This window comes from Oreochromis niloticus, linkage group LG23 (genome assembly GCF_001858045.2).
Source record: "Oreochromis niloticus isolate F11D_XX linkage group LG23, O_niloticus_UMD_NMBU, whole genome shotgun sequence".
In the NCBI taxonomy this organism is placed as follows: Eukaryota; Metazoa; Chordata; class Actinopteri; order Cichliformes; family Cichlidae; genus Oreochromis; species Oreochromis niloticus.
In genome coordinates, this window is record NC_031986.2 from 21,435,068 (window position 1) to 21,507,156 (window position 72,089).

The window sequence follows — 72,089 nt, forward strand, 5'->3', positions numbered from 1 at the left end:
GTGGATACAGCATATGAATCCCAGGGCCAAGTAGGCTGGACTGCCCCATAGATCAAGGCTTAATGTAGCCCGCGGCGCTGGCGGGATGGCCGAGACAAATGACAGTTCACTGAGGTGGGGTCCCTGGGCAGAGCTTGGCCAAGCCTCTGGTGCTATACTGGGGTTAGCTGGAGCCTGCAGGACACAGGGCCCATGCAGGGAGGGATGCAGAGAGTGCAGGGCTGAGAGGGCTCGCTCGCATTCGCTAATGGGTCCCCAGACAACCAGGCCTGACCTTACAGGCCCAGTGCATTCATTACCAGCTGGTTAGCAGCTACCGCTAGTGTGAAAAGCTCCTGCTAGTTAACTGCAGGTAGGAGGTTAAAGATGACTCAACAGGGGCACATGAGGACTTCTGTTAGCTGGACTTACAGGTATGTGAATGCTGCAGTTGCTGAGTTGAGTAGCAGTGTAGCAGAATATAGGGAGAAGGAGTGTCTTAAAAAAAGAAAAATGAAAGGAATTTTCTGGAAGAAGACAGACAAAAGAGTCTTACGTTGTTCAAGGAAATGCTATCAGCATAGTGGGCATCACAGTGCATGTATGTAAACCACAAAACTTCTGGAACAAGCACAAACACCTCGTACCAGCTGTCAGCACGGTGATGGGGAGGTCATGATTTGGGCACCTGGCAGTCACTGAGCCGACCATGAACTCCTCTGAATATTAAAGTATTCTAGAGTCAAATCTGAGAACATCTGTCTGACAGATACAGCGTGGACCAAACTGGGTCATTCAACAGGATGATGATCCAAGAAGAGCAAAGTGCTGCAGTGTTCCAGTCAAACTCCCTCAACCTGACTGAGATGCTGTGTTGGGACCTTAAGAGGGCTGCGCATGAATGAGTGCCTGCAAACATCAATGAACTGAAGCAACACTGCAAAATGTGGCCTAAAATTCCCCACAGAAATCTGAAAAAGTCCTACAGAAAATGAGTACTACTAAAATTGGCTCTACAAGCTACTGATGATGGGGTGTCGACACACTGCATAGACATTTTTCACATGACTGCATTAAAAAGGAACTAGATAAGTATACTAGTTTACAGGACATAAGTCAAACTTCTATCCAATAATTAGTCATGTTAGTAATATTTACTTCTCCAACTTTTTAGTCAGCCAGGAAGGAAACAACGGTAAGATTTAAAATCTGAATCCGCTTTAGAAGGGTGAAATAAACCCTTTCAGAAACTGATCATAAACCAACGTCTTGAAGTCATAAATGCGTGGGCATTTTGAGTTTATTTGGTCCTGTTTTTTTATAATGAACCAATTAAACAATTAGGAGCAACACAATGACAGCAACAGATACCCACCCTTAGCCAAGACACACTGGCCGTCCACAGAGCCAGAAGATCAAGTTTCACCAATGAAATCTATGAAATGTGGAGACCTCACCATATAAAGAGAGTCCTGCTCTAAATATATTTCACTGCTTAGCAGCAATGAATTATCTGCCAGTCGCCTCTTTTAGGATCTCAACTTGACCTTTATATGTGCTGCTTACGTAGCTCACTTTGAAAAAAAAAAACCCACTCCTGCCTTGTTACGCCTCCTCTCATCCGCCAGATCACAGGAGTCCATTCCTTATTTCCAACTCGGCTGAAATAACCTCCTGAAAGTCTCCTCATCTCGATGCAGCTATCATTTGGCTCCAAAGATGTCCGCCCTCCTTGCAGCAGCTACCCACAGCGCCTGTGAACTCTGCATGCATTATCTCTCTCCCCTCCATAGGGTGCTGTGCTTTATGCGGGAAACCGGCCCCATTTATCAGCATCCTCTGTATCCCTCCACTGCCTGGCGAAGCACCTGCTGCTACTCTAACTACAGCCAGGCCACGGCCTTATCGCTTCTGCAGATCACAGGGCGCGGGGATGTAGATTGGCTAAATCTTCGGCTAAAACAAACAAACACACAGAGAGATTTAGTCGTCGTTTTCTCCCCGCTGCATTTCTCCCATCAGATCTGCCAACATCTGAAGGTGAATGGAAGAAAACAAGTTTAAGGAATGGGTTACGGGTGGCTTTTCAAAACAGCGTTAACTGGGGCACGAGGCGTCTGGCACGCTCGCCTCCTCGGTGCCGGGCCTAATGATTTCTAATGCTGCTAAACATTACATCGCTGTGAAAGCCCCGCTTTTCACTGGGGACGCGCCCGCAAATCTCCCATCGCATGTTCCCTTTGTTGATTTTTGTGAGACAACAACACGGCAACGCTTATCTCCATTACAGACCAGCACCACGGGGAGCTTCCCCAAAGCCTCTCACCCAACGCCTTATTAGCAGCTATTCCCTTCTGTCTCCCTCATCCTCCAACTGGGAGCAGATAGAGGGAAAGAGAGAGCATTATCCTGGCGTCTCTTCTTCTGTATCACCACAAACCCTCGCTATGTCTATTCACACGCCACTGGGCCTGGATGGCCCCGCTTCCCTCCTCGACTCTCCCTTCCCTTCTTTCACAGTCTTAGCCCTGAATCACGCTAAGAAGAAGAAGAAAGCAGCATCTCCAGTTATTTATAAGCCCATACAAAAGGTTGGCTGTTAATTTCAAAGCCTGTAAGAAGATGAGGTTCTTTTGTGCTCGTTTGTATTGTGGAAAACAAAAAACGGGATAATGCCGTCAACACTGATAGCTTTATATTAGTGAGTCAGTGATACAGTATACTGCTGGGGTAAAGCAGCATATGACTGCTGAGTTTAGTGCCACAGCTTTAAGGGACAGTGCACCCTCAAAGCCCTATTTATCCTTAGACTACCTGTAGTTATCAGAAAAAACACATCTGAAAGCCATAGCAGCAACAGCTGTCAGAAGTCATGGTCCAAGTCCTTAAAAAGACCACTAACCTTGGATGTTGGTATGGATGTTCCTGGCAACATTAACAGTAGATTAAATAGGCAGCTTTCTTGTCATGTCTTTAAGTAGTCTTCAGGAATAGTTCTCCAGGCTTCTTGAAGGACATTCAAAGCTCTTCTTTGGATGTTTCTGCCTTTTGTTCTGTTCTCTGTCAACATGATCCCACACTGCTTCAATAATGTTGAGGTCTGGGCTCTGGGGAGGCCGATCCATGACTGATAGTGTTCCACTTTTTACTGTACTGGCAGTGTGTTTGGGGTCATTGTCATGATTAAAAATGAAACTTTTGTTAATCAGATGATTTCCAGGTGGTATTAAATAGTGGATCAGACACACCATGCTGAGATATGCCAAGTTTCCAACTAATAGCTCTTTGGGTATCACCTTTCTGATATGAATGACACATAGATCAGTGTTAAATTGCCTTTTGCACAGTACTGGACATCCAACTGATTAGCTTCTGCGTCAAGTACTCAAGATACTGGTTAGTGTGGCTGTTACCTGTTTACTTACTTCAGTAGCAAGAAAGAGTATATGAAGCTGCTAACAACATGGTTTGCACATTTGTTCTGAACCAGGTCAGAATTTCTGTAAATAAGCATTTATACTTTATATACTTTATACTACAAGAGCGCCATTGTATTAAACAGAAGGCAGACATCTCTGCAGCGTCTCCAAAACTGGGCATCTCATACTGGTCAATGTAGTGTAATTGTAATTAATATATTTTGATGTGAAGTATATTTTATTGGGTAAAATACACCCAGTGTTAGTGAAAGTGCTACAGAACCACATGTTAGTGTTGTAGGGTTAAATTGTGGTCTACAAAGGAGAGTTCGTGGCCTGACTGATCCAGCCCTTCCACGTTGCTGCTGTTGAATGGTCCCTTAACTAAAAAGGAAGTTAAGCTGTGGGATTATTGTCACATGTAAAAATAATCCATGAAATGCGTTTAATTTTGGTGGTTAATCCTGAATTAATCACACATAACTCACATCTGCAAGAGCGCAGACCTCCCTCTGTACAGCACTACCATGTAGCGTGGTTAGTTAGTCCGGGTCAATGCAGACTCGGTGTTGGAGGGTTTACCGTGGTAGACCCTCGGCACAAATGTGTGAATGTAGGGGCTGAAATTGGAATCAAACCTGTGAGTTTCTTATTTGAGGAAAAATGATGAACTCTAAAAGTCCTGATCTTGTGTTCTTCCACATTCCCTCCCCGTCCGCCTCCTTTATTATTTTTTTTTAACTTTTCAGTGCGTGCATGCAGCATTGATGATAAGGATCTAGTTTTTCGACCTCCCCCTGCCCCCCTCCTTTTTGGGTTCTTCACCACAAATACTGCTGCCTGCAGCCCTCATCTGGTCCCCCCTGTTTGTTTAGCGTGTGTTTATTTGTTTCTCTGTAGTCCTGGGATTAATTATCATAACCATATGCCTGGTTAATACATCTCTCTCCAAGCCAATAGTGTGGCAGCCTGCTACTCCTCCATTTTAATTACAGCTAACATCGTTAGCCTGATTTTGTTTTGTACTTTCCTGCTCATTTCTAAATCCATAATTCAAAATACCAGCAGAAAATGTGGGGCGGGAATAATTAACTCGTGAGAAGGAACTTGTGCAAAAAGTGTGGCACACGTGGAGGGGAAAGAGATCGTTCACACATCTGAGGTTAGCTATTGACAGAACAGTCCCATCCCGATGCCCCCCACCCCGGGTTTTCACTTGAGCTCCTCCACACCCAAATGAGTTATTTATCAAGTTTCACACCAGAGACAAATATACAACCTGCCTCAGGTGCAAATACGCTGATTCGGTGCACAGGATTTAAAAGTCATGCTGTGCTGCGAGGCCGTCTGCGGTGAAGGTGAGGCTCGGGAAGTGGCGCTAATGTATCTGGGAAGAAGTGGTGTCATGGGTTCAGTGTCAGCTCATATTTTACCGATTTGGCTTAGGGCCAGACAAGTTTCGTCTGACGGTATGGCGGAGGGATCGGAGGAGGGATAATGACTGCTGAGTCAATCAGCGCGAGCCGAGCTGCTGTTAGGTCAAAGTCACAGCACGGGGAGAACATGAAAGGGGGGAGCTGCCGCGCCGCTCGGGCTTGGCTCAGCTTTGCGCACTGACGTAATGACATTAGGTGTTGCATTGCTGTGATGACACCTAACAAACAGGCTCGGTATCACAGTGAATTTTACATCACTGAGACGATCCCGCCGACGCGGGGCTTTGTTGTGGTCTGCTTTCGCTGTGTGGCGCTTAGGATTAAGCATTCCTCTCCGTTTCACAGGTAATGACATGCCTCCGTTATCACCAGGCCTTTATTCCAATAAGAAATCATCCATTATTTAGCTCCCAACCTCTCTGCCCTGTTCGCCTTCTCCCGCCTTCCTTTCCCTTTCCGCCTGCCTCCCCTTGGATCGGGGCACCCCACTGATTCTCACTTCAAGGACGAACGTGGCGGAGAGGAGAGGAGTCGACCCAGTCACCAGACAACCTCTCAGAAGAGAGAGGGAGAGGGAGAGGGAGCGCACACACACAAGGCTCTCAGAAGAAACGCGAAAAATGTGTGACCCAAATATACATTGCTTTGTACTCTGGTTCAAAGTTTCCTGTCCTCTCTACCAAACATTCAAGGAGAAGGAGAAAACACAACAATGAATAAATCATACACCGACTGAAACCTACTGTAGTCGTGTTCCTGAAGAGAGAAGGGGAGGAAGAAGGAGAGAGAGGGAGGCAAGGCGGGAGAGCGACAAAGACGCAGAGAGAGTGGAGAGGAGAGCGAGAGACCGAGAGAGAGTTGAAAGTGAAACAGAAAGAGCAAACACCTCTTTGGTCTTTTTGATGGCACTCTCTTATGGAACATGGTATTTCTTGATTTACTCTTAAATCCATCATCAGTCGAGCTAATAATTCGACTTAAGTGCTGCTCTGAAGCAACAGATCACATAAACCAGGCGCCGTCCCCTGTGAACGCTCAAATTACACGAACCAAACCGTCGGAGAGCCTATTAACCAACTTCAGACTTTGATTCAAAGCGCCATTTTTTTATTGCTATAACGTCTCAAATTAACAGATTACTTTTGATATCACGGGGCCGCTCGAGACTCATTTTTGGTTAAGAAACGGCAAAAGAAAAGGCTGGCGAAAAAAAGCCTGTGTGTAAAAATGCCGAATCCTTTTAATATTGGAATGACACAAGACTTTTTCTACAGATTAAGAAAGCAGTGTTAAATCTTTTGCTGCAATACATGCACTCATTAGGGACTTCCAATTTAAAAGGAAAGGTCGGGGCTTTTAAATTTGGGGCAATACCCAACTGTTTTTAAAGAGGGACCTATTATGATTTTCTATTTTCTGTAACACATACAATGTTATAAGTGTGGATCAGGTCTTTATATGTAAAACTAAATCCCACAGGCCAAAAGCTCAAGCTTCAAACTGCACTAAACACTCGGTTTCAGGTATTTTATCTACTCTTGGCTCTGCATGAGGTCATTGAGTTGGGATTTCCCCAGTGTGGTCATCTCAGACACAGAAGCCCCACCCAGATACTATTCGAACCCTCTGTTTATGAGGGGCAGCCAATCATAAGAAAGCTGGCTTAGAAGTTGTGTTTTAATTTTCTTTTGTTTTTGATTTAATCCTGTTTACATTACCAACATACATTCTAATGTGCTGTATGGTTAAACTGACTTAAGAGACATTAGCTTATTTCAGACTGAAGACGAATTGAGGGCTGATTTTTTATAGTCTGCATTTAGCCGCTTATTAATTATACATTAGATTAAGTTTAGTTTAGTTAAGGTGCAAGTAAAGTGCACCAACACTAGGGAGTAAGATAAGCAGTCTGGCTATTCTTCTCTGACCTCTGACATCAAGAAGGTATTTTCACCAGAAAAACAAGCGCTCACTGGATCTTTTCTCCAAGGTTTACAAAGTTAGTCACCTTTCTTCCCCATTCTGATGCTGACTTTGAACTTCAGCAGGTCGTCTTGACCATTTCTATATGCCTAAATGCAATGAGTTACTGCCATGTGATTGGCTGATTAGAAACTTGCATTAAGCAGATTAGCTACCAGAGATATGCAGGAAACACCACAACCCTGATTTGGTGGTACGATAATCCTGTGGGGAGCATTTTGTTGGCATGGCTTGGGTCCTTTTCAGTTATCAGCCTCACTCAACATTTCTGATTTGAAATGCTGGATGAATTGATCTCTCTGAGGCTGACGATACAAAAGTGCATTTGACTCGGAGCTTCCCTGAATGGTTTGATGAGGATAAAAACGATGTGACCAAAAACAGGACTTTTGCCCATGAAGTTTGGGATTCATACCAAATATATGTGACAGTTTCCTTTTTTACATACTTTGCCAAATTATTATATTAATTTTCAGGTATAAAAGAAATCTTTGTAAAATCCTTCGACTTTAATGTGTCTACAAAGTGTTGTCATGTCTGTTCTCGAAAGAACTTGTTATACCACCAAATTTATCCTTAACATGCTATTTAACATTTTTAACTTATTGCAGTGGCTCCTCCTAAGTGAAATAAGGCTTCACCCTCAAAATAAGTCATACCAAGGTTATAACCTCAATTTCTCATTGTAGGAAGACCTCTGCTACTAAACTATAAGCTTATATCCAGGCATCTTCGCAGTCTTTGCTCTTGTGTTGTCTGTGAACACACTTTGATGTACACCTGCTGTGTAGTATATGATAACATTAACCAGGTGTGGTAGTGCCTGATGTTTCCTTGCTGCATGACATACATCAAATTCTTCGTGATGGCTCTGAAACCCAGCGAGACACACTACAGAAGCCGTCAGAAGACAGGCCAGATCCCACTAAGCAGATCATATATCCCCTTCTTAAATCTCAAACGCCAAGCAGCGACTCCAAATGAAGGCTATCATCAGAGCCCACGGCGGGCTGCGACACAAAAAGTCATCGTTCCATCTATCAGAAGAGAAAGCTGCTAATGATGATGTTTTTCTTCAAGTGCACAAACATCAAGTCCGGTGAGATTTATGTGTGTGTGCTTGACAGAAATGTCTTCTTGCATTACACTTTTGCAGCAGGAAGATGTAATAATTTCCCTTGAAAACTGGGGCTAGACGCACGCTTCCTAATGATGGAATCTTTTGATGTTTAAATTAGGATATCACACGCAAGGAGCTATCCTCCCAGGGCCGCACCTTCTTATGACAAGATTAGCAGCAAAGCAAAGCCATTACTGTGGTTTATTTCTGCCCCAGCCAACTCCCAGACACAGGCACAGAGGTAGGCAGCCATCCAGAGAGAGATGGATCCTGGAGGAACGGGGAGGGGTATAGCGAGGGAGGTATAGTCAAAAAAAGGGAAACAAGAAACAGCAAGGCAGAACCCAGAAAAGAATAAAAAGAGGGAAAAACTAATGGGGTGCACACTCTATAGATCCTTTTATTTATAGATCATCTGTGATGCACACAAACCTCCACTTCATATTTCTGTCAGCTCGTCACCATGTCAGCCATGTCAGCTATTACACATTTCCCTGTCTCTGCTGTCAACACGCTGTACGATAAAAATTAATAAAGCTGTAGCGCTGACAAGTGCTGATGGACTGCTAGCAACATCTACTTACTTGGATGATTGTCCCATGAGAACTCAGATAGCCAGTGTTGGACAGGAAGGCTGAAAGATGACTGCAAGTGATCAATTTTTATTCCTAAGAAAGGAATAAAAACACTCACTGGACTGCAGAATGACTAAAAAAACTGTCCAACTATTTGCAGTGAACTTGTAGTCATGTTGCCTTTGCAATGGTTCTTTAGTTTGATGGGGACCGGCCGCAGTCAGTTGCAGACTTGAAAGTGATCTTGATACATCTCTCTTCATTTATACATTTATTAACAACTGAACTGGGAAGTGATTGCTTCCCACCAGGCGACCTGTGGAATCACCTTATGATTGGACGTGGTTACCGCAATTACTTGCAATTTGTCTCTGGCAGACAAAAAAACTTCACTGAACAAACCACCCAACGTAGTCACAAGGAAGTTACTGAAGTCTTTTATTCTGGTGTGAATGAACCATTAGCTGTCAAACTATCCAACTTAGATAAACAAGTTGATAGCAAACAAAGGTTCATTTATGGTCAAAATGATTTGGATCCTTTTGCATGAATAATTCTAATCAGGGAAGACTGAACATACTACATCACACAATATCTGAGTTTTTCCTCTGGTTTGCATTGTTTGTCTTGTGCTGCGTCTGGTTTGATTCATCTGGGTTGCTTTGGTGTGAGTTGGTGTGAGTTATCCAGTTTTGGAGAGATCGCCCTTCTCTTCTACAGTTTAACCAAATGGCACATGACTTGTGTTGCACAAAACACTACATGTATGTATTTATTAACCTCAGAAGCTATGTCTCTTTCCAGAAGTCAACATTACTGCTCAGCCAAAGTGAACTCCATTGATGTTTATGTCCCGTAATGCTGTCACAAGCATGAGTGTCTCATCATGCGCACTTCTGTAGGGTGATATGGAAAAATGTTCCTCCACAAAACTGCTCAAAACAAGCTTCGTCAGTATTTAAAAAATCCAGGTCATTTCTGGAAAAAAATGTTGCTCCCAAGTTTTTCAAAAGTATTTCTTGGTACCCAGAACACCACAGGGTAAGTGATGTTTGTTTTCATTATAATTAAGGAGGCAGACAATTATACTCAAACAAACTAGATGAATAAATTGCACTGGAAGCCAGAAAAAACAACATGTTTGATAATGGCTTGAAATGCCCCTTAAAAAGACCGTTTCTTTATATAGCACTTTTATACAAGGCACACTGACCATTTCACAGAGGTTTAGTCTACACATTTAACCTTTTAACCAGGTGACAGCAACATTTACAGCTAGAAACTGGAAGATGTTACCTTTCAAATGAAGTCTCTATTTGATAACTGGTGAAAAAAATGGAAAAAAAGAGGTGGAGGTTAACACAACCCAAATCCCACTCCTAACACATGATTCGTTGATGGTGATATGGTGGATGTTGCAAGGTTAAGCTCATTTTATCGACTACAAACACATCAGTGGAAGCATTGGGGGAAAATGTATTGCCCATGGACACATTTATCGAGTCACCGACCCGGTCTACATCCTGAAATTCAGTTGTACCTAACAGGAGGCCTTCTGTCCAAACACTAAACCAGTCAAACACCCTGGGCCTCCGTTATTGCGTAGCATCGGGAGTATTCAGGGAGATATATGCAATGATTATCTCCTGGTGCTGAATAAAGATTTAATAGGTCGATTAGTCCAAGGACCTTGGAAAGAAACCTCTTTAAATTTCTTCAGCTCTCATCAAAGACGCTTCTTCAGTTCTAAAAACAAAAGATGAAGCGTCCCAGGTATTTAATCCCCAGTGGGGGTTGTCCCCTTTGTAGGGTTTTGACCCACTATTAATCACGCGCATCATCACATGAACCAAGGTATGACAAAAGCGTGAGTGATTACTACCAGAGGCTTTGGATGAAACCTCTGTGAAGCCTTGCCTTACCCTATTATATGACCTATTGAGGTCACCTGACACAGGTTGTGGGTGGAGGTTGAGGCACCTGGGAAGGGACCTCCAGACTGCATTGTAGGTGGCTCACAGTTGATGTCGTAAGCTCCGCCAATGGGTTTAAATAGCAGAGGGGGTTTTCACTTATTGAATTTAGATCTGAAGAAGCTTCTCACATAAGAGCTGAAACATCTTAAAAACACTGAAAGACGTCCAGTTCTTTCCAAGCTTCCAACCTAAGGACGACCATGACCCGGATGACTCAGAACCTCCACAGACAATGTGTGAATTAGACAGAAGAATTACTGCCTCTCAATACAAGCATCTTGTTTGTTGTCTAAGCATATAACTCTTTCCACGTACCTGGTGCTCTCCATGAGGTGGAACATTAAGCTGATGTTTAAACTGCGAACCCTAAAGACTTTCTACTTTGCTAACTGTAAATATATATATAAAAACTAAGCCTTAGACATGAATTCTCTTGATTACTGACCACAGCTCATTACCCAGTTTCCACTTGCCTTAAACCAGAGTCTATAATTTTACCATATCAGTAGCAGATATAACAGGACTCACACACACAGGCACAAAAACCACACGCGGACACGGCAAGGTTGGTGTTCTTTGAAATTTTATCACGCTGAACAGGGGACATTACCTGTGCTTTCATGGCAGAGAGTGGCTGCTGGGTAGGTAAAGCACTGAGAGCTCTCCACCACTCCACTCCTTTCTCTCTGCTCGCTCGCCACAGTTGGGGAAGAGAGAACAGGCAGCCGTTAGGACAATAAAGAGAGGGACGGCAATGGCGGGTCCCCTCTGAGGCCCTTTTCATGCTCTCAGGTTGAGTCACAAGGGCCCACTTCATTGCCGTTATCCAGGGATGGGAAATACATAGCTTCTCTTTAAAACTCTGACCCGGCCTTTTAGTCCGGTGCGCCGGGGGCTGATTATCCGCACTCACCCTTTTAAAAAAGTCATATGAACACACATGCACGCACACAGAAATGCTCCACTCACATTTAGAGAATGAAAGTGGCGCGCGCACACACACGCATACAGTAGATACATCCGCCAAGTGGCTCGTATTTGCAGAGGTTACAGCCCAGACTCGGGGACAGATCTATATTTAAGAGGGAAATACGGTAAGCGTTTAACCTTGGAGTTGAGGTGACTTTGAGTGAGGCACAGAGGTGTGGGAGTTGCTTTGTCGGCGAGCTCTTTCTGCAGTATTTTCTCATGTTCTCAGCGAGCCAGCCAGCCAGGCAGGCAGGCAGCGAGTCTGTGAGCTGAGAACTAACGGCTTGTTTTGCCGGGTCTTCTTTTTGAAGATGACCTTGGGCTCAAGGTAAAACACACTGAATGTTTTAACAGGCGCTCAAAGTTTCATGCTCTGCCGTGTGGTGTGAAGCCCGGGCTCATATCTCATCCCAGCCAGAGACTACCGACTGCTAGAGCTAGTCCTCTCAAGGTCTGAACTTCCCTGTGACAGGTGAAACAGACTTTTGGAATTTTCAATTCAAGCAGAGATGAGCAAACAAGCGTCTCATCAAAGTCGGATTTCAGCGCACATGCGTGTGTGCGTTTCCCGTTCGCCCCCAGCTATGTTTACTCATTAGCTCGCCACGTCCAGTACCTCGCTAGATGAAAGATGAAGCCGCGGACTGATAATGAAAGACAATGCAGTCAACAGCAACAAACAGCACACACAAAAACCCTACTGGGAGCTCGCATCTCACGGCCGCGTCACAGGAATGGGTGGTATCGTGTTATTAGAACACAATTAATCAGGCTTTCAAGTGGGATTTGGTGGGTGGGCTGCGGGGAAACGAGGAAAGGTTTAGGTGAGTTATCCATCCAAGTTGGGAATGATTGCAATGAGAGCAAAAACACTGATTATGGGGGGGGGGAAAAATGGGATTTTGTTTTGATTAGATTTTAACAACTTGAATGACTGGTAATGTAAGCAGAAAGAGCCGAATACTGAGAAAGTTTCATTTTCTCCACCACAGAGATGCGAAAAACTCTTGGATTTACTTTGTACAAATGACATGACTCTGCCGTTGTTTATTATGCAGAGTTTAAAATATTCAGTATTACAGAACAGGCAGTGTTGTTCCTCTTTAATTTTTGTTTACCCATTATTAGGCTCTAACTCTGTCTCTGTCAAATTAGAGTCATGCATGACAGCAACACTGGTCCTCACTGTAAAAAATATATATAGAGTACTGTGTCAATGTCTCGAACTACCCCTCTTTATATTTTCCTAAAAATGGGAAGTAGGTACAGGGATTTAAAGAAACGTGCAAACAAATGTGAAAATATAGTATGAAAAAGCAGTTTTAAGTAGTCTTCAGGAATAGTTCTCCAGGCTTCTTGAAGGACATTCAAAGCTCTTCTTTGGATGTTTCTGCCTTTTGTTCTGTTCTCTGTCAACATGATCCCACACTGCTTCAATAATGTTGAGGTCCGGGCTCTGGGGAGGCCAATCCATGACTGATAGTGCTCCACTGTGTGTTTTTCTATCCAGGTATGATTTTACTGCATTGGCAGTGTGTTTGGGATCATTGTCATGCTGAAAAATGAAGCTGTCTCTTATCAGATGGTATTGGTGTGTTGGATCAAAATCTGATGGTACTTTTCTGTGTTCAAAATTCATCAATTTTGACAAGATCTCCAACACCACTGACTGAAATGCAGCTCCAAACCATGACAGAGCCTCCACCCTGTGTTACAGATGGCTGTGAACTCTCATTCTTTTACTTCTCCTCTCCTGAACTCCTTCAAACATACTGATTTGAACCAAAACATCTGAGGTAAAACTAAAGCTAAACATGCACAGTTTCTGCAACAGAAACTTTTGAAACTGGGAACTGAAACTGAATTGTTGGTGAACATTTGTGATCCCAGGACAAACTTTAAAAATGTATTTATTTCTATGTTTCCTAAAATTGCTGAAGTTGCACATTAACATGCAACAAACTGACTTCATCCCTTTTTTATTGTCAGAAACTGTTCAATAAACTACTTTGTTTCCAGACATAGTTGGGAGATACAGAGATAAACCAAATATTGGAATACTGATTGCATCATTGCTTGGCTGTTTTTGTGCACAGCTTGGATATTTTGTGTGCTTTCCTCAGCTTGTCTTGTGCTGCGTCACATTTACTCTCAGCTTAAACATTTCTCATGACTAGTCAACTGTTTAAACCATTCGTAACGACCGGTTTATTATTTCAGCTATTCACCCGCTAATTTGAACTACTGCAACAGCAGCACATACACGCTTTAGATCCAGTTTAATGTGTTCAGACTGACGCATCTGAGCAGGTGTCGTTGTTTATGGAGGGCTGTGCAATATTCTGTATTTTGGTATTGATCTGATACAAAGTAAATACAAGACCAATATTGCTGATACTGATACTTTTAACCTACAAAAGCAGCTTACATAGCGGAGAGCAATGTTTATGAGATTAATCATTCTGAACACATCACTATGATTACTACTATTGTTACACAATAATTAGCTAACAAAAAAACTCACCTTTCAACTTTACATGTACTTTGAAACTTGTTTTTTTCTTCTTTCTTTTTGGAGGCCTAGAATGTGCCTAAATCACTTTGGGTCAACTCTTGTTGTTTAAATGTGTTATAGATGACATTTTTCATTTCCCCTTCCAAATTATTATTTTAATATATTCTTGGGCTACATACTGATCAAAGTATTGATTCTATCGCGCTAGTATCGATCCGATACCAATACCAGCATTGGTATCAATGCTATGGATATTTGGATGGATCCACCCACCTCTGCTTTGTGTCGAATAGGCTGTGGGTCATAATAGGCTAATAGTTTGTTCCTCAAAAGGCATCATCATAGTTTAACTGTAACCACAGACTGTACATTTCCTATATTTTCTTTATTTTTTTCACTGTGCTGCACGGGCTGGCTCTGTTTGGTATTGAGACCCTCATTTTCATACGGCCTCTAATTTGAAGAATTACAGTATATGAAGATTCTTGGGCAAAACAAGTTAGCATCTGTGTTGAGAAATACTGTAAGTCCTCTGTTTACAAGCATATTGTGTTTGCCTCCGTCTGAGGGCCTGCGGGATGACACAACACAACACAATTCGTCCTGTGTAGCGCTGCATGCTGGCCCGCTTCTGCTTCTGTTATTAAGAAGTCCGCAGCTATGCCAAGTGTGTGTACACAATCCTCTGTTGTTTGGGTGTGCAGCACTAGGTAGTGTTAGCATCGCGCACGGCAGCCGAGCCGAGGATAAAGCGTGCGTTTCAAGTCGAGGAATGCCGGTCTGCCAGATTCCCTCTTTTTCCCTGCAGCATCTCCGGCATCTAATCCATGACCACAGACATCCCCCTCATTACCGCCAAATTACATGCAAATTTCCCCAAATAAATGAGTTTTAAGTACTTGACAACCTGTCAGCCTTGGAATATTGAAACGTTCTGACGGCTAGATAAACAATCAACAATAATCACTCTATGCAAATTTGATATTTCCTGCACAATTACCAGAGGAAAAAAAAAACATCCACTATAAATAAATGGACACACAAAAGCATCTGGCATTTGTTCAGGTTTTGAACAGATACGGATGCAAATGAAAGATTCTTTAGGATGTAATTGATTCAAACGTTGCTGCACCTCCTCTGCCTCCTTTTATTGTTCTTTTTTTCCTCCTCCTTGGCACTTGTTTTCTTTTTTCCCCTCCCTTTTCTCTTTATCTCACCGCTTTCAATATACACAGATAATGGCTGATGTAAATGAGAGAATGAGAGAAAGGGAAGGAGAAAGGAGGATGTGAATCACCTTTCGTCTACCTCTTGTTCCAGCTCTTTCATGAGGAGATGTGTGCAAAATAACGTGCTCTTATGAAGTGGATTGGAGATGACTGTGGAATTGAATGCGAGGCTGAGAAACGGCGAGCTCTGTACGTTGCTTGTGAAGGAGATTACTAAGCGCCGCGAACCCCTCCCTCCCACTCGCTCCTCCACAACGCCCAGAGATTAAGACTGACAAGAACATATCAAGTCATTTCAGGACAAGCAGATCTCTCACTCTCATCTCGCTTCTCTGGGCCTTTCTTTTGAAAACACTCTCCCCACACAGTCCGGCACTTTTCTCTCTCTCTATGTGCTCTTTATGTCTTTTTCCATCTCCCCTTTCCATCTCTCTCCCTATATCTCGACCTCTCTTCTCGATTTGTCTGTCTTCTGTCCACACTGAGAGGCCTTGGAGGTTTGTCTCGAAGGCGTAATGTGTGGAGAGTCTGACCTCGACGACCACCGGCCTCCAGGATCAGGACATCTATTAGCGGGGGCTAACAGCTTTATCCCTGCCCGATGCCGGCACTTCCCGCTGGGCCTCTCGATCTCGGACCCCGGCCTGTTCCCTAACGGCCTCGGCTTGCTCTGAGCTTCAGGTGTGTGTTTTTAATTGCTGCCAATCACCAAGGCGGACAAACGGTCAGCTGAGCAGACACAGAGTAATGGGGTTACACTGTAGTTGGAGGTTAAAGTGATTCTTGTCATTTCAGTGTAACAGTCTGATCACACCGGGATGTTTTAAGCAAAAGGGGCATATGCAGATAGAGTGGACTTTAATAACCAGACATGTGGTGTTTAGGCTCGTGCTATACCCATTATTTTTGCATCTGAACAAGCCATATATAGGTACATGTAAGGTACTTTCAACAAGAATGTATAGGCATCAATCGTATAATGCCCCTCTTCCACCAGCACCTACTCAACTCAACTCCGTTTTTAGGGTTTTCCATTAGGTGGTAATACCACCTAGTTGAGACAGTTCTTCTACTCCCCTCAACTTCCACAAAACATAGGAATATTTATAACGCTATATTGCTAAAAATTCAGCTGTTTTTCACGTAAAATTAATTTAAATATACACAGCACTGCAATCAATATTATATATATTAATGCAAGACATTTTTTTCTACACCTAAGAACTTCTAACCTGATGTTCACACACTTACGGTTCAGGACTTTGCCCAGGGATATTTAGGCATGCAGGTTGAAGGAGCCAGGGATCAAACCATCAATCTTCAGTAGACGACCTGCTCCACCTCTGGAGCCACAGCCACTCTGGCAAAGGATCAGTGCTTTTCCAATGGTTGTCAATCCACATCTTTTTTAATTTATCCTGAGGTGTTGAAACTTTTCATTATGGGTGCAGGACATGTCATCGAATGTCGCCTTCATGAGGGAAAGAGTTAAAGACACCCATTATACTAACTTCTAGCTTCATATCTTGTTCCTTGGGCTACAGTAGCTTACCATGATTCGAAGTCCAAAATAATCCTTATTTGTCTTCAGCTCGTCTTCCTTTAACCCTTTAAGTACCATAGAACAAGTCCGCCAGACCTTGTCTTTACATTTTTACACGCTGGTTTCCTTCTTTGGGGGGAAGCGGGGGTATTTCAACTTGCTATACTTCAATACAACCTTTATTTAATAATATGTACGTAATAAATCCACAAAGCACAAAGTCAAACATCACTTTTCAGTAGAGTTTTGATAGGCCTTGAAGAAAAAGGCTGCAATTCCTGTGAAAATGGCGTCACTTCCTGTCATTGCAGTTAGTGGCACATATCAAAATTATGTGATATGTATAGTCCAATGTAGGAAGTGCTGTGTGCAGCTGATCAGATCGATAAAGCACCTGCGTCTAAATTATATTGTTATGGTAGTGTGGGATTTTTTCTGTGATTTCTGCAAAGCCATTAGTGGAAGGAAGGAGCTCTGGATTCATGATATGTAAGTGTAGCTGCTCTAACTTATTTGGTTACAATTCTATCAGCATTTTAAAAAGATCCAACTTCCTTTTTGGTTTGAACAGATGGGGGGTGGCACTTCTGTTCTCATGGCTCTTTATGACATCACACAGAGCCTTGCAAAACTCGCAAAAGCTGTCTGAAACCTGGCATTTCAGCTCAGAGGGATTACTGACCTCATTATTTGAACATCCACCACTGGAGGAGCACAAAAACCCCGTAATAGGTTCCCTTTAGCCTGGACCATAGCAGGACGCTTGTAGTCCATGAACCTGCATGCTGTCACTGGTGCACAACAGTGTTGCCTGAATGTGTTATATATTTATAACACATACGTTGCCGTTCTGGAGAGTCACTTCATTTTCTCAGTGAGATACTACACATTGCTTTAGATGCAGACCAGGAGCTCTCAGGGCTTTTGGTGCCTTAAGGCACATGTGCTTTATCCCATGACTGCACTGAGGTTGCCCTGGTTACCTAAAAGCACACAGACACTTACTTTTTTTTCTCTATTTTCTTGTTGTCAGACAGAAGATGATCTCCTCGCTGAGATGCCGCTGAGAGATCAGGCACATTCAGATAAGGGTGATATGAGAGGGAAAGCGCGGGGATGATGGGGATCTCTGAAGCTGCTCCGGTGGACGTCCAGGATTGTTGGAGGAAGAAGGAGAGAGAGAGACGGGAGCAGAGAGGCGGATGGTCATGACGGCGGCGCTGACGAGCGGCGCCGTTATCAATCACAGGCTGCTCTATTAATTTCATCAAGGCCCCGGTGCCTGGTGACATTAAATGACACGCTGGTTGGTCCGATGGCGTCCCTGAGGTGGCAACACGATCGGCCGCCGCTTTTGAAATGCAAATCAGGCTTTAACCTTAAACAGAGCCGCCTGGCCGAAATTATCTTTCTGCCTTCGAGTCAGGTGCTCCTCTCCCTCCTTTTCATTTCTCCCCCCTCTTCCCTTCAACTGCTTTTGCTTCCCACTTTTCCTCCTTTTCTCCCCCCTCACAAAAAAAAATCTCTCCCTCCCGCTTGTTCTTCCACCAGCTTGACCCCTGGGGTACAGGAGATGGAAAGAGCATCTTTAGAAGAAGCGACAGATAAAGGCAAAGGTGCAGGAGGGCGGGGAAGGAAGAGGGGGAGGAGGAGGAGAGCGGCAGTGCTGACACCAGCATTCTGTCCTGATGAAGGGGCAGAGGGGCGCTGCCGCCAAGCCGCCAAGCCCGGGGATGAAGACGTCTCAAGGACGAGCAGTAGGGGTAGGCTCCTTCTGTCCAACTACCCCACACTGAGCAAGGCAACGGCTGCACTTCCTCAGATCTGAGCCAAACGTCACAAAAATCAACCACCCCTTCCAAAGCAAAACTCACCTCAAATTGGTATGCAGCCCAATCCATGTGCTGCGCCTCGTTTTGGCCCCAGGATTTTTAAAAAATCCCCCTTTAGAGGAACTGTGCCATTAGAGCTGTCAATATTGTGAAGCATTAGCGTGGGCCCAGACATGGAAGGATTGGTTACCAATATGCAAGAAGCTGCCATTGTTCCTGGAAAGGCTTTTTCCTCCTCTTTATTCTTTATCTGAGCAGACTGAACCCATTAATTTTAATTGAGACATCAGACGAGAGTGAAACACAGAGCGCTGCCTGGACAGGCGGCAGATACATGACAGAAAGGCAAAAAATATTCAGCCTAAAAAAAATAAAAAGGAAAGAGAGAGAGAGAAAGAAGACAAGGGGAGGGGGGGTGGGGGAAGAGGTCCCCGTGGCAGCACAAACAAACATATCATAAACACATGAGAGCTATCGCTCCCTTTATCTTTCTGCTTCTCCATCTCCCTCTCATTTTCATTCCTCTGTCTCCTTCCTCCTCTCTTGTGCCGTCTGTCTTTAAAGAACAAAGCAACACTAAGCAAACTCTTTCAGCACACAGATTCTCCTCGCATCGCCTAAATCTCAATATGCTAGCTGTAAACAGCATTTTGTACACTCGATGCAAATCAAGATCTATATATGACTCAGCAAGTGCTACAGTAGCTGTGGGACTTGGCATGTTTGCTGTAACTGCAGATGCTTGCATTATGCAGCCAAATTCCTTTTGACATTTCGGTGTTTTTAAAAGGCAGAAATCACCTATTGGTTTATGAGCTTCAGACTGAGAATTTTTACCATCAACTTCTTTGGTTTTTGGAGACTTAAGTGACCAGATTGAATAATAATGCATTTTTAAGCACACAGATATAAAGTGCAAAACAGTTTGGATAAAGCATGCATTAAGATACTGCAAATTTTGGTATCGATCTAATACCAGGTAAATACTGGGCCAGTACTGATACTTGTGCGTGGTTAACAGTTTTCAAATTCTGAAAACATTTCAATGAGGCTATAAATAAAATAAATGTGACAGTCAACACAAAATAGTTCAGAAATTTTTCATTCTGCATGTTTGAGGTATATTTTTTAATTAAAAGAAAAGTTAATTGAGTGCAGTTCAGTGGGCTACACACTCAACTATTACGGTAGTATCGATCCAACACCGATATCAGTATCAATCCAAGTATCAATACCATCAATATTTGGATTGATCTGCCCACCTCTAACATACGGTGCATTCAAACAATCAAGCATGAAGCCGTCCTGACACGTGGAGTCCTGTAAAAAGGGTGTTTTTCACTCTGTGGATCTGTAATTAATAAAGATATAAAATTCATTTTAAGATTCACTGGAAGGCAGTGAATGATATAAAAAGTTGGTTATTTGTGCCAAGTAATGCAAAGATAAAATGCTTGTCAGATATCTTGGTGGTTGGTGTGTTGATTCACAGCAGTTTGGCCCTGTGTTTGATTGGATCTGGGCTTCTGTGTGCAGAGTCTGCATGTTCTCCATGTGGCTGTGTGGCAGGCTTCCTCCCATAGACCAAAGACGAGCATGTTAGATAAATTATTGAGTCTAAAATGGTTGTAAGTATGAATGTGACAAATTATGGTTGTCTGTTTCTGTGTGCTATCCTCATAACCAGGGTTAGGGCTAACACACAGCTGGGAGAGGCTCCAGCCCAAGATCCTAATTTCAAGCTAACAGATTTGTGAAGAGGTTTACATATTCTGACCAGCTTTTTTTTTCTTTTAAATGTGTGAAGGAGCAGCAGCAAAAAAGTTGCATGATTTAAAGTAAATATCTATGCGAGATATCCGAGTGCTTCCCTCCATGTGCATGTAGAGTGTGTGTGCGTGGAATCAGCAGCTATACATGTTAATGCCTCTGTGTGTGTGTCTGTGCGTTCAGGAGCCAGGGGAGGGAGGCGAAGGAACTGCAGAAACGAGAAGCTAAGCCCGTGATGTTAAGTACGGGGAGACACCTGGCACAGAAACTTAAGTGCTTCCACCAAGTATCATCAACCCAAGATTAAAAGCGTCGAGAGGGAATAGTGGGAGGAGAGGGATGGAGAGTGAGGAGGAGAGAGGGGGAGGGAGTGATCATGCATATGACAAGACGGTGGGAGAAGGGGGGGGATCATGAGAGGATGGGGGTGTTTCTAAAGGCAACGGCACAACAGGAAATGCAGTCACACAGTGTGGAGTGTACATGCGTGTTTGTACGGGGGGAGTTACCGCTTGTAAAAACATGCAGGGATACAATGCGTAGGATATGTCGAGGTATGAGTCAGGACTCTTGGTCCTTGATTGGTAATAACAGGATGTTCTTCCTATACAGACGCCGTGATTGGTTTGAATCGTTTTCCAACTACAGTGGGCATGTTTCATCTCACAACATTAGAAAATAATTGGAGTTACCAGGTTTTACTCTCCAAGCCACCCCCCCCAAACCACATAGACTGATTACCAGACAATCTTTCCTCAGATGTCTCTGTCTCGAGACTAGTATGTCGAGGGCCTGCTGATTACCGTACAAAAATACCAGGCTAACATCCTCTATCAATGGCAAACAACAGGATGTGTGCACTGTGGCCTATGCTGGGCCTGTATGTGTGTGTGTGTGTGCTCTATCTGCTCCGAGTCGTCTTCAGAAATTTGTGTTTTGATTGCAGAAAGTAACTGCGCGTACGCCTCTTTAAAAAGACGTCTGCACTCTCTCTCTCCCCTCCCCATTCGCCGCCACTCCTGCGAATGGTTATTATTATCGTCATCAGCGGAGAACGGTGAAATCAGGGCCCTGACAAGCAATCTCTTCTCTAACTCGATCGCTCCCGGCGCTGCAAGAAATATCCATCTCCGCAGGTTATTTAATCCCAGGATAGGGTGTCAGCGTCATGTTTTCAGCAGATTTGATGAAAGCAAGTCGATATACATGCCTTTAAAGTGATGAAATGCCACTTTCCCCGCCAATTATTTACCCTTTATACTTCTTAGAAAGATAACTATGTGGCAATCTGCCTTTTTATTGGACCCAGAACCTCTAAAAATGCTTCAAAAATCCTCACAAAATGATATCCGCCGCAATGGCTGAAGCTATTTTCATAATTTCTCACTTGATTAAAGAGGATCGGGTCTCGAAACGGCTTGCTAGGACCGTCACTTTTTGCAGCACGCCTCCCTCTCTCTTCCTCTCCATCCAGTCAGTGCACTTGTGTGCATCCTACAGTCGTATTGACAAGAGGAGGCTTACAACTGGCATACACAAGACCCACTACAGGCTTAATAGCGTTTCAAGTGTTTTCTCCTGGACTTGTGTCGAATCTTACATCTGAATAACAGGCCGCCGTCAACATGAAGGAGCTGAAGAAGAAGCGGCGTGGCGAGATGGCTGCCGCAATGAATCCGCGTCCTGACCGTCCAGATAACGGCACAGAAAATCTCGCCAAATAAGCGTGTTTCTCCTTGTACAAAAGCTCACCTGGCTCAGGTTTTCAGCGAGTCAGCGATGATGATGATAATGATTATTGGGCCGCTGCTGCTGATGAGGAGGAGAAACTGATACCAATTCTTCTATTCAAGGAGGAAATGAAATGGCAATTTAAATGACCCACAGGTCCACAATAACTCCATTCACAGGCCAGTGAGTCATGATTGCAGATTTTTCTGTCTGCCAATGAGTCAGGTACTCCTTCGTCTTCAGGACAGAGGAGAAGAGCTACAGCTGAGCTCTTGCTCTCTCCCTGTGGCTTAGCACCGATAATCCATCCCACAATTCTCCTCTCGTTCTGAACCCAGAAAGAGGATGAAAGATTTAGACTTTCACCCTTGGTCTCTGAAGCCTTGCTCTGTCTGTCTTTTTTTCCACTCCTCTCTTGCGCAGAACCCTCCTCACTCTCCTCTCCATCTCTGTTTGTCTCTCGTTATCCTTCACCCCACGACGCAGAGCAGGAAAAGATCTTGTGATGATTATTTCACAAGCATGCTGATATCATCTTTGTGGGTTTTCTTGGCTTTTCTCATCTAGGAAGAGGTTTACAAATGACTGAACAGAGAGCTGACTCAATACTGTAGAACTTTACCTTGAAACCTATTGAAGTCTTAACAGTAAACTTTGAACATGAATTCAGTACTAATGGAACGAAACAGCGAAGCATCATCTGCATAGGCTGTAGATTTATACACAGGCTACCACTACTTTAGGGGACAAGTTTTCTAAGTAGGATTCTGTCAGTCTTGTTGATTGAAGCATGTCCTACTTTTTTTTTCTTCAAATATTTAAGTAAGATGTGTTGGTATAGGCTGTGGCCTAGACTGGGACTGGGTGAGACTGCCAAGACATTGCATTAGAATAATGCATTACAGCTCCATCACACTAGAGTCTAACAAAGAAACGCAAATTCTTTGAGGTTAAGGAAGATGAATAGCTGCCTGATTAAGATTCATTTTTTGCTTTTAAAGATCAATTGCAGCAACCAACCAGAGTGTGCAATAACCTCAACATCCAGGTCAACCACTAAGGGCAACCTGTCTCCAAACAAACACAGTCTGTGATTGTTTGTCTGTGAGTTTCTGTTTGAAATCTATGAAATTCTGGCTGGAGTCTGAATTTCAGTAGTTAATGTGAATTTGTGTATGTAGATTTGATTAGATTTCACTTATTTGTGATTTTTGTAAATTTAGCATTAACCACCGTGTTATCACAAATAGATGCCTGCCTGTAACTGGCAGCTTAGCCACATTAAATCACAAGCTGATAGACTGACAGCAGAATGACTCAGTCTTATTGCAGTTTTATCACTGTCTTGATTCCCCTTTGGTGGCAGACCTGGCCCCTGTCTTTTTAAAGGCAGCAACACTGCAAGTTTATTACACACGGTCGCAATATTTTTTGTCATGCTGCAAACTCACACTACTGTTTTTCCCCAGTGTGACCGTAGTGTTAAGCTAATGGCACTTGTGGTGTCACACCAGGGTAAATGAGGATATTTGGAGAAGCATTATTTTGCAGTGATTTTTTTTTAAATAGTCAGAGGTGTTCGTCCTTATTTTGGGTGATTCTGATTTTGCCTTTCTGACTTGAATTTTAACTCTTCTCTATCAATTTTTCATCATAAAACACGATTCAATAACTTCTACATTTTCTCCAGAACCGCACAAGGTTAGAGGACATCATGAAATTAAAGTGCTTGAGGTTACAGACAAAACTTGTTTTTTAAAAAAATAAAATAAAATCCAGCTGAAAATCCTGAACATCTTCACAAGAGAAATAGCAAAAAGAGAGGGAACAGAGCGAGTGTGCGCACGGATTGGCAGAACTATGAAAGCAAGCAAGTGGCAAATGTACTCACAGGCAGTCAGCGAGTACTGTGTTAGCACCGGAATGAAAAGGAATTCAGAATGACAGCCTGTTACATGTTAGAGTTAAATTACTGAACAGATTATCTGTGTGCAATAACCAGTTGCAGCTGTCGCAGTCCGCATGGCGGTGATTTGACCAGCACAGAATTGGAAATATCTGACGCTGTTACTGGTTATAGTCAGCCAACTCAGAACTAACCAGCTGATCAGCTGATTAGATGAGTTGTCAATTACAGGTTGTCAATAACACATGGCGCCAACTTGACCTTCTGTACACCACAAAGGTGCTTCTGCTAAAGCACTTCACACTTTTTGGTTATAATATCACACTGACTGTAGTGATGACTGCTGGAAATGCTAATTAGGAAATGCTAATTAACTCAAACTGATTTTCAGAATTTGGTCTAAAGTCATACGAGGTAAAGCCAGCGATGGTAAAAGAGAAAAAAAGAATATACACAGACATTATTCATTGCCAGTAGTTCTTCCCACTATGTAGCTGGTAATCCTTCTATATTCCTAACTCATTTGGCAGCTCACGTTGCCCCTCGCCTGGCATCTAAAGTCTTTGATGTAGTCAACAGACACCAGGTGAGCACCGGGGTAACCTGTGTTTGAGAAATCTGTGGGCTGCCCTCTCTACACCTCTCTCTTTTTCCCATCCTTTTGTGTCTGTCCATCTCTCTCTGCCAGTTAATGAGCCATGCAGGACTGCCATCATTCTGTGTAGTCATGTAGAGAGTCAGAGAGAGAGAGAGAGAGCGCAAGGAAAGAAAACAGAGAAGGGGGGAAAAAAGAGCTGGAGAGACAGAAAACAGGTGAGACAGTGAGAGAAGAGAGTGGGGACACGATGTTTTCCCTCACCTCCTCCCTAATCAGGCCCGTCTCCCTACCAAACACCACACGGCAATTAGACCTGACAGTACTCCGACTTCCACAATCCCACCAGGACTACACGTTCAAACGCTCAAATAAACACGAGGAGGGGAAAACGCCTGAAAGCCGGCACGACTTCAAGAAAACAGAGCTGCTGATAGCAGAGAAGCAAAATCTCAAAACTATAAAGGCAGAGAGAATAAAAAGAGCACTTAAATCTCGGTGTCCCATCGTGCATGGCCAGATGTTTCGCAGGAACGCGGTCACGACTGTGTGGGGTGCGCACGAGCACTCTGCAAATCCCCAGAGGACGCCTTTGGAAAAGTAGGATGATACAGTCAAGCCCGCTTGCATGAACAGTGAGCTAATTGGGATAATTAGTTTGTTACCTTGCTCGTTATTGCATTTTAATGTGGATTCCAAATGATCAGGAGGGGAGGAGTGGGATGTATGTTTTTATGTTTTATGTGCGTCTGCGCCTCTCGCGCCACACGGGCGGCGCGCCTTTAGACATTTATATTTTTGGCAATTAGCTCACGCCTGTATGCACGACGGCTCGCGTTGAGCGAGCAGGTAAAGCGTCACAGGAAGTTACACTCAAGTGTGGCAAAACTCACACAACTAAACATTCATCTGTGGGTGTGCTGAATGCATTTCGAGACTCGTTTTGTGAAGCGATTAGCATTTTCTGTGCCAAATTCATTTTTTTCCCATTGTGGTGAAATATCTACCGCCATGTCAGTTAATGATTTTCTACATTTTCCAAGCATCCCCTTTCAACAACTTCCAGAGAAGGGACATATAAACTTGTTGCATTCAGCTGAGGGTTAAGTGTGTGGGCGAGGAGAGCAATAGTGATGGTTAAAAAAAAGACAGAAACAATTTTTCCAGTTGCTGTATCTCTGTCAAACTCCAGCATATGTTGGGGTTGAACTGAAATATGGACGGCCAACAAACAGACGGGACAACTCTGCCTCCTCCACGGTCGATTAATGTCTTAATGACGTTTAACATCGGCGGAAAATTGTGGGTTTAGAAAGATTTCGTTGTGCTTTAATTCAAAAGGAAGTGATACCTAAAACTGAATGTTTTTGCCATCAAAAATGTACAAAAATACAGTTGCTGTAGTGGAAAAATCTCAATGTGACATTGGCTGCATTTGATAGCAGACTAAGAGAAGAACTTTGGCAAACAAAAAAGTGGATTCATGAATCCCAACAGTGGTAAATGGTGGTAACTTTTGGTAAAAGCTGATTCCTATAAAAAACAAGCCAAACAACAGGTGCTGTTGATGGGAACAACTTGTGGTCGTCACAACAAAAGGACAAGTCCTGTTTCCATGATATCGATTTCTCATCGCCTCTTTAATTTTCTTGTAAACCTGCTTAAACCTCATTTTTCTCTGCTGTGTTTTATGGAACCTTGCAGAAAGTTGATGTATTGCTAGCTTGGATTTTTAGCAGTCAAAATCGTGTTTTAGTTACTTGCATCTGTTCCATATGAGCTCAGAAAATCCTGAAGCTCGGTCAGTTGCGTCTCCTTCTTGAGTACCACTGTTTAATTGTGTATTTGAAGTAAGTCGGAATTTCTGAGTTCCCAGAAGAAAGTTTTAGCTGGCGTGCCCCCTCGACTTGGAAAGTCAGAGCAGCCCCACTAACCCCAACTTAGCAAGATGGCAGCAGTGAATGGAAACGGTAGTGATTTTTGACTTACGGAGTCATACGGAGAGAAGACTGACCAGGCTCTATCCATGACATGTATCACATGTATCACAAGTAATGCATGAATTTCTCAACCTTGCTAATGAAACAAAACAAATCCTTGTTCTCGCGCTTTTCTAACTTTAATACTGAAATGCATTACTGACATCTGACTTCTGAGGCAACTGGAGACGGCATAAATTTGATGCTGAGAGCTGTTGTTTATGGTGCTATTATATTATACAGTTTACACTATTTTTTAAAACACCACATTCATTTTCATTCATGGCCTGAAATATGGGATATATTAGGTATGTCGTATTTTTCACTTAAGTTCCCTTTTATGCTGAGACATTCTTGGGGCATCAGATTTTTCCATTTTGCCAAAGCCGACCTCGTGTCAGTTCTCAAATTTATGACAAAACATTTCATATTTATGAAGCAAAACTGTCAAAATTTAGACAAAATTGTCAAAATATGAGGAAAAATTGTCCAAGTCTGAGTACAAAAATTCAAAATTTCGAAGGAAAGTTATGTGAAGGAAAATAAAATTGTCCACTTTATTAAAAAGTTGCTGGATCAGTCAGTTAAATGAACTACATGCACAGCTTCCACAGATGCTTTTGTAACAGGGCAGTTTTCCCTCCTAACTACTGTTATCGGAGCGTCCCAAAACTCCTTGTGTGCAACAGACATGAAAGAAATGGCAAGCTGGATAACAGTGCAGAGGCAAGTGCCTTAGTTCGGCCGATGATAGCAAAGATATGTGCGCGTGTGTGTCACCACTGAAGCCCCCTATCCCCCCTCTTGAAGAAGCCATTTCAGCCGCACACATCAATAGCCCACTCTCAAGAGCAAAGCACAGCAATAATTCCAGATAAATCATTCCCTTACTGAGCCACTTGCTGCGTTCAAACGCACCCGTGACCTTCAGCTCTGGCTCTTTCTACATCATATAGCCCGGGAATATAAAAGCTGATTAGCTCAGAACATTTTTGATACGTTTGTTCGAAGGCAATGCACTAATGAGGCGTTGCAGGATGCGGGCAGCCACCGACTTTCCTTTTGGAGATGTTTTTTTCCTCGCCAGAGGAGCATAATACACTGCTAATGGCATCTCCTTCACAAATGGACAAATAAAAAAGGAGAGATGAAGTACAATATTGCTTTACCATATCAAAGGAAGTGGCATCCACGGACTGTGCAGCTGTCTGTTGGCATGTTGATGGGCGAGCGGGAGTGTTGACTTCTATAGAAATGATGTGCGTCAAGAGAGAGAGTTACAGAAGCTGCTGGAGCAAGAAAAAGAGAGGGAGAGAGAGAGAGAGATAAACAGTGAATTAGACGATGAATACACACAGCCAGACAAATAAAGAGAGCAGAATTTAAAAAACACACCAGACCAACAGGCAAAATGATATTAAATGGAGTCATGTAGGAGGAGGAAAGCCTCAAAGAGCGTGTGTGGACACTACGGAAAACAAATTGCACATTAAAGAAAGCATGACTCTTTAAACTTTGTGTAGTTTTATTCACAGTTACTCTGCTGATGGAGATTTACTCTGCTGTGTCTTTGTGTCACTCATAATGAAGATGGATGCCTGCAGAAGTAACACCACGTACAGTGGAAGAGCCTTCACTGCTGCAGCAGTGAACTTTAACCCTTTATGTCCATGTTAGGTGCCCATTCATTCATTGCTGGGCGACTCCAACACTATATGTTCAGGTGTGCTGTGCTAAGTAAACAGTCGCTCTGTGCTCAGCCACATGTCTGCAGTAAATACATGGATATCTGCTCACCAAACACTCTAATCACCCTCCTTTTTGCCTTTACACCGTGTACGTTTTTATATTAAACTCACTTCAGCTCGACTCGGTTGCTTTACTCGCCGTTTTCGAGCGTTACTTGGAAAACGCATCAGTTGTTTCCCAGCCTATGAGCTACAGGTGGATGTATGATTGGTTGAAACCAACTCATCCGGATTCACGGGGGACTTCCAAACTTCAGCGACGATGAACTGTTTATGATTCGTCACAAGTTGTGATTTTCAAACAGCAAGGTTAAAAATTGTAGATCCGGCTGCTTAAATATCGTCCCCTCTCCAACCCCGGCTTTTGTTATCCAGCATCACACCAAAACAAGCCTCATGATGTCTGGACTACAAAGCAGAGGACTAAGCCGAGGGTTAGCGAGGTATGTTGAGCCTAAAACTGGAGGTTTTGGTGTCTCGTAGTACTATTTGAATCAAGATCATTTTCTCAGCGACTGAAGGATAAATGTTAGAATCATCTTGTGACCTACGATGGACGCTCACCTCGCCTTATTTAAACCTCCTTTATGCACAGGTGATATAACGTGTCCCAACTTTACATTTTCTATAACAAAGTGCACACATTTAACTAAATCAAGCTCATTTAATTTAATCTTTCTGAGTACTTGCCTCCATTTTTAGCGTGATTATTATGACTGGAGATGAATGGAGTGGTGGTACTGTCAGCAATCAGCAGAAAAATGAGTCCTTTTCTATTACACTACCCTTTTCTTTTACTCTCTCTTTTTTTTAACTGTACTCTCTTCCTGCCTGAGACACTCGCTAGTACGACTTATTTTTTTGCAGACAGCCCCCACAGGACCACAGTTTTTCGCCTCTCTGTACGCAGAGACGATGGGAGACTCTCACTCGAGGGCTGCCTCCGAGGGGAAAGAATTTCTACTTTGTTCTGGCAGAAAGCACTCTGTGGGGAAACATGTCTGAAAGGCCCACGTAATTAGAGGAGAGAGTGAAATGTAAAGACAAACTCTGCTTTAGATAGAACTCGAAATAGTAATTCAGCTCAGGCACTTTCTAACGCTGCACATTTGTGGAAGTACCCAGAATGCGTTGAGATCCTTTAAGATGAGGTGGGGACGAGGCCTTGAGGAAAGGAAAGAAAATAATTTTCCATGCAAATGATAACTTGTAGAGATGAGTATATCTTAAAATAAAGGTTGCATGGAGACAAAACATGATATGTTGAATGATAAAATACATAAAAGGTCAAACTCTTAAAAATTCCCATCACAGAAATAACTGTTTAACCAGAGCGGGTAAGAGCATATATATGTCATAACTATGTAACTGCTGCTTATTAACACAATACGATTACAGGCCTGTACATGTAACTCAGTGGTACATTCCTCCCAGGGGTGGACGTCCAGTAAAATTCACCTTAAGGTCACGTCGTACACGTGTTTCTTGAAAAAGTGTTTGCCCACATCCTGACTTCTTATTGTTTACATATTTGTCATCAAAAAAATGTTAATACTAGACAACGATAACACGAGTGAATGCAAAATGCTGTTTTTAAATTATGATTTCATCTATTAAGGGAGACAGCTCATCAAATCCACATGGCCCTGTGTGAAAAACTAACTGCCCCCTAAACCTAATAACTGGTTGTGCCGTCCTTGGCAGCAAGAGCTGCAATCAAGTGTTTGTGATAACTGGAAATCATTTTTTCACACCACCATGAAGGAATTATTGACAAAGTCTCTTTAAAGTCTTTAAAAAGAAGAGCTTAGTTTTGCAGAGCTGCATATGAACAAACCACAAGACCTTTGGAACAGTGTGCTTTGGAGAGATGAGACCAAAGTGGAGATGTTTGGTCATGAAGCACAAAGCCAAACCAGACCTTACACCAGCTGTCAGCACGGTGGTGGAAGGGTCATGATTTTGGTTTGTTTTGCAGACACAGGACCTAGACACCTTACAGTCACTGATCAATCATGAATTCCTCTGTATACCAAAGTAGTCAAAATGCGAGGACATCTATCTGACAGATAAAGATTGGACCAAACTGGGTCGTGCAACAAGACAATGATCCCAACTCAGCAGCAAATCTACAAGAGAATGACTGAAAAAGAAAAGAATCAAAGTGCTGCAACGAACACAAGTCCAGACATGAACCTGACTGAGATGCTCTGGTGGGACCTTAAGAGAGATGTGAATAAACATCAATGAACTGAGTAGACCAAACTTGCTCCACAACAGTGTGAGAGACTGATAATGTCACAGAAAATAGTTACTTTAGTTTAGAGTCCTGTGAAAACCTTTTTCACTACTGTAACTGTGTAAATTCATGTCTTATCTCAAAATCACATTAAATATTATTGTGATTTTGATAGGGGGAATTTCATGGCAAACAACAATCCAGTTCAGAGAGAAAATCTGCAGTTTAGCCCAAACTGTGATGCAAGGCATAAATTCCCTCAGTGACACCCTTCTCCAACCCACCGCCAACCTTCAGCGGCACATAGACGCACACATGCACGCACACTCTCTCACAGGCACACACCTTGTACTGTCTTCAGCTATGCTCAATTATTAATGGATAAACAAAGAGCCGTGAACTGTGATGGGCTGTCGGCAGATATTTTCCCCTCTCATATCTTGGAGGCCTAGGAAACATACACGAGAGCTGGCACTGTAAAGAGGGAGGAGAAGCTTAAGGTCAAACCCACTCACCGCTTGGGATGCTTGCACACACACACACACACACACACACACACATAAGCAGATGAGCATGTATTCACAAAACAGATACAAACAAACAGAAATCTGCGAGGAGCACAGAGTCTAAAAATGTCAGAGGGATGTGCTTGTGTGTGTGCAGAGAGAGAAAAGTCTGTGAGTCTTGGAGAGAAGTGGAGCAGATAGCTCATTTCCTCTACTGAGACGGTTAGCTGCCTCCTCTCTCAGGAGCTTGGCTAGCCAAGTGAAGAGCGTGTGCGTGCGCGTGCGAGCGTCCGACAGGCAACAGACTCTCCTGGGTAAGGCAGGATGATGTAAGGCCAGTTCATCGGCTTCTTTTCATGCAGCAGCAGTTCTTTAAAAGGTTTAGCAGCTCTTACAGGTAAACAAAACAACAACAATAGTTTCAGTTACTGCATTTTAACAATACCAGAGACCACAGCAGGAGAGATGATAAAAGAAATTCCTGCAGCATAGTCTCCCCTGCCGAGGTTTCTGTTTATCATTGTGGTTGTTTTGGTAATTTACAGGAAAGGCTGCTTTGTTGATATCACCGCGTCCCTGCATTAACTGGGAAGTGACTCAAATGAGCCATGATGTCATTCTATGCTTTCTGTTAGCAGCGCGGCCTCCGTTTCAGCCGTCTGTCTCTCAGTGTGTTTGTCGGTCTGTCTTTCCTTCTGTTTCGTTTTCCTCAGAGTTTGCAAACACACACACACACATCAGATCTGTGTGGTTTGGCTCGTTTACTGTAATGATGATGTTGTCATAGCAATGATGCAGGTGTGCACATGCTGGCTCAGGTCTTTTTTGTTTTCTTGTTTTTTAACCATAAAGTAAATATCATCTCTTTATTTAATCGTTGCAATGGAAATGCATCAGTGTACTTTCCATATGTCTCTGAACAAGTTCCTTTTTTGGACTTAATGTCCTCTGTTTTATTCGTGGTTATTTGAATACTTTTGTTACAGAATTTGTGAAAATACATTTACGGGCATTAGTTATCGCTTTAATGCTTTTACAGATGTTTTTACTAATAGTCTGTTAAAACATTTAGTTTCCCGGTCTAAAAAGCTGTATTTTTATGATGGCCAGCAGGGGGCGACTCCTCTGTTTACAGACTGTAGACTGATTCAATAGAAGCCTCAGAGAAAATGACCCTACTTCTCCCCTGATATATGAATTTAACGTTTACAGTTACAAACTCAATTACTGGTTCTATGGTGGCCCTAAAAGGTCAAATGGAGTGCAATGTACGAAAAAGCATAAAGCACATTAAAAAAAGAAATCTGAAGCTGAATAAAGATGTTGCAAATGCTAAAACAAAACCAGAAAAAATAAACTAAAATTTATCAAACTAAACAGAATTGTAGAAGGTGATAACGTGATGGACCAACTACGGAAGTGACAAGCTAATGGTAAATGGCTAACAGCAAAAATGTATTGTCAAAGTTAAGTCAAAATTTTGAGCTACCTCTAAATTTCAGCATGCTTCGGCGTAGGGTTTCAGAAGCTTTACAGTGTCTGTGTGTCATAGATTTAAAACAGCAGCATAAATCCACCGAGGGAATGTTTGGCTTTTCCACCTCTCGCTAGCCAAAACTAACATGCTAGTTAATACCAGCTATGTGTTACCATAAAGAGTTTAAAAGCTGGATGTAGCTTCCAGGTGTGAAAAGGGAAGCCAATGTGAAAAGTGCCTTAAGCCTGCATTCTGTTAAATGGTCACAAGGAGGGTTGCAAAAACAGGTCCGGTTGAATAGACGTCTACAGGAAAAACAGTTTTCTTTAAAAAATAACGTCATGATGAGTGGACATGCTCATTGTTAATAGGGAGATAACCAGTTGAAAAGATTAACAGACTCTGTGCTTCATAAGTGTAGTAAACAAATGGATGAAAATGGCTGAGTCTCTATTTTCATTTTTTTTTAAATACTGCTTAAAATTAACCAGAAACAAGGACTTTTCAGCTAGTCCTGGACTATGGTTGTATGACAGCTGGTATAAATGAAAAGGCACCAAACAGTTCACCTTAAAGAAAACACTTTTATTGGTGCAACACATTCATCTATCATCCATCCGTTTGTCCATCCTTCCATCCATCTGTCTATCTGTTCATTTATCTATCATCCATCCATTAATTCGTCTTTCCTTCATCCATCTGTTTGTCCGTACATCCATCCATCCATTCATTAATTTCTCCATTCATCTCTCCTTTCATTCATTTGTCTGCCCATCCAGCCTTATCCAGATCCAGATATCCTTCTAGAAACAGGGATGCTGTTGAGGGAATTTTCAGCCTTGGCAAACTGTTCTCGTTTAAATTAAACATCAAAAAAACTTCAGCTTTACAAATGTATTTCACATGCCACCAAGGATGTACAACCTGTCTTAAACTAACGAACCAACACAAGCTGAAGCAGATCAGAATGCCACTGCTGCTCTGCCAACACTCTAACACACACAAACAGCATGTGTATCACATGCACATACCATGCACACAGTAAGAAAAACACTCCAGTAAGTCCCCCTCAGCTGTGCACACACAAATCCATCAAACTGAGGCGTACATCTTCGACTTGTTAAGGTACTATTTGTCAGCTGCTCCTGGAGTGGCTGTGTGACTCCGCCACTAATTGCCACTGGTGCTAAATTTAGTAAGGGAGATATGAATCCTTCTGATCAGAAGCACTGAATCTAAGAAAAAAAAAATGCTCTCAGCCTCGCAGGCAAGTTTACCCGCCTCTCTCGCGCTCTCCCCCATCTTCCTGCCACTGGGGAATAGGTGAACTATTCCATATGTCAGCCTTGTCAATCAGCAGCAGAAATATGGGAAAAGCTTCCTCTCCCTTGCCTTCTCTCTCTCTTCCCTTCCCCTCCACCTCCTTCTTTTCCATTTCTTTCTTTTCCCGCCAAAGATCCTGGGTAGATGTTGTTCCACTCTCTTAGAATTCTGCCAGTGCACGAGTGTGTGTTTATTTATTTCCATGTCATCATGGGTGGTTTGGAACCTCAAGACAAGAAGGGAATATTAATCAAAACAATCTCAGCTAGGAATTTTAATTGTGATATTAATCAATCTTTGTAAATGAGGCGAGGGCTTGTCAAAGCTCTAACGTGTCAGATTAGGAAGATGTTGCTTATGTGAAATAAAATAAAGTTGTTTTTTTTACACATCAAAATAATTTCATGATGTCCCTCTCGGCTTTTAACCTTTTATTTCTGTCAGTCACACACTGGTCTGAGCAGCACTTGCCATTATAGGTTGGTTGCACTGATGCCAATACGTCATCATCTCATCAAATTGCTGTTTTGCTAGCTATCCAGCCAGTGACAGAAAGCAGTGCCGTCTGTTTGCTGATTGATGACACAGGCTGTACTTCGACTTCCATCATAACTCACAAACTTTGGCGGTACATTGAAAGTTTTGCCTGCAATCAGGTTTAGGGCAGATCAACTTTATCTATGGCAAAAAAAAAAAAGCTCTATTTTGTGGAGCATCAATAAATATTCTGCTTTGATCTGTTGCGGTGACGTGCTGCCATCCAGAAGGCTCTTATTTTAATTAATACATTTTTCATGATGCGGGTGAATGGTTAATAAAGGGCTTTGTGAGGAGATTGATCTCCTTGAAAAGAACATCCATAAAGGACACAAATCATACTAAAAGCACTGTCTAAACAAGACACAATAAAGGCCAAGGATGCACAGAGAATGAATGTGCAGCAGCTTTCAAAAGATTTCACTGCATCAGGGTCTTCTTGTTTCTCCTTCTGATACCTATGATTCATACAAGATTTCACATACCTTTTAATCACCCGTTAGATAAACAGGGAGCTCTGTAAAAGTTAAGGTTGCAGTGAGTGTAAGAGTGTGCATGAAACACATTATACACATGATGGATTTAAAGCTGACAAGTAACAGCATGTTTGTGGCAAACGGGTTAAAAATAACTGCAGTGGAGCAACACGCCAAATATATAACTTCTTCCTAGAAAGCATGAGATGTGTTTTGCACCCAAACCAAGGCTACCAACAGTGGTCTAAGTATCATTATTAGGTGTAAAATAATCTCCGTCAGTAGTACCCGTCTCTCCTCGATGATTCTTGTTGCGCCTCTTGTTGCGTCTGTTTCATTAGGATGAATCCGACACCCACACTTGGAGGCATCAGCATATTACTTGTCAACAAGTACCACAGTCTCTGGTGAATCATATGTTCACAACTATCCTCTCTCACAGACACTTTGACTTTTGAGGTGATGTGTTGAACTAAGGTCTAAGAAGCCATCCATTAATAGTGTTCTGCAACTGGATATCACTGGTTTAACGGTAAAACTGAGTGAGATTCAGGGACTTTTTCTGTATTTTTGACAAAGTGTTTCTGTGTTTCAACCAGCCCAGACATGGTGGGGGCAACAACCCTGATTAGTCAAGTTTAACAATGGCTACTATGAGTGCTGTTGACCAAGCAGGATGGTGGTATTGGTGGAAACTGTGCTACAGTTGGCCAAAGACAAAGGAAGAGGAGGGGGGAAAGGCAAATTTGGAGGCATGAGCGTGAAAGAACGGCAGGAGTTTGGAGGAGATTGATTAACACTGGTAAAAGGAAATAGCTGGATGATATGATGGAGAGAAGGAAGACATATATAATGAGTGTGCAAGACACCAAGCAGAAAGGAAACGAGGCCGGGAGTACTGGAGGTGGAATCAAAGTGTTCTTCCATGGTGAAGATATGAATCTCAGTGGGGATGGGGTAATCATGAAACATTCTGCATGGGAGAGAAGAATGGCAACACAGCTTAACTACAGCTCTATAAAACTACAACTTTATAGTTTTCTTATATTAGAGGGAAATGTTGGGGAAAAGTTCTAAAGTTCTATTTTGAAGCCATGATTATAGCATTTTAGTTGCAGCCACGTTGCTCTTTTAGAGTCAAAAGTGAGTTACACTAGAATCCATAAACTGTATATTGTATATTGCACTTGCTAATTAGTGCCAAGTAGCATACTATTGAAATAGTAGAAATTAACTCACCAAACTGGAGCACAGCCTTCTCAGTTTGGCTGTTAGCTGAATTAATCACAGAAGAAGGAAATATTATTTGCCAGATCATGAGGAAAGTTACAAAAAAATCACTGTTCAAAAAATGATAGTTCAGAGGTCCAGCTTAGGTACTTATGTTAGATGATGTAAGGCCTGGCAGATAGCTACCATTTACATCCACAGTAATGGAAACTTTAAATTTTTAACACAGTTAAAACAGGTGGCTATATAAATCTTAAACTGCCCCTGCTGTTGTCACAAAGGAATAACTTAAGTACAGAGACAATAAACATTTTTGCACCAGGCTTTAAAAATGTTTGTTTGATGCATTTTAACATGGGAGTCTATGGGGATTGTCTCACTTTTAGAACCGGCCTCAAGTGGCCACACGAGGAACAGTTTCTGACATGAAGTCACTTGGATGAGTGATGAAACATTTCTCCCACTGAAAGGGCAACATCCAGATGAAGACAATCAACCTCTTTTAGATCAGTCCCTCTTATTTTTTGCTTATGCAGCGATGACTGTGATCAGAATTACTTGCTGGTGCTAAAATGTGTCCACGTGGGAAAAACTGTTGGGGGTTTTTTGGCCAGAGGGGCTGTGCCCTCCCCTAAGACACCCTGTTGGTTCCGCCCATGCAATTTGCCTTTGTTCTGCATCTCTACTTAATCAAGAAAAGGAAAATGTCCCCCAAAACCAAGCTACTTCTCTTTGCGAAGTGCAAACCCATTGATAGCAACAAGGTGAGTATGTGAGTGCAACTGAAACCTGATAGTGCCATTGGAAAGTCGATGTCACACGACAAACACAATCTGCCTTGGTATCTGCAGCAGTGAGACAGAGGCACAACCCGCTAATTGAACCCACAAATGTAAGGCATACTTCCACCAGCTGTGTTTAGTGTTTTCTTATAAACCTCAGCATCTCTCAGACACACCCACATGCAAACAGTTGCCATACACACACACTCAGTCACACAGTGAGAGAGAGGAAAGAAGAGCGAGTGCCGGATGAGACATCGAGAGCGATGATATCACAAATCACAGGGACAATCAAGACGGTGTCATCTCCAAGCCGTGGACGAACAGGCTGTTAACAACAACAACAAGAAGAGATGATGGAAATCATTTCCTGAAGGATCTCCTGTTGTACACCATCAGACAGAATATCTATCCCGCCTATTACTTTATGACAAAATGCTGCATGTTGATGAGATGTTATAATAAGTATATGATTCCTGTCATGTACGCTGAGTTGCGGCGGGATGAATGCTCAAAGAGAGACTGTTTTGATCAGCTTTCGCGGCGTTGTATGGTAATGCAAAATAAGACATGGACACTGGACAGTGGAAACAAGATATTTAGTATTCGTTCAGCATGAAAGCAACTGTCGTCTTAGCAGTGTTTTCTTTTTATATTTGCAATAAATGTGACAAAACATAGACTATATTTTTACACAGTTGGCGTAAAGTTTTGAAGCAACAGAGGCTTCACGCTACACTGAGAGCTCAATGTCCAACCTAATGATGTATATGCTCTTCACTTCAAATAAAAGAGTCTGCTTTGAACCTATGGTGTGCATGTGTGTGTCTGTATATCTTTACATCCACCTCTTTGAGACAGAAAGACAAAGAGAAAGCAGGGCGGCTAAGAGGATCTCTGTATTGACCTTGCTGCTGGCTACGACCCGAGACCCCACCCCCACCTGAAACACACCACAAATGCACACATTTACTCAGGCGCTGGTTCATCCAGGGCACCAGACCGCCACCGCTGCCCTCTTCCTAATGCACACTGCGTGCACGTAAAGACTTGCACTTGACCTCGTCCCCACGCTGCCTCCTCCCAGCCCGGGACCCACTGACAGCTCACAGGCAAGCCGCCTTCAAAGGTGCAGCGCTTCAAACAGGCACACACACACATTATAGTACTGCTTCTTTTTAACCTTTATTTATCCAGGGAAAGTCAAACTGAACTTTTTCTTTTTTCCAGCAAAGCCCCTGGTTTGAGTTCACATCTGCAGGCTTCCCATCCTGACCGCTGTGGTGTTCAGATTGGTCTGCTCAACAAATTTCAACCAATGGTCCTCCGGTCTTAAAAGTCCCCGTTCCAAACCTGGAGCGACTGCTTGAAAAGCCTGAGTTGCTCACTCGCAGCCGAGCAGCGGTGACTCATATAACAACATCAGGAAGGAAAACCAACGAACTATGAAACATGCAAGGCCCAGACACGCTTACTGAAATGTATACAAACATGAGTCTGATTATTCTCGGCGGACACAACTAGTATGATTTCATTCCTTGCTGAGAGAGAAGAGGGGCAAAGAGAGAGTGAGTAAATAAATGTGCAGCAAACTGCCGCCAGTGTACGAGGAACATTATTTTTTAGGTTGTTTGTGTAATGAGTAAGATCAAAATATTCGTCTTTCTTTTCTTTGGGTTGATTTATGTCTGTGTTTATGAACAAAAAGGGGTCATATCTATCCCCCATAAACTTTATGGGTGATAGAGACGAGAAAAAGCACAACCTTCTCCTTCCACAACCCAACCTCCTCTGTTACACCAACTCTCTGCATGTCCTCCTTAACCACAACCATGAACCTTTGCTGCGGTCATCCTCAGAGAATATAAATATAAAAATACATTATGGCGGGTTTTCAATTACTATGGCCTAAAAAATTTCTTATGGGATTGCCACATTGGATGGATCCACAATTTGTTTTACGTCGGATTCGTCAATGTAATCCTCTCATTTATCCAGGCTTTACCTATGGGACTCTATGGGAGCCTCAACTGTAACAAATTGGGGGCTTGTCCGGGATTCAGACCCTGCACCTGAACTGACCAAACAGACCACTATGTTTTCTTTATTGTTTTACTTGTTCCTCTTCTGCCACACATTTGCCTGTTTGTGCACCAAAACTACTTCAAGACATTTAGGTAATAAAACTACTCATTTCATTTCTTAAAAAAATCATGGTTTGGTTTAAGGTAACAGTGTTAAACTCATGTTGCAAAAATAGAATTCTCCCATCTACAACAAGGTTCTCCATATTTTCCAAGTGCTGGCATCAGCATCACTTTTGCCATGTCTCATGGCATCTATTTCAGATGTTAAAACTCACACACACTATTTAACTACCCTGGACGGTAAAAAATAACAGCAAAGGAGTACAAATCATAGATTGTATGTAGAAGATAAAAATGTTTTCCAGCTCTGATATTGAAGGCAGCGTGGAAATATCTTAAATCTGCATTCTATCTTATCGCCAAAAGGGATATTGACGCCTGCAATTGCAAAAAGAATTTCATTGCATAGAAGCCTTTGAGAAAACCCCTTTTAATACGTGTTATTTGTGACTCCAATAAACATTTTCCTGATGGATTTATACTATCATCCAATAGTTTCACACCTTAGTGAATACAACATGGTGCTAATTTTGTGGCTAAAGCAGTGTATACCTTAGAGGCTAAAGCAGGGTATACTTTACAGTGTGGCCAATTGCGTAGTTTCTCCCAGTTTCTTAGTAAGATCATCAAGTCCCATTTCAAAACACCAAGATTTCAGTGATCTCAAAGCATCACAACAAGACCTCACTAGCCAGTGGATAATGTCATGGTAGTTACATTGATATTCTCTATGCAATTTAATACTTATGGAGTATCAGTATCAATCTCCAAAAGTTGAATCTGTTCATCTGGACGTAGCATTTTGTGGGAGAAACGTTTCGTCACTCATCCAAGTGACTTCTTCAGTCTCAACTGACTGTAGGTTTTCCCAATCTTATAAACAGTACATTTGCATAATGACTGAAGGAACAATGGGCTGGGAGGTCAGTTCCTTAATCTTAATAATGCAAATTCTCATGACCATTGATCAACAACCACTGACCAAAACCCACCAATCAAAGCCCACTGATCAATGGCCATGAGTACCATTCACAGAGAGTTGGGGAATGGCTGCAATCACAGCATTGTAAGATGGTGACAGATGTACCCTTAGGCCCCCTCCTCGATTCAGAGATGGTCTTTCCCTTTTCACGTAAATGGCCTCCTTGACTCCGCACTCAAACCAGCTTTCTTCCCTGTCCAGGATGTGTACATCCTCATCGTTGATATCAGTATCAATATGTGTCAATTTTAAAGTGAAGAAGAGTTACTGAAAACACCTCAAAAACTCCTATTATGTAATAAATGTTTAGCTATAGGTTAATTCTTTACGAATTCTAATGTTTTATGTAAGTAAACAAAAAGTTTTACAAGTTTAATACCTTTCAGTAATGCAACATATGGCACAGTGGTAGTGAGTATAAGGGCACGTTTTGCCATAAACAACTTTATAAACTGTTGCTGTGAACTATTAACAGGGGCACAGAATTATATCTAGGAAAAAAAATGGCTTTAGCATTCATATTTTTAGGACTCATACCTCTAGAGAGGCACACAATCTGTTACTGTGTATCACTGCAGTGGGAGTGATGTAACACTTTGAGGGACCCAGAAATCCTCCACTGATGAAACCCTTCGAGAAGCCTAGAAATCCTTCGTTGACTTCTATCATGCCTCTGGATCTACCTGGCTGTCTGTTCTCATCAGCTGCAGCCCTGGCAGATTCGACTGCAGGGAGGGGTTCAGCGCCAACATATGTCGGCCTAACTCTGCCTGTCACCATGAAATAACTGACACCACCCAAGACCAACTGCAGAAAGGTCCGTTTGAGAAAATAACCCAGGGTACAGAAGAGGAAAAAAACCATCTATGACTTGTCACAGAAAATGTTTAACTGTGAGTGAAGGAAACATTGTTTGCCAGCAGTCTGTGTGTGTTATCTATGCATCTCACACTCAGCACTACCGGTGGAGGCCCTCTATGGGCTCACATGGCACTGGGATGTGGCTATGTTACAACCACTTGGGGCTCTGCAACTCCAGACTGGAATCGTACAGGGAGCGAGTGTACTGAGGGCCCCCATCCTCATCAACACAACATGCCTCCGCCAGACAGAACAAATTACACTCCCTGCACCCCCCGCCCCACCACCACCCCATGTGAAAAACAAGCTCGCATTACCTCTCAACCAGACTGTAGTGTCTGCATCTACTCTCAGGGCAATGGTTCCTCTGTTGCTAGAGATGTATAGAGGGGAAGCACAAGCCTGATTACTCATTTGGTCTGATTTGTTTTCATGTGCCACCCATACTTTATCATACAATCTCAGGCCCAACTCTTGCCACCTCCTGCTCTAAAACCCTTGAACAGAATCATGCTGATTCATGTGCTCTACACTGATGGATGGACTGTCTCAATATTCTGCTTCTGGTTTTCAGAAGAGGAAACTCCTATGCCCAAAACAGAGTGGGCTTTGAGCAGTAGTGCACAGTGTCTTGGCTTTGAGCGACAGTTTTGCAGTTTACTGGCTAAAAAGAAGGCTAACCAGCAGCTCAAAGATTTATGTTTAACTGGAACAATGCACACGTCTATGTTGTACTTGTAGTCCTGAAAGGCTAAAATGCTTATTATGAATTTAAAAAAAAAAACTCATTAAAACACTGACAAAGTCGAGTTTCTTTGACCCAAAGGGAGCACTTAAATAATCACAATATGGTCTAGAACTTACACCCTAAATCTTTTGACATGCAAAGCCAGAGACCTTTGCCATTAGGTCACACAGTCATGAAAGGCTTTGCTGACTTTCCACTGTAAATATTAGATATTTATGCACAGAAGCCTGAATGTCCAGATCTTGTGCACACTGATGTCATCTTTGACCTGGCGGGTAGCCATTTTCGAGGGAATCTATTGCCTAGTTGTTGGCAAATCTATTATAAATACACAAATATGAAGCTAATGGTACCATTAATGATAGATTAGATTTATTTGTTTTATTCTCTATCAATGTCTATCTTAGATGATGACATAATTCACAACATCAGGGATCTATGAGTCCAGGTTAGGAGTCACATAATTGTGGCAAACCATCAAATGAGACAGTGAGATCTCGAGACTAAAGGATTCGTCCTCTGTGGATCACATCTCCGTACAATATTCCACATCAGTTCAGTTATTGAAGGAATAGTTGAGCATTAACCAAGATGATGGACCAATAAATCCAACTAGAAATGCCACTTCAAGAGCCCTGCCAGTATTCTGGTTAAAAGGGTCGCCAACCTCCTAAAAATGCAATAAATAGACTCAAATCATTATCGTTAAGTGGAAAAATGAGCCATAAAGTAGGCCAAGCAAAGCCTGTTTTGTTGTTGACATGTTTTTCTATTGCTTCAATCAGATGCTGATATCAGTTAAAAATACGTATTGAAAGGAGAATGTTTTGTCTTTTTAAAGATGATTTCAATAAGTTGTTTTTAAACGGATAATCAACAAAAAAAGATTGCTGTTATTTTTTTTAAAGAGCTGAAAACAAAGTACGAATTTCAAAGTGCTTCTTTGGTTTCATTTTGAAGTACCAGGCGCCAGTTCATTTGCAGTTAATTACATTTCCACCCAATGATTCTGATACAATAACAGTTTCCTTCTATCCACTTCTCTTACATCTTCAGCTTTTTGATGGTTGGATGGTGTTAAAAATATATCCTCCTCTAACAAAATAACACCTTTTTGAATCTTTGGTCCAAACAGAAGCTGCGGCAGCGCTGAAATTACGTACATCTGTACGGCAGATTGTCCTCGTGCCAAGTGTGAAATAATCTTCATTAAAAGTGACAAATACCTGATTTGTAAAGAAGGCATTGAAAGCAACATGTGCTAGAATGACATGTGGGATGTGGATGGTGAGAGAGAGACTTGTGAAAATGCAAAAGCTTTGTTTTGAAACCCAAGAAGTCGAGTGAGAGGGAGATATCACACTGATTCTTCCCCACATCTGCTCACTTGCTGTAAAATAAAAGAAATAAAGCTCTTTTCAGTTTTGGCCTAATATGTTGCATATTGGTAAATCTGTTCAAAATAAAAAATAATTTTAAAAAATCACCATAAAGCAAATCCAGGTGGTTCTCCACCACAGAGCAGTGGTGTAAAAAGCACAGTGTGTTAGCAGGCGCTCAGCATTTCATTAATTGATTGATCTGATGTTATTTACTATACAACGTGAAAAAGAAAGCTTTCACAGGGCTCTCTGCAGTTTGTGAAAATCTAAGTACACCTCTTTAAAACGTTGATTCAGCTCTTTGAAGTTTATGAACGTTTATGCATTTCGATTAAGTTGACGTCTGGTTTTTGACTTTGATTCGTTCCCGTTTCGGCCATTTTGTTGTAAATTTGCTGCTGAGTTGGGATCATTGTCCTGTTGCATGACCCAATTTGGCTTTATCTGGCCTTTATGCGTCCTCACATTCGACTCTAGAATACTTTAGTATACAGAGGAGTTCACCGCTGGTATCGGGATGTTTGTGCTGATATGCTGAGTTTGGTTTTTTGAATCACGGTGAGACACCTGGTCTTGTCTGTCCAAAGGACATTGAGTTTATTCCAGTTTTTTACTGTTCTTTCACAGTCTGAACTTGGAACGTTCACTCCTGGAAGGTTGTGGGATTGTGTTAATGCACACCTATGTGTACCAGGTCAGTAAACTGCCAAAACTTCCCCTTGTAGCAGGTTGTCCCTACAAACCCTTTTCAAGAAGAAGGAGCTTGTTGAAGAGGCTTGATTTCATCCTTCCGGGTGTCAGAGCCTCTCACACTATAAAATGCCAAGCTACCATATGAAGGAAACTCACTGGCTTGTATCTGTGATTCCTATAAATTATAACCTTAGGTGTGTTGGATTGTGAATGGAGTGGTAAAGGAAGACTTTCCTACTATCTGGTGCAGTGCCTTTGTTCGTGGTCTGTGCTGTTTCACATTATAATATGGATGCCATCGCAGTATACCTTTATTCTTCTCTTTTTAAGCCTTCTACAGAATCCCTAATTACCCAGGCAATTGTTTCAGTATAGCCTGACATAAAATACATGAATAAATAGAAATTAAATATTTCTTTTTAATAAAGGAAGGATTCAATAGATTGTAGTGATACTCTAATAAATCTGAATAATACATTCGAGTCAAGCGTATTTCTGAAAGTGTGCTCTAGATCCAATTTGTATTACACGTGAGTAACATATTCATTCATCTTTTAATTGCATATCATTACTTAGTCATTCTGATACCAATGGATTACCCACTGCAGAGTGTAACTAATTGCTAGACACACTTGGTACAAGTTAATCAGGAGTTTCCCTCCAAGGAATCATTGTACTGTAATCTAATATACAGGAATGTTCTATTCTGGAGTTGGCTACTTCCTCCTGCCGCCTCTCCTCCACATGTAATATTCATGACAGTGAGCTCTTCCCTAAAACCCTCTCCTCTCCTCACCAGGTGGGAAAGCAAGCATGCGTCTCCCTGACAAAACCTCAGCCACTCTCAGTGCTTTGTGTAGGCTCTTCCTCTCACTCTCTCTTAGCGGTTAAGCTGTCCCTGGGTTCCTCTTAGCTATTGTAATCCATACACAATACCCACACATTTAATGGGAGAGATGGCTGCAATAAAGCAGAGGGTGTATTTCGCGGGGAGCAATTTAGCCTTCAAACAATATGCCAAGGTTTGCCTTCCTGGGACAATACTGCCGTTTGGTTTCTTCCCCCCTTGTTACCATGCAGAATGTTACAGGGTAGTCATTACAGTTTGGACTTGATGACGGCAAAATGAAAAGAGGAGCGAACTGCATGCTGCCTTCCTAAGCAACTTTGCATTGAGTCTTTGTGAAGGTAAGCATATGTGCCTTGAGTGGGATGAATGTTCTGGATTGTGAGGCGGCGATCGCCCAGCGGGGCATCCTTTTAGCGAGCGCGGTGTCCAGCTGCTTTCTCTCATCTCAACCGCCTTTCAGGCTAAACGCAAAACCCACCTGGGCTAAAGGAGAGGCCCTCACTACAGCTTTGTCCTTTATCTTCTCTGCTATGAGAATACCTTCTGCACTCTAACCTGTGGGGACAATGGACAATAAGATGCAATCATTCTCACTTCACCGGCACAATTACTGCACAACTTAGCTCCTTGAGTCCCCGCTCGCCCCCAAGAAAGTGAGAGGAGAAGAAAAGTCGAGGAACAAGAGTGACTTCTTTTCTTCTGAGCGAACATGGCGTCGACTGCGACAGTGTTTGCTCCTCTTCCCTCCATTTCCCTCAGCGATAAGATGCACAAGACTGATCGCGCTAGCACAGTGCATGCTGGGATAATGTGGCAGCGTGCTGCTAAGCACTTCCTGTCCTCAGCAAGTGCGTGGGGGGTGGGGGGATGTTGCAGTTGCAGCAATCGGGATGTCTTTCTTCACTCTTTTTTGTCAGATAAACTCCAAGAGAAGTGGGAAGAGAGTTTTAAAGTCAAAGCTAGCAAAAGCTCCAGTGATAAAATGCATCTCAACCTTCTTGCTAAACATCCATGTGGAGTCGTGCATCCCGTGATTCTGGCTTGGCTGCCGATGCTTCATTAAGATTAGCCGGATATCAGTATCCCCAGCCTGTCATTAATAATGACAAGGCCCACCACTAAATACATGTCCACTGTTAATTATCAGAGGCCATGTCTGTTAAATATCAGATTCCTCCCTCTAAACAGTGGGCAGTTCTCCCGTGCAGTCTCATCTGTCACTGTAAATGTCATCACTTTATTCTCTCGTTGGCGACCGTGACAGGCCCTACTTTGAGCCCCGCTTTATCTGCTTTTGCCTTCCATTCTCCCTGCCACAAAGATCCCCCCTCTCTCTCACTCCTTTTCTTTCTTTCTTTTTCTTTTTTTTTCAACCACTCACTGCTGTATCCGCTTTCCAACACGTGGCAAATGATTGCCCCGGTAAAGGTATTTTCTGTTTCAATCTTACATTTTCCCAAGAGAGAACAAAAAAGAAGGGGGGACAAGCTTTCTGCAGCTGGTTTCACTGAGAAAATTGTTCAGAATTGCCTCATTCCAGGGCAGATTAGCGAATGCATACAATCCCAGGCTAAGTGCTATTGTGCACTACAATTTGGCCATTATACTTTGTCTTTTCCATTTAGAGAACCCCTACCCAATTAAAGTAATACAGCCCTTCCAATACCTGCTCCCAATTAAATCTGGGCGGTATTACCTGCCTTGATAGAGCTGGCCATGGCTCCTCAACACTCACTTGCATTCATTAGGCCTATTCAACGTGACGGAGCTGATGACAACGATTCAAGTTGTTCTCCCTCCATCCCTCCCCCTTGCCACTCTCTTCTCTCTTGTTCTCTCCCTCTTTTGGGTAGGCTCTCACTTTCTTTCTCCCTCTTTTTTTCATCCCTGCCTTTCTCTCTGTCACTCCTCAAGACTAGAAATGCCTGCCGCTCAGTCCGAGGGCTCAGAATTGGCTGGGGAATAGAGAGGAGGGAGGGTCAGCCTGTGACACCCCCATACCCCCACCACCCGTTTTTTTCTCTTTCTTCGACATTTTCTCGCCTGCCCTTGGTTTTGTTTCCCAGGTAGCTAGGATTTTTTTCCCTTTTCTTTCCAGTTCATTGTGCCTTTTTCAAATCCTTCGTCCATGCTGCTTGGTTGGCACCATTTTAAAGCCCCACCGTCACAAAGAAAGAGCTTGTCCAGGCCACTGACTCGATTGACAATTTCAGAGTGCTCAAAAAAGAAAAAAAAAATCAACAAAAGCCGGAGCTCGGGGTGCTGCTGAAGTAGGGGGAAGCCGTCAGTATGACATGTCTGCTGTCCAAACCCATAACCGCCAGGTGTTTGTAGCCTTTCAGGAAAGATCTGTCATACCCAACTGTTCCAACTGAACTCAGGGCTACTGATAAAAAACTTTTCCTTTTTTTTTTTTTACTAGTCACAGTGTAGCATTTTATAAAGCTACAGTTATAATGAGCAAAGCCACCAGAGGAAACTTGCTGACAGTAGTTGTACTTAAAGCCGGGACAGAGACCTTCACATCTGTACACATCTACACAACTAACAGGATAAATATGCTTCAGGCTTTTTCTGGACAGTTAAAGCGTTACCCTTAAATATTTTTTTTAACAAAAAATTATATTTTACACAGTCCTGAACACTCATATTCCAATTAATGTACTAAAAGCGACTTGGAGTAAGTATCTTGCCCAAGTATATTTGGCATGCAGACGGGAGCAGCCAGGGACCGAACCACCAACCTTTCGATCAGATGACCGCTCGACCTCTTGAAATAACTCAGGCCTAGAGTCCAGTTGGTGACCCTCCCCTGGCAACCTCCATTTGCTGGGAAAATGTGTATTCTTAGACTAGTTCATGACACTTCACAGGTAGCGGTTGCAAAAAAGCATCTTTGTGGTTGCATTGGTCACTAGCAGATTTCTGTGGTTTCCTGTAATTAGCATGAAAGACACTGACCTGTCTGCAGCCACTTGTGACTTACTCTCCAAGCTGTAGTGAAACCTGAAAAAGGGACCCAAGCCAGAAAAATGAGAAGTTTCACCTTCAAAGTAAAAGTTGTCGGCTTCCTGCTGCACTTTAGAAAAGACTCAGCTTTTACTTAAATAGCGAGTGTTCTCTGTTTCCAGTTTGCATTGTTACGTTGTTGTTTAACTACCACTCAGAGAGTAGTTTGCAGACAAGTTTGCATCTTATAGGTCAACCTGGCAACCTGCTAGCAACCAAAGCAATTACAAGGATGTTTTTGTTGCAGTATCATATTTCTCTTTGCTGACAGTTGCTAGAGTGAAATTAGTCCCAACCACTCACCGAGCACTCACCGAGCACCTGTGAAATATGCACTTTCCTGGGTTACAGTAGTTGCCAGATGACTGCCTAGAGGTCTATAGACTTGTGTGAATGTGCTCTTAGCCAACCATCTTCCCAAAGCTAGGTGGCTAGCTATCTAGCATGATAGCCTGCTCTGAAAGACGTATACGATTTATAATTGCTCTAAATTTGCAAGGAACCCTGCTGCCATGTGTCATAATACTACAAACTGGATGGGTAAGCATGATCATACCAAACATGCAGTAGACATTTCGCTACTTTCTTTTTCTACACAAATACTCCCTCACTGACCTGCTTTGTGCACACATGCTAACACTGTGCGACTGCAACATCTCTTCACAGCAATCCCAGTGTTAGCAAGTAGTAATTTCCTCACAAGGATTCAAGATGAAGAAAAAAATCAAGAGCATTGGTTGAATGTTAGCATAAAACAGAGCGTGAGAGCAGTAGGTGAATACACTGGACAGCGGTGACAAGTAGGCTGAGAGGAAGAGACATTAAAGGATCACATTTGAAATGCATGAATTTGATATTTTTTCAGATTTTTAACAAATGTGTTTGCCCATGTCTTGATTCTTGTCTAAAGTACGAAAACTATAGAGTTAGCTTAACATTATACAGCACACCCCATATATTTTAGCATATTTACATAGTATATCGTAGCTATAACCTTTTTCAACCTAATAATTTAATACCTGTGTGTATAATTTATAGCAGAGAAAGTGGACATAGCTAGCAGCATGTTCTGGTGAGTTTGAGCCCAAAAAGTCAAATCCTCAGTTTGCAGCAGCGATAAACGAGTCATGCATGAGGCTAAAATCCCTTCAGCTGGTTTACATGCTTCCATCAAGCACCTTGTACCGTTAAGAGCATAATACCTCCTTGATAAATTCTCCCAGTGCTATTGGTTTTACTCTCAGTGACATTTGGAGATAATGTAGGTGAATATAATGGCAGTAGGAGGTGGAAGTGGAGAAGGAGGAGGAGGAGGAGGAGGGGTTTCCACTATGGCAGCGAGAGTGACATTCTCAGGACCCCCCATGAGGGGAAACCTCTGGTCCCCGCTCAGCAGCTAGCAGGAATGATATCAACTTTCCCTTTTCAGTCAGCCGGAGGATCAGCAGCTCCCTCCGCCTGCACGGCTCTCGCCCAGATGAGACTGAACAGCTCTGATAAACCAGTCAGCTGAAAGTAATGTGGGCTCGGGCGGTGAGGCATGGGATTTATTTCAGCCTGAGATGCTCTTAAAAAACAGCTGGATGTGTGTAATATTTGTCATTTAGTAAATTTGGCTGTGTTTGCGCAGCAGTTCGAGGAATTTAGTTTTAATATGCTGCAAGGAAACATACTTCCATTTAATCAATACCGGGTAACTTTCTTCTGATTCTGTCGAGCGTCCTTGGTGGAAGTTCAGTTGACATTGTGATAAACAAATGAAAAGGATTGCACGCCATTTCATCATACTTTACAGTCGCAGACCCCCCCACCCCCCTTCTCAACAACATTGATTTAAGAACTTGGATCATTTGTTTAGTGGAAAACACATTTTTCTATCTATACTTCCACTCAGGCACGACTGGAAAAGCCCAGCCAATCGGAATCAGGCGAAGTAGGTCTGCGTGTTCCGACCTTGAGAGACACCGCAACCCGGGGATCGCGCTCCCCTCCTTTGATATGCCAAATCAAGGATCCTGCTCCTGCCGACTGAAGGTTGTTTTGTTGCTCTACTTCTGGTTTTTGCCGTGTCCGTGTTAAAGGGGAAACTGGCCGTGACTTTTATTCACACCGCTCGCTCGCTTTAAAGAAAGAAAAACGATCAACCTCCCTCACCTTGGGAGGGATTTTAAAGGGAACGCTGCAAGGATGTCTGACATGAGAGATAATGAGATATTGGGAATAATTAGTAAATAAAGTATCCACGATGACCCCCCCTCGCCCCATCTTCTTTCTCCCTCTGCATTCGTTTTGCAGCATTGATGCTTTTTTTTGGAGCTCACTTGATTCTGAAGGCACATGTATGCATGCATGCAACCACTTAGCAAACACGGAGAGTAAGGAAAGGAAGCCGGATGGGAGAGGAAGATAAAGGATGGCTAAATTCAGACCACATGGCCTCATGGCTGAACAAATGGAGTCACCAGGGGCTACTTCTAGTCACGGTAGCTTTATGAAACAGGGGTAAGAGAAGGAAGGGGCCACGGATGAATCTGCACAATATTCTCCCATACTTGGTTTATCATGCCTGGGAGGATCATCAGGGGAAAACTTATTGTTACTTTATAAAAATTTATTATGCTGAGAAGCACTTTTTTCTGTCCTAGACCCAACTTAGTCAGTCTTATTTCAGCAAATGTGAATAATTAACATTCAAAAACTTTTCCACCAACTAAACCAATGCTTGAAATTCTCTCCTCGTCTCTCTTTCACCTTGAATCCACGCTGATGTTTCTCCTCGGCACACTGCAAAAATGTACCAAATGTACATACAAAGGTAGATAAATAACAGATCTGATCAAATTCAGGGGTTTTTTTGTTGTTTTTTAAAAAGCAATTTTATCAGCAAGAGAGTGAAATTTAAAGGTGAACTTACATGAAATGAGCCAAATGAATGTTAGAGATGTAGAAAAAAGAGGCAAAATGTTCATTAAGCCAAATAAATGTGAAACTAGCTCCTCAGTTCTACTTTAACAGTTTGTTTTTATTGTTATTTCAGTAAAAAGTTCTTAAAAACCTGAGCTACTGCACTGCAAATCATATGAAACATCTATGGGACTCTTAATGTTTCTGGCTAAGTTGTGGTTAGATTCTGATTTTTGTAGTTGTGTGATGGTTTCCCATGTTTCTGTGGCTGATTACAGTCACTGTGGCATCTTATCTCACACTAAGATTCTTGTACTGACTGACCTGTTGTTCCATCATTTTCATAAAACAAACTTAACTTTATGAAAAATATCAAGTTTATTTATTCTAGGAATCAGGTACCTAGGTAAAGCTTGGGCCAAACTCTGTCATGCAACAGGGGAACTATGCCAAGCACAGCAACAAATCTACAACAGAATGGCTAAAAAAGAAAGGAATGCTGCAGTGACCCAAAGTCCATACTGTGTTGGCTATTGGATTATGGAGTGTACTTTTTTTTTACATGCTGCTTGGTTGCATTTACCTATTTTGAGAACCTTTTAAAGATCAGAAGATTTTTTTCTTTATAATTATGAACTGAGATGTAAAACCTTAGAAGTGAAAGAGGCTGTACTTTCTTTTTCAAATGGGGAAGTCTGCCTCAAGCAAAGGAGTTGGCGTTTCATGGAATCTTATTCAGGTGAATGTGTGAGTTGGGCCTGCAAATTGGCGTGGGTATAGTACTGGACCGTTGTGGCGAAGCTTTCAATTTACTGGTCCATCTATGTCCTCACCTACATTTGTGGTCCTGAAATCTGGGTAATTGCTGAAACAATAAATCTGTGAATTTATCTAGACCTTAGAGATAACTTGGGAATTTAAGACCTGTAGAGGAATCTCAGTGGAGAGTGATTCCTCCTCCGTGTCTAAAGAAAACCAGTTTAGGTGGTTTGGGTATCTGGCGTCCTTTTAGCGGTATTCCTGCCACGACCAACTGGGATGAAACCTCGGGACAGACCCAGAACCCAGTGGGAAGATTATATTTCTAATGTCTCCTGGGAACATCTCGGAACACCCCATTGGGAACAGGAAAGTGTAGCTGTTGACAAGGCTGTCTGGAATACTTTGCTTAGCCTGCTGTTACCACGACCCGGCTTTGGATATGTGGAAAATAATGGATGGATGGATGGATGGATGGATTAACATCCCAATAATCCTCTGTTATATTTTATTGTAATTCCTCCTAATTTTTATTTCTTTCACTCTGTTTTTTTGCACAACACTTTTTGACTGCTTGTTAGTGAAAAGCACTTTATAAATAAACTCTACCTACCTACATACCAGGTAGCTGATAATCACATGTATGTGGTGGACTCCTACTTTGAATAGAGATCTTTTAGCATACAATGCTGCCCTAATTAGAATGGCAGAGTTGGTAGATGCCAAAAAGCTGATTTGTCATCCATCAGAGTATCAAACTGCTTTCAAACCTACGTGGATGCTTTGACCAATGACCAGTGTTGAAGTCGATGACTGTAATGGAAGTTAATAATTGTGCAGGTGGAGGTTTGGGAGGCATGAGGCAGGATGATGATACCTGTGATCTGTTGCTGTTGATGATTGTTCAACACCAGTGCTCGATGACTTTACCAATTCTAAGAGTGATTAATTCAGACTCCTGACAGCTAAAACAGTATTAAAATGCATGGTGCTGCAATGCCTGTGACAGCAATTTGGCTTGATGTGCATATAATATGAGTAACTTTAAGAAAAGCACAACGGCACGGGTACGTTTTGACCTATGGAGCAATACTGGGTAAACTTCCAGCTTACGTCTGCACCCTTCTCTGTCCATTCTGGAGGATTACAGCTGGAAATATGTATCAGGTTTTGACAGATCATGAGGGAATACCATTTTCCTGCTGTGCATGTTGTACTTGGACACTCTGAATTACCTATAAAAAATTAGGTTAAAGAGACATATAGGAGTTTTCTTTAGAATTTTTAGAGAGGAGAAAATCTTGAATGGTGTATTATTCTCCAAAAAAAGACCAATTAAGCCAGATATAAGATTGCCAGGTTAGACGAGGCTTTTTTTTGCTGCAGATGTCAGCGATGAGCTGGAATTAGCGCGGACACTAACCCCAGCCAGCTTTTAATTAATTTTACACAGACTGTAGTGCAGCGACCCCGTGAAAAAAGGACAAGGCACACCCGACTAATCAGCCTGAACCCCATGACATCACTCCTGGACCTGCCAAGCCAGCCCAAACAGGGGGGAGCATAGGTAGTTTACTGTGGATACAAAGCGCCAATTTATCACTATAAGCAAATGCTAACCTAGGAGCGTTGCCCCCGGCAGAATTAATTGGCCCTCTCCCTGTCTGTGAAGTGTCTGGCCTTGTTTAAAAAGACAGGCTGCCCCAGAGACCCTCGCTCTCAACACACTGCTCTGAGGAGCCGCGCCGCTATTGGCTGATTGATATCCATGGAAACCCCTTGCTCTACATAACCAGGAAGTGCTTGTTCATGAGAGCGGCTGGATGCTCAGAGCACTGCTGGGACAGAGTCATGCCTATGAATTTTGAATACTACAGCGACCAAACATGGCACCAGCAAATATTCGGGGCCTCTAAGCAAAACTGTGCGCACACACACACACACACACAAACAGACACACAAAAAAAACCCACAGCACGGCGTGGTGGCCGGAGCAATCGGGGCATGTGCAGCGAGTGCCGCGTTTAATGGAGTTCCCGGTCACTGCGTCAGTGGTTTTTCTGCCAAAAGCGCCATCCACACGACATGCTCCAGGGTGCAGAACCCCAGCAGCGGAAACAACACAACTTTTTTTCCCCCTTTTCTAAAAGGATGAGGCGGCTGTTCTGTCGCTCCCATTGGAGCTGATAGTTGTGGGGAAAAAGCAAAGAAGTAGTGATTAACTACACTACCGGCTCTTTCAACCCACTCTACTGTGACTAAGAAAGTGTGGGTGCAACTTTCTAGTACATTAGCCACTGGAGATTGAAGGCTACTGTAGGCTGAGAGGGGTGGGGGGTAAAAAAAAAGAGGAGACAACAGAGCTCTCCCCTTCTTCGTCTTCCTCCCCTTCTCCCCACCACCCGCTCTCTTTATCTGGCTTCTCTCGTTCAGTTGAGAGAGTGCAGCCCTATCTTGCCGGCCCATCCGTGGTGTCTCCTTTCCCTGGCTCCTGTACTTGGGGGAATAATTAATCGGCCTAACAGGTAAGAGATACCAAGACGTGGCATAAGAGCAGCTTTCAGAGCTTTGTGTGTGTGGGTTTCCACGCTGAAATGGATCCGCTCGCCACTCAGGGCCCTTTTCACCAGAGGAGCCGTTGAGAAGGGGTGTGGGGGTGTGGGGGGTGGGGGGAGTCAGCTGCGAGCGGATCTCACCGGACAGCAACACCCCACCCCATCCACCCCCAACCTCCACCCTCCTTCAACTCTCTCCCGCCCTCTCCAACCTCTCGTCTCCTTCCCTCAATCCCCCATGAAACCCCACATCCTTTATTTTTCTGCTTTTTATCCCCTCCTTCGCCTCTCGGAGAAATGAGACTCATGCACGCACAGAGGCAGCTCGGGGCGGCAGAGCAAACTGGAGGGCCCTTGGACATTTTCCCCTGATCTGTCCTCCACCATCAACACCAACACCTTTTCACTCAAGCAACCAGGCGTGACTCACCTCCGCACGCATTGTTAAAAACCTGACCAGTCTGATCCTGTTTTCAATTTAAGTTCTTTTTTTTTTCTCCAGCTTGAAATCTAGCCTAAAAAGTAAACTGCTGTCCTGGCTAACAAAGACTTTCTAAATAAAAAGGACCTGGATGTGACAGTACAGTTTGTAAAAGCAGCATGTTTCTGAAGGAACGTTTCCTGCAAGAGACTTCAGTTTTCTTCCTGTGGGTGTCAGGTGATTGACAGCAAGCAAAATGTAAAGTAATACTCACGCTGATGTGAACAATAAAAAAAACACACACACACATCCAAAGTCAGTACAGTGGAGATGTGATGAAAACAGAAAGTTTTACAAAGCCAAAGTGAAGTGTCACGTTTGTTGTAATGACTGATGCTGTAAAATGAATAATAGGACACGGCTCGTGTTAACGCAGAGAAAAGCATAAGAGAAACTTGAATTGTCGTTTTGAGTGTCTGCAGGCCATAAATCAAAATAGCACTGACATATCTTCACTTATAACAATAATAGTAATGATAATAATAATATTAAGAAGAATAAGAATAACTATGACTAACTGGTATTTAAAGTAGGCCTATTATGCTTTTCCTTTTTACTGCCATACTGTTACAATGCAACTCAGTAATCCTGAGGCAAACAGCTCAGGCTTCATACAACTCTAAACACTTCTTTCCGACAGTTTTTTCAACTCTTGATTCTGTGTGATGTCATAGAGAGCAGCTATCCCTAATATGGTCCTGTCAGCTCTGGCTGTCAGCAGAAAAGCCAATTCTTTTCTCTGTATTAGGGTCGCTATAAAGTGCCTTGAGGTGTTGTTGTGATTTGGTGCTATGTAAATAAAAATTAATGACGTTAAATCGAAAAGCCCCACCCACCATCCGTTTGAAATATTTGTTTACGAGGGGCAGCCAATTAGAAAAAAAGTTGGCTTTAAGGGAGGGGGAGGGGCCAAAACTGCTTGTTTAGCTGAAAGGTTAATGTAGAGAAAAGAATTTTGAGTGTCTGCAGATTATAAATCAAAACACTGTTGACATACTTTTTCTTTTAACAACAAAAGTATTATTATGAAGAAGGAGAAGAAAAAATGTAAAATCAAAAATTTGAATTTACGTAAATGGGACCGATTATGCTTTTCCTTTTTTCTGCCACACTTATTTCTGTGTGATGTCATTGAAAGAGCCTGTCCATAATATGGTTATGTAAGCTTTGTCTATTAGCAGAAAAGCTCCACCCACTTCCTTTTTAAAATCTTTGTTTTACAAGGGGCAGCCAATTAGAAAAAAGTTGGCTTTAAAGGAGGGAGAGGAGTTAAAGGAGTTTGTTCAGCTATAAGATTTTTAAAAAGAGATTATTTAGAACTGTGAATCATGCCAAGCCGCTCTAATAGAGTCCAAGGATAAAAAAATACGGAGCTGGAAATGCCCATGTTGTGGAATTAGCTCAGTTACTACACCGCTAAAGCCTCCTTTATGCAACAGAAAATGCTGCGGTAGTGTGATACAGTAAAAGTAGGATTATACCAACAGTGTGTAGACTGCACTCTCTGTTCCCTCTCCTCCTGTTCTTTTAGGGGAAACTGTAGCTGAGCAGCAACTGAGCGAGACTCCTGTAAAAGGGAAAACTTCACAGCCCTTGCGGGTGTCACACCCTGGAAATAGACTGTGAACTTAAAACTCTTAGATACTGAAAATGAACTAAGCGATATATTATTTATAACAGCTGAGGCGCCGCTTTGACGCGCTCAGGCTCAGGCGAGCTTTGTCCTTAAACGCTGTCTAGAAAGTATTCAGGTGGCGTTCGCCTATAGTGAGCTGCCGTTGCCTGTGTGAGAAATTGAACTTAACTCCCGCCACTCTTAAAAAAAAAAAAAAAGGAAGGCTGTTACGGATTCTCCATGGAGTTGCACACATTCACCAGCCCGATATTACAAATTCGGAGGGAGAGCAAACACTTCTTACTCGTTTCTGGCTGACTAATACAAACCGAAACGCACTTTAGGCACCATTTGGAAAAAAAAAATGACTTGAAAGTGTCTCTCGGTGTAATTTTATTGAAGTCAATCGGGCGTCCTCGGGCTAAGAAAATGTTGTCACTTTAAGCAGAAGCAATTGCCTGTGTATTGAAATATTGTATCCTCACCCCAACAAAAAAAACCTCACTGATTATAAAGTGATTATAACAGCACCGATCTCCTCTAATGGCGAGGCTCTACAGGAAATAGATGTGATTCTAGACACTTCCACACCTTCCTTATTCCACCTTCACAAAGGTCACTGCTGTAAAAGTACACTAGATGCTTTTTTCCCCTGCTGGTCAGCTACCAGCATACAGTATCATACTCCCTGCGGAGCGTGCAGCTGGACGCAGGAAGAGGCCAGAGCGCCACTGCCACACCGCCCTCCCCTCGCCTGGGCAGGGGAGGTCCGGCATGGCTGCCACTCAGCTTGGGGTGCGCTTGATGTATGACAAAAAACTAACGGGATCGATAGGCGCCCCGGCAGAGAGCCTCTCTCCTCCTCCTCCTCTCCCAGCCTGCCTGTGTTTACCCTCCCCTGTCCTCTCCCTCTCTTTGCTCTCACTTACTTTTCCTTTTGTCTTACCTCCCCCTGCTGGCTGCCTCTTTTTTCTTTCTTTTCTCCCCCTCCTTCCTCTGAAGAATCTCAGGGGTTTGCTTTAGCTTGAGAAGAGCTCAACATAAGGAAAAAGCGGGCGTTGCTTTTAATGCAGATTTGCATTTTTTTTTTTTCCTCCCCAAGTGCTGCGTCATGAGTTTGCAGAAATCCCTCAGCTGCTGCTGCAATTACCATTATTTTTACATTTCATGTGGCAAAAAAAGGAGCATCAAATACTACTTAACAGCTCGCATATGGGAAAATGTGCTCGGGCCACCGCCGCCGCCGCCCCGGGGCCCGTCCAGGCCGTAAACGTGCACCACTCGTCCCACTGTAATCGCTTCAGATTAAAGCGCCCAGACGAACGCCACGTTGTTAGCAATTAATCAAAGATATCGATAACACCTCATCAGAGATTAAATCAATCCCGGTAATGTCAGCGCCGATGCTTAATCGTCTGACTCGGGTTCATCAACGGCAGTGATTGACAAGCTAGAGAAGAAGGAGGAGAATAATTAAGGAACACAGATATTCCTGTGACTGCTGTTGGCGCTCGCCTTCATCATCAGAACACGAGGGTGGCTTTCGTGGTTGAAAAGGATACTGCTGACAAATTCAATTATTGAAAGACGACAGGCTAATGGGCCGTGGTAATGATTTATTTCATAAGTATTTCTGCTGTATGTTTTAATGAAAGCTAACGCCGTCACTGGTGGCAAAAGGGAGCGGATGCCTCAGACCAATTACTGCACTGTCACCGAGGGCGCGTGCTGCAGCAGTAATCCTCCCTCCTCATCCCACAGTCTCCAGACAAGACGTATATACACAGCAGCACACCCACAGTCTGAGCATGTGCACCATAACCACACATGCTCTTTTTTCTTTTTTTGTTTTGTTTTTGTGTTTCTTTGCCCCAACCTGCTTCCCCTTCGTGCAAACACAAAAGCAAGCGGATACCCTTCTGGTATTCTTCATTTCTTTGGTTCAGTCTGGATGGATTCACGGGGTCCAGGCCCAGCCTCTGCCCCACCACGCTTCACCGTCCCTGGGCGTGAGAGGCAGAGGTAACGGGGCCCGAGAGTGTGGAGGGTCCGCGGGTCTTCTAGAGGAGGGTGGGGTTGTTGTAGGGGAGGGGGTTGGAGGCTGACACACATCTGCAGGGAGAGAGAGAAAGAGAGCGAGATGGGCTCAAAGGCTCGGGGAGAATGAGAAGGGGGTTGCAAGGGTCAGTGGCAAGTGGCACACACAGGGTGGGTGTGTGGGTGAAGTGGGGTGGAACAAGTGCTATAGAGGGGCCAGGGATTGTGTTTTTCCCATGGTCCACTACTCCCTTTTTTTCCCCCTCCCTCCCTCCCTCCGAAGTCTCCCACCCAAACCCCCAAAAACCGGCGGCCCCCGCCCCGCTCCCCCTTCCCCCCTAGCTCTCTCTATCTGCCTCGCTCTCTTTCTCGATGCCCTGTCAAGAAAGGAGCGGGCAGGCTCAGTTTCACTCCACAGGGCCGGCGTGTTTTCAATGAATTTATACAGATGAAGAAGTTCGACACAATGGATGGATTACCTCAGCCAAAATAGAGTGACCCCCGCCACTCCCCTCCTTGCGCCGCCCCACCCGTGACCCACCACCTCCCTCCCAGCCGTCCCTCGTAACCCCCACCCACCCCACCTCGCCTATTCACACAGCCACTGACACGGACTGACACTGGATGATGTAGACTCGCACAGACGCGGACATGAACACACATTTTCTTTTTTTTTCTGTTTTTTTTTAAAGAAAAGGCTTTTCAAGGACGGACAGTAAAAAAAGAAATGAGGCACTACTTATACTTTAGATATCAGAAAGTGACAGTGCCAGGTTACTACCAACTTCTGTAAAACCATGAATCTGAGTTTCTTTTCTTTTTTTTTTAAATATCTGAGCTCAGTGTCCCAGTTTTGCAGCAGATAAATGCTGAACTTGTTTAACCACTAAAAAACACAACAACCTCTTTTGCACACAGATCCCGATCTGAAATATTCAAAAAGAAATCTTGCATGGTGTAAAAAAAAATGGCTTTTATTCATCTTGAACCCATTTTGATTGTATTATTTTGGCCTCTTCTGACAGAAAGTCAGTGTCCGAGGGTAGAAAAGAATATAGTTGCAAATCTGCAATGAAAAAGGTCAAAAATAAGGTTTTTTGTCCACTGATGACATAGAAAAGCGAAGTCTTGCATTTCCTACACAATGACCACCTAATTTCCTGCATGCCATTTAGGGACATCGCATCTTTCAGTATTCAAAACATCTACGTAAAAATCTCTAAATTCGTTATCAATGGTGTCAGGTCATCCCAACAATCCTCCAAAACTGTAACTTCCATAAAGAAGACTTAGGATCTACGTTCACTTTCTCCAAAAGTCATTTAATATTGAACCAGCTCATGAGCTTGTGTTCAGTCTTTATAGTCAAATGAAGTCTTTCATATGCCTACATGGAAAGCCAGAGATGGTGTGAGGAGCAGCGAGGCCTCAGAAGCACAGAACAGAGCAGGTATCCAGGATAGAAACGGCATAAGAGGAAAAGCTGCTGTGAGGGTGGGTTGCAACAGGCATGCACCTCTCAAAAACTGTGGAAAGGCTGAAGCAACTCAAATAACAAAGCCTATTTTAATTTTGCCAATAGGACGTAATGGGATTCAGCTGAGCCAGTGTTTTGGGTGATGCCATCAAGACACCTGTTAGATATGAGGTCTGTAAATTAAAACATAATTGTTTTCAATTGTTAACTGGTCTTTTAAGTAGCAGAGGGGGTTGTCAATCAGTTTCAGTTGCTTTAGTTTTAATGAAATTAACAACAGGTGCACTGGAGGGGTGACAATGAGACAACCTGAAATGGGAATGGTTTTACAGGTGGAGGTCACTGACATTTTTCCACTCATCATCTTTTCTGACTGTTTGTTTTTCTGACTAGTGTTGCATTTGGCTAGGGTCAGTGTCACTACTGGTTGCATGAGACCATACCTGGATAGACCTGGTTGGATAGACCTCTACAGGTTAGGTAACAGCACCCTGACTGCTGTTAAATATCGCGATGAAATATTTGGAGTCATTGTCAGATCCTATCATAGTGCAGTGGGTCCTGGGTTCCCCCTGGTACACTACAATGCCCGACCTTGTATGGTGAGAGTATGCAGGCAGTCCCTGGAGACTGAAGGGATTGATACCTGGCCCCTGGCCCCCACGCTCGCCTCACCTAAATCCAACAAAACACCTCTGACACATTCTATTTCAGCCCATCCGACGCTGCCCAGGAACTCAGTGATGACTGATCCAGACCTGGGAGTTCATCATTAGCATCAGTGCCCGATGTTGTCAGGCATGCATACAAGCACATGGGAGCAAAATAAACTACCATTAGTAGTACCATTTTGAGTTGGTCCAATGAAATTTCGAGAAAATGGACTGGCCTGCTGCATCATTTTTTCACTTTGATTTTTGGGGTGTCTTTAAATTCAGCCTTCTGTAGGTTGATAGTTTTCATTTCCGATGTGGCGTCCTTTGTTCCTAACAGTCCATATCAGTATAGAGATCCAGAATGATTTTTCCCCATCTGATGTGTTTTGAAAATGTTCCTTTAATTTTTTTGAGCAGTGTATATACAGAACTAATGTTGCTCATGATGAGTGAGGACAGATTTCTCCTTTTTTAGGGAGTAAACAGAAGAAACTGGGATCTTCAACTTGTGCCAATCTCCACAATTCAGGAGAGGGAAAAAAGGCACAAGCTTGTAGATGGTTTATGGACTGATGATTCCTGGGAAGCGCATCCAAAAAAAAAGAGGGCCCATGCAATGATATGATTTTTGGCTTTTATTACATCCTGGACAAAATGTACTAGCCTGCTGCTGTAAACCATAGGCCCTGCCCACTGCCACTGTGGCTGTAGTAGGAGGTGGAGGCGTCCTTAGCTGTCCAGGCTAATGGCTACGAATGGGCTCTAATGCATGCTTCTACCTATAAATCACATGCACAGCGCCCTGCTTAGACATTCAGCAGCTTGGCCGACCACTCTGCTCCATCACACACTCTGAGATTAATGAGCACACACCCATTTACCTTGTACCAATGGACAGCCAGATACACAAAGGCAGACACACACAAACACACACTTAACACACAAAACACACTTAGATTTATATGACAATACTTATGAGGACTTTTCTATTGACTGTTATTATTCTCCGAAACCTAAAACCCTGACAGCGAGAAGGGGCACAAATAATTTCTTTTTCCACATCTTCCTGGGCACGTAATCACATCCTGACAACACAGGTACACCCAAACACTTTCTCAGGTCTAGCGAGGCTCGCGTAAGCCTTTATTCCGTCTGGAGGATAAAAATGTCTCGTCACAAATATCAACCACAGCGGTGTCGAGGCAAAACGGCACAAAGACAGAGAGAGACAAGAGCACGAGTAATGACGGTAGGCAAGCTGAATGATTAATAGGTTATACGCACGAGACACAACATTTCCTTTCTCCTAGTTTGGGTAAAGTTTCTCCCTCGGGAGGCTGCCGTGTCCTTTGATCTTTCATTTAGAGTTATTACAATCAGACAACGCTGCGGCGAACACTTCAAGAATCCAATGTGGCGAGCAGAAAGCGCTTTCCAAATGTTTATTTTAGCAAGAAATAATGCACCCAACTAACCATATCTTTGGTGTTATCATCATTGCCCAGGCTATTTACAAACTGTATCTATTAATCATTTTCTAGCATGTACAGCAATTAAATTAGGCCGGGTCACACTCGAGCAATAATACGATTTTAATTGCGTGGGGCAAGACTCTAATTCAACTATCTCTGGATCGCTTGACGGGGGCAAATGAAGCACTCACAGAGAGAAAAGGAAGGAAGGAATGAAAGAAAGGGAGAGAGAGAGAGACTTTGGGTTTCAATTTATGTGAAAATGAACCAATGGAAGAACAAAAAGGGAGTGATATAGACTAAAATCAAAACAGTAGACAGTCTCTATCTTTTCAATTATGCACCTGGGTGTTGCAATCTGAAAAGACAAGCGCAACCGCAATTACAACCGAGCCAGACATCTGGTTTCGCCTCATCTCCCCTCCCTGAAACCTCTGACAGGGGGAAAAAAAAACGTTTCAATACAACTCATCTGCAATCACCTTCAAATATGACGAGGTAATCCCAGGTCAAATTCCTACTGTCTGTACCTGGCGTGCAAAAAGCAAACACAGTTTAAGAACAGGCAAACAACGAGAACTAGAGGGGGCAAGCGCAAAAAATAATGGAACGGGAACAAAACTCCGACCAAAAACCTGAGCTGCTGCTTCTGGAGTAATATGAATGTTTACTTGTTGAATCTTTTATCAGTTTTGTTTTTATCTCTCCCCCAACCACCCCCACCACCACCTCTCTTTCTGTGTTATCTATGCAGCAGGTACTGAGCTATGCATTGGGGCTGCGTGGAGCTGATTAGAACAGTGATAGATGGGAGGGTGGATGACCTTAGCTTCCGACTAAACACAAGGTTGGACATTTGTCTCCTTGCTGCATTTGCATGCTTTCCGCCCGTTTATGGCAATTTGTCACCATAGTCGCTTTGCCATTGAGAAGACACGGTTAAACAAAAAAAAAAGAAAAAAGTGCAAGGCTAGAATCCCAGGAATGGAAATTTAAAGCAGGTTATGATGAAGCACATTCATTCAGATAATTCCACAATGCTGTGAGTTCTCCTCATGCTTAGCCTCTCCCTGTTAGTATCGTGTTAACTCGTGGAAGTGCAATTAAGGAACACTGGTGCAGAAATTCATCTCAGCAGCAAAACTGGGAAAGGAAAAAAAAAAAATGAAAAAAAATGCACGCGTTGCAAAGAAACACTTGTTTGGATCCACCTTCCACCCCAAACCCTCCACTCTAACCTCCCCCGTGCCTCTCCGCCACCCACGTTAAGCGCCGTAAACACACATGCGTACACGACACACAGCACATGCTGATGAATGGCCTGTCATGCTGTTTGATGATCAGTGAATTATTTACACTCATATGCCTTTAATAATTCAGGGGGGCCCTGAGTCTTAACAAATTACAGCACTGCTCCCCAAACCAACAGAGTTCACTCAGCCAGAGTGCCGCTCCGCCCCTCGCCGCACGCGGCCCGTTCATCCACCCTCCAACACGCCCTTGGAACGTGGTGGTGACATTTTTGCGAGGCACTAAATCTCTGGAGTAATTCGATAATTCTGAAAGCCGAGACATGTTTCAGCAAATCGGTCTCGGAAAACATGTCCACTGTGACCTCTCACCAACGCATGCATTAAGGCTAAACTGCTTATGCTTAAGTTTGACTGATCGTAAGGATCTGAGGTTTTTTTCTGAGAATTTTTCATCTGTAAAAGTGCAGCATTCATATGCTTATTTTGTGAGTTTTGTATCACTCAACAGTTGTGTAATTTAAACCTTCTTCCTGTTATTATATAGGACTTCAAAGCAGAGGATATCTAAGGGGCGTCCTGTATTGTTTGGAACCATGATGTTGGCAGCAGACCCTTCGAGACTGTAAAGTGAAGCCTGTATACCCTTCTAGCATCCCACAGATGTTAAAAGGGATCATGAAATGGGGTTCTTGGAGGATAATGCCTTGTTACTCCTCCAAACACAAAAAGGTTTTGCAGTTTAGCACACTATGTTGTCCTGGTGTGGGAAGTTGTTGCCATTGGAGAGTGCCACTGACATTGCAACACTGATTAGTCATCAACAATGTTTAGATGGTGGTGACCCAAGGTTGAGCAGAAGAACACTGAAGCTGAAGTAAAATGATCAATGTTCAGGTTAGTGCAGGTTTATTTTTGACTGTACTTGCTACCAGGAGGGTGTTTTTAAACTGTTGACAGTTGCAAACACTTTTAACAGAGCTACTTTTTCTTAGATCCATGTGTAGAGGTGCAGTGAAATGGACACTTTCCTGAAAGCTTTCCATCTTCCCAGAACACTTCAACAATTTCTAAACATGGGTAACCTGATAGATGCTGCTGACCAATCTCACATGAAGGTCCAGAGTTCTGTGTGGCATTCTCTCCTGGTTTCCCTCACAGTCCAAAGACATGCATGTTTGGTTAACTGGCAAATTACTCATAGGTCTGAATGTGACAATGAATGTCTGTCTCTTTAAGTTAGCTCTGCGACAGACTGGCGACCTGTCGAGCGTGTACACTGCTTTTAGCCCTAATCGCAGCTATCCCATGATCCTGAAACAACTTTTGTTGTTTTCATTTGAGGTCACAAGCCCTGACATAGCATTGCAAAAAGTACTGGAAATGTATTAATGTCTAAAGAGAACTCCTCAAGATTGTAACTGTTATTGTGGACAAACCCCCAATTCATCATGCTCCTCCCTGTTTCAAAGGAAGAAACTTACAGTAGCCATTCAAGCATGTTTAACACAGTAAGGTTTATTGTGAATAAAGCAAAATAAAAAATTAAAAGAAGCAAAGCAGAAAGAGGACCTCGGTTGAGATTTATGAAGTATCATGTAAAAAAGGCCAATGCTGAGAATTTTTTTGGTTCAAGACTGCAAGACTGATATGATACTTCACTAGTACAGAAACAAACATGCACACATATATGTTAAACTATTCAATAATTCTGAAGCAAATATAAAATGATCTTCAGTCACACATGTGTATCAGTTGGCTTACATTCAGTACATCCTGTCAGTCACACAGAATAAGCTGGTCATGTATACATACAATAAGAGATTAGGTCATTACTACATGCCTTTCTGGATATCCTTGTCATCAAGTAACACACACATACACACAGACACAGAGACAAAGACGGCACACACAAAGATAGAAAGAGGCACGCACAAGCACACACAGAGGCCCCACCAGACACTTCCAGGTCCCTAACGAGGTCGCTAATTAACTCTCCCACTTGCGCTCGCTCGTTTTCATCCGAGGTGCACATTGCTTTTTTGACAGGAGAAAATTGCTGGGCAATTAAATCATCTAAAGACGAACACTCCAGCAGCTGGTATTAACAGCTAAATGTTACATCCATTTTCAAAAATGTGATTGTGGAGAAACTGTACAGTAAGTGACTGACTGCTATAGTGCTTTCTAATAACACAGCTGAGGCTTTATAGCACTGTACTGCACCAATCCCACATGGTATGTTGATGTTACAAACACAAATACTCCAGATGCTGCTTTTTATAGCCTTTGTGCTCTGCTTTGTTAAAGTATTTGTGCGATAGTGAATGCAGATGTTTTACTGCTGACTCTGCTGCCATTCAGCCCAATGCAGACTCAATGTAAAGCCAGAAACCTGATTAATAAAGGTGAAAAATTGTTTCTGATTCTGTTTATACTATAAGGATTGCAACTATTTATTATCTGCATTTGTAAAAACCATGATTGAGTTTTCAATGAATTGGTACAAAACAGTGAAATGTGGCAGGGATTTTCAGGAACCAAGAAGGTTGTTGTACCGCTTTGTGTCAACTAGAAATCCAAAGACATGGATTTCATGGATATCAGAGAAAAACACATTCAAGAAGCTGAATTCAGCACTTATTTGGTCATTTTTTGTGTGTTATTTTAAGGTGAAGTTCTTAAACTTACCCAAATGGAATGGCATACAGGAAATGAAAATGAAAATATGAATTGGATAAGTACTTATGGAATATCATAAATAGTGAAGTGTGGAAGCAACACAAGTCTAACAAGAAAAATCAAAGAAATCAAACTCAGAAAACCATTAGGATACACAAGAGAAGCAGCTGAACACATCCGACACACTTGATTTAGATAAGACACAGCTGAATACAGACAATAAACTGGGCAGGAAAACAACAAATATAAGAAAATACAGCAAGCCACATGAGATTTTCAAAATAAAACAGGAAGCCAGGCACATGGTGATGAGATAAAGCAAAATGTTGCAGCAGCCTAAGCAAAGAAGCCCTGACCTATCTCTACCCTACCACTGCCTTTAGGTGATCCAAGGCAGCCAAAAAATGTATCCTGGGTCTACCCCGGGACCTCCTCCCAGGACACATGCCCAGCATACCTAATGACAAGCATCATAGTCAGATGCCTGAACCACTCTGGCTTCTTGATGTGGAAGATTAGGATGAGCGAAATGACTGAACGTTTCTCTCCATCTCTAAGGGCTCCTGTAAACGATAGTTCTACATTACAGTTGATCAACTTCTCACATGAATTACATGACTTTAATGGCTCAAACCCACAAAGAAGAATCACCAAGAGCCAGAGTTCTTTGCATTTTTAGCATTTCAGCATCAACTCATTGAGCACAACTCATTTTCACATGGCGACCTCCAGGGGGTAAAAAAAAAAAAGGTCAACTACATGTGCTAAAAACTGCTCCTTTGTTATTATCTAGGTATATGGTTATTTATACTGAGATACCATCCAAGTAGTCTACACTCCAACTTTGGTGAGGGACATTTTAGGGTTTTATTTGCATGTTATTTAGCACCAAGAAAGCAGATGCATTCATACAGTCTTGGTTAACACTTTAGTTACCATTAGCTGATAAGCTAGCAACCGACCCTCCCATGAAGAGAAAATTTCGATGGTTCGTGAAAGATGAGTTTTTACTCCAGGCAGCCTGTATGATATGTGGGTGATAAAGGGTTAATCAGCTACATTTCCCGATCCAGCTAATATCTGTTTTCAGTGAAAATGTCTGGATCCTCACACTAAACTATGAATACAGTTACTGTGGTCGGTGTCTAGTGGAGAATCAAGCAGCTTAACATAGCTGAAAAAGCAGTAACAACTTGAATTTCTCAACATTTTATTTTCCAACTAACTGACTGATTCGGTAGCAAGTAGATGGTGTGACTGTCGATCACAGTGGACGTGACTTAAAGGTGATTTTGTGTCAGTTGTTTAGAACTTTGGCCATCCTGTAAACCCGGCCCTTTCTGTTAGCACCACTCATTAAGGGGAAACAACATCTGACCCAGCTCTGTGCACCCACGCAGGCATATACACATGTACACACACACACACACACACACACACAGACACACACACACTGTTTTCCAGGTCCCACTTCATCTCAGTTCAGCCTCCTGGGTCCCCGGCCTCTTCTGAAACTGATTTTTGTCTCCTATTTTGTTAACCTCGCTCGCAATTAACCCCACGCTGCGAGCCAGCCACACGTGGGCCAATAGAGGCTAACCTACAGTATGTGAGTGCCCAGCCCGGTGTAAATCACTGCATTGTGTCATCTGTCCTGCAAAAGAAAGGCGTGGGGAGAAAGGAGAATGAGACACAGAGAGGGAGAAAGAGTGCTGTTTTTTGGGGGTCCACTATTCTTGGAAGGATACCCCCGGGGGCGATGACAGCAGTGTAGGGTGGAGGGTTTGTTTCTGCGTCTGTGTGTGCGTGCAGTGAGAGAGGGAGGGTCCCATCCTGACAGGTTCTTTTGTAAGGGGTTGGGGATGGTGTGTGTGTGTGGGGGGGGGCTTTGGGTCAGAAAAGAGAGGGAGGAAGGAGGGCGAGGGGGTGCGTAGGTGAGGGCCGGTTTTGTGGTGCCGTCAGGAGCGTTGGAGATGGCGTGAGTCGCCACCGACGGGGGGTCATTGTACCCACTCCATTCTGTCTCCACACTCTGCCACCGCTCAATGGGCGGATTAAATAATACGCCTGAGTCTTAATCTTTGAACTGCGCAGACACAGATGCACAAACGCTCGCACACGCAGCTGAACCGAGTCCGCCAAGGTTGGATCCCACGCAGCGTGTGTGTGTTTGTGTGTGTGTGCTGTTTCGCTAAACGTCCACATCGATGGTTACGCCACAATCCATAGGTCTCATTTGCATCGCCGAATACACCGTAATGATGTTACCCACGCCACGGCTCATACTGTAAGGCTTCTTTTTATAGATCCCTTCTTGCTTTTTTTTCACCTCATAATGAGAGAAAAAGGTCAGTGTCTGGTGAGAGGGAGGAGGGGGAGGGTATTAAGACAGGATCCTTGGTTTCTTTACAGTTCTCCAAGTTCACCAACTCCAGCAAATGAGCATGTACAACAAGCCAAGGGGCCTTTTATTGCAAATCTAATTCATTTCTCTAGACAACTGTGAAATTTGCCATTGACATTAGTCATTACCCCAAGGCTAACGAAAAGATGATCTCAGTTAATAAATGATCCCTAACAAGGAGCGCTCTCTTTCTCTCTCCCATTGTGTTAATGGCAGGGGCAGCTGTTAACGCCATGCAGTTACAGAACAACACTGCTAACACCGACTCTGGCTCCACTTCCTTCTCAGGCCGTCTGCTTTCATTTGGCTGCTGGGTACCCTCGCTCCCCCCTCCTGTATTATCATCATCATCATCGTCACCATCACCCCTGCAGATCCTGCATTATGCAGTGCCATCATTAGAGCCTCGATTTCAGACGCTTCCGGCACCATTGCTGGATTGTGACCTGGCTCCTTCTTCTTCTTCTTCTTCTTCTTCTTCATGGGTTCTGGCCGGCTTGGATTCCAAGACGAGTTTAGCAAGCTGTTGGGAACGGATGTGAGTAATAGAAATTGGAAAGAGAAAGGAGAAAGGGTGAAGAGACTGCAGCATATCGGGCAGGATTGGGGGGGGGGACTAATCATCTGGAAATGAGTCTGACCCTCCAGCTGGCCTTGCCCATCACTGATACTTAACAATAGTTGTTCAAAGCACCATGAGCAGGAGCACAACGCGTTCAGTATGGGCCCTTCTACAAGACAAAGAAAAAGGTCACCAACTGTAATCAAACCCTTTTGTTCCTGTCAATTTACATAATTTGAAAATAAAACATATCACCACTGTGCTGTTTTACTTCTAGACCCCTCATAATTGTTTCTTGAGAAGTGAAATCCATTATTAGGGTGCTGGGGCATCAGCGTTTGTCTGCCTCTGAAATGAAAAAGTCACATTTCCTCATCGGAGGAAAATGGAATTGTTCAAATTGTGTTTGCAAGAGAGGGCCGCGCACGTGTAGCGGGGAATGGGGAGCACATAATACGATATTCCCGTTTTTTTCCCTACTCGGAGTTCCAATTTATTGAAGTAACCGAGCAGAAAATGCACTGACAGCTGTAGCACTTTATTGCGAATTAGTATATACATTCTACACCCCGCGAGAAAAGCCAAGCCTCATTGTATTTCTGTAATTGCTGGAGCCCGGGAGAACGAAGGGCCAACGGCAAGTCGAGCAATTACAAGCTAAAGATGACAGGGTATACTTTTAGCTTCAGATCCCATTTGAAACTGGGAGTGAAAGTTGGGAGGAGATGGCGTCAGAAAGGTCTGGTAGGTGGCACGAGTGGGAGAGAGCAGGTGTTTAACAAATGAAATGCAAATACTTGCTGGTCAGCGTAGCTGGTCATCACTGTTGTCACGGTTATTGTGATTGCTGGGTACTTTTAGAAGTTGTGTTTAACAGAAGGAGAAAAAAACACCTCTTTACCTAAAATCCGCTGGATAATTAATGTTTTTGGTTTTACTTTTTACTGACAACCCATCAGATGTTGAGTATTTATTTTCAGGAATTTGTTCCCAAGTAAGCAGCTTTCTGCTGGTATTGTTGTGGCAGAATTACCAGCAAATCTACATGGAGAGGTGTGTTCCTGGATCTCACTGTGTGTGTGCAGTCATGTTTGTAAATCTGTCTATAGGAATGTGCTAATGTATATTTAGAATCCATGTGTGCACACTTACAAAAATATAATTGTGCATACGTAAAGAAATATAAATGTGCATACAGGTATTAATTAGTGTCAGAAATTATATGTATGATGCATACAGATGTTTACATTTTTCTCCACACATTTATGAATCACAGCACACCCGAATTTGAACATTTTCTTTTATAGATTTACGATCCCAATTCGAAAAAAAATGGGAACCTGTATGAAATGTAACTAAAAAAGGAATGCGGTGATTTCCAAATCACTGCAAAAACTTTGTCTAGTAAAGTTGTGGAGACATTCTCATCATCTACAGTACAAAGTATCATCAAAAGAAAATTTGGAGAAATCTCTGTGTGCAAGAGACAATGCCAAAAATCTACATCGGATGCTTCTGATCTTTGGCCCCTCGGGCATTAAACAAAGGCGCGATTCTGTCATGGAAATCGCTGGATGGGAACGCTTCAAAGTGGAAAACTCTTCTGTGGTCAGACAAATAAAATATGAAATTCTTTTTGGGAAACATGGCTGCTGTGTCCTGAGGACTCAAGTGGAGAGGGACCATCCAGCAAAAGCCTGCCTTTCTGATGGTATGACAACTTATGGAAGTGGTACCTTTCACATGTGGAAAGACACCAGCAATGTGGAAAGGTATTTACAGGTCTTAGGGCTACGTGCTCCCATATAGATGCTTTTTTTTAGGAAAGACCAGGGCAGTAAAATAACTTTGTTAGCTTATAGCACTGATGCTACAAAAGTTGCTAGTTTTGTACCACAGACCAAAAAGTTATGCTTTATGCTTGTGCTACCAAAACGTAGCACAAGCATAATATTCTCTCTTTTAAATATCTTGCTTCCCACAATGTAAGGATTGTCTAATTTACTCTTTTTCGCTGCTTCTGAGCAGTATTGAAAAAAATTAAAGTTTCTCCTAAATCAGTCAACTTTTACTTTCTTGTCAGACGTACCTTCAACTGGAAGATTGTGTGTTAGTTTCATCCTCATGGGCTTGTTTTCCTTTAAAGGTTTAAAACATCACTTGAAACAGTCAAAGTACAGCTTTTAAATTCCATTAGATTCTCTGATCGGCTACCCTACCCTAACCCATCTACCAGTGGATTGGTGATAAACACAAAGGAATTGTGGGAATTGTTGTAGAAATTAAGACTAATTACCCTGACACAATAACAATTTACTATCACAACAGACTACAACTACTCTGTAGCATTGTGTTCACAATAAAACTAAGTGGCTATCAAAGCTGTTGGACAAGTGTTACGTATGCAAGACCATTTATGGCACAGACAGTTTTTTTCATCACATATGCAACGTATATGTTGCACTGTACAGCCCTGGGGAAGATGATGCTAGACTGAATACTAAGTTGTTTACAATAGTGTGGCTTCATAGTAGGAAACTCTAGTTGGTGAACTGGCTTGCCTGGTGTCCAGTCCTTTCACCAATTGAAAACATTTGGAGCATCATGAAACCAAAAATACGACCTAGAAGACCCAGGAACGTCGAGCTAGAATCCTCTACCAGACAAGAATGGGACAAAATTCCTCTCCTAAAAGTCCATCAGCTGCTCTCCTCAGTCCCCAGATGTTTACAGACTGTTGTTAAAAGTAGAGCGGATGCTGCACAGTTATAAACACAGCACTGTCTTAACTTTTTTTGATAAGACCTTTCTTTAAAACTTTCTCAGTTTACATGTTTGGTATTTTTTTTCTACTGTGAATAAAATCTGGTTTTATGAGATTAGCAAATTGTTTTCTTTCTTTATTTACATGTTACACAGTGTCCCAACTTTTTGGCGGTCTGGGTTGTAATCGCGCACATTCTGAATACATATTCACGCACTTTTTGTACACATCCACAAATCTCAGAGCATATTTAGAGAATCTTTTACACATTTAAAAATCTAATTACACAGAGAGAGAGACAGAGATTGCAAAAAACCCACATAGCTCGTCATACACATCCACAAATACAATATTTCTTTACATTAGCAGCACCGGCATCTTCATGATCAGTAATATTTATTCATTACAAATGGATAATGAGACTCTTACACTCGTTTTGATTGTGTATTTATGTTTGCCTTCATAAAAGTCTGTATGTAAGCCTGTGTAACCAGAATGATCCTTTTCAGGAGCTTCAGGAAGTCACTGCTTGCCAGTGCATTTCTAAAAATCTATAAATGACCTTTAATGACCTTTACAAGTGAAAAGGATAGAAATACTCTCCAATCACGACTTTTCTTCTTTTTATTCATTTAGGAATAGAAATACGCAGGATTTTACACATCTTCAATTAAGGTTCAAATAAGTTTAGACCAAGCAGAAACTTATAAACCAGGTTAAAAATGAAAAAAAGGCTTCAAAAGTGAGTTAAACCCCATAGGCACCCATGTTAATGCCTGATTTAATAGCACAAATAAATGTGTTTACCACCTGATACCAAGCCTGGTTTGGTCAATAGAACTCTGTGGGTGCTAAAACTTTAAATCATATTAACCTGAGTGCCACTGGTCACCACATCTAATTGTTTCTGGTGTTTCTGGAGCA